This window comes from Nicotiana tabacum, chromosome 13, assembly GCF_000715075.1.
Source record: "Nicotiana tabacum cultivar K326 chromosome 13, ASM71507v2, whole genome shotgun sequence".
Classification (NCBI taxonomy): Eukaryota; Viridiplantae; Streptophyta; class Magnoliopsida; order Solanales; family Solanaceae; genus Nicotiana; species Nicotiana tabacum.
In genome coordinates, this window is record NC_134092.1 from 8,305,271 (window position 1) to 8,377,359 (window position 72,089).

The following is a 72,089-nucleotide window of genomic DNA, read 5'->3' on the forward strand; positions in this document are numbered from 1 at the left end:
TATTGATATAATTATTGTTGAATATGGTGAGAAAGAGCGTAAAAGCACGAAGGGTGATGTCGTGCCATTTTTATTATTTATACTATCACTGTCATGGTGAGAAAGAGTGTAAAAGCACGAAGGGTGTTGCCGTATCATTTTTGAGTGTAAAAGCACGAAGGGTGATGTCGTGCCATTTTCAGAGAGTGTAAAAGCACGAAGGGTGATGCCGTGCCAAGAGAGAGTTAAAGCACGAAGGGTGATGCCGTGCAAATTATTATTATTTATTTATCAAATTATGGGAGGAATGAGAGTAAAAGCACGAAGGGTGGTGCCGTGCCATTTTCATATTATCAGTTACTCATTTTATTGTTGATGAATTAATTGGCTGCTACGTAGCACTTCTCCTACTGAAATTTCTATATCATTCCCCTTCGCATGTTCCCTCCCAAATTTATAAATTATTATTTATTGTGTTATTGTTTCTTCGTATTTGTATATACTTGTACAGGTTATTTACGTACGTGTCTTGTCATAGCCTCGTCACTACTTCGTCGAGGTTAGGCTCGACACTTACGGAGTACATTGGGTCGTTTGTACTCATACTACACTCTGCACTTCTTGTGCAGATTTTGAAGTTGGTTCTAGCGGCGTACCATAGACTTGATCGGATTCAGCTACCCAGAGGAGACTTGAGGTATAACTGCACAGCGTCTGCAGTTCTGAAGTCCCCTTCTATCTTATCTTTGTTGTGTATTATCATTCAAACAGCTTGAATTTTATTCAGACCTTTATTTGTATTATCCTAGAAACTCATGCCCTTGTGATACCAGATTCGGGGATGTATTTTGATGATTCGGTTGTTGTGGTCTTCCGCACTTTATTTTAGTAATTGACTTCCGCTTAAATTGATTTGTTTAAAAATGGTTAAGATTTTTCTAATGTTGGCTTACCTAGCAAGTAAAATGTTAGACGCTATCACGGTCCCGAAGGTGAGAATTTCTGGTCGTGACAAGATGGTATCAGAGCACTAGGTTACATAGGTCTCACGAGTCATGAGCAGGCTTAGTAGAGTCTGAAGGATCGGTACGGAGACGTATGTACTTATCTTTTAGAGGCTATGGAGTTTAGGAACAATATCACTTCTTTCTTAATCTGTCGTGCGATCTTGTTCTATCATCGATGATTGAACCATTCTATTCTTATTCTCTCGCATATGGTGAGAACACGTAATACATCTACCGATAGACAGGGACCAGAGCCCCCGGTGGAAACTATGACCAGGGGTAGAGGTCGAGGCCGAGTTTGTGCTAGAGGCAGAGGCAGAGGTAGAGCTCAGTCTAGAACTCAAGCAGCAGCACCTGTTGTAGAACCTCAGGTGGATCTTCAGGAGGGGGTTCCATTTCAGACTGTACCGGTTAGACCAGTTCAGGTCTCGAAAGTATTCATTGGTGCTCCAGTGCTTCAGGACGCTCTAGTCCGTTTGGTGAGTCTTATGGAAGGCGTGACCCAGAATGGTATATTTCCAGTGGCACCAGCCGTCTCACATGCTGGGGGAGGAGCACAAACTCCCACTACTCCCGTTTCGGAGCAGATGGCTCCCCAGTATCAAGCTCTAGTCGCCCCGCCAGTTGGGGTAGTTCAGCCAGTTGTTGCGGCACAGGCCGGTGATAGGCCTGCCATGTCTTCTGAGGCCTTATTAAGACTGGATAATTTTACTAAGCTCTTTCCATTTCACTTCAGTGGTACACCTTCTGAGGACCCACATGATTATCTTGACCGCTTCCATGAGGTGTTGCGGAACATGGGAATAGTTGAGACCAATAGGGTCAATTTTGCTGTATTTCAGATGACGGGTTCCGCCAAGAGATGGTGGAGAGATTTTATGTTTACTAGACCAGTTGGATTTCCTACACTGATGTGAGAGTAGTTCTCACGGCTATTTCTAGAGAAGTTCCTCCCTATCATATTGAGAGAGGATTACCGCAGGCAATTTTAGTGTCTATAGTAGGGCAGTATGACTGTTAGTTTGTAAGAGACCCGTTTTGTGGATTTAGACTGTCATGCTCTCCTTTTATTACCTACTGAGGGAGAGAGAGTGAGGAGGTTTAATGAGGGACTCACTCACCCTATCAGGCTTCAGATGGCTAAGGAGACCGGAAGTGAGATTTCCTTTCAGGCGATTGCTAATATTGCGAGGAGGATCGAGATAGTTCTTGCACATGAGAGAAAGCAGTGGTCTGATAAGAGGCCTCGTCAGTTCGGTGGGTTTAGTGGTGCCTCATCTAGATGTAGGGGTAATTTTGGTAGAGACCATCCTCCCAGGACGTTTCATTCAGTGCTCCAGGCATCCCACAGTGCTTCAAGTGGTCACGGCTCTAACGTGTCTCATTCCGACCAGCTAGCTTACAGTGCACCACCAGCTCCTATTAATGCACCTCCGATTCAGAGTCATCAGAGCGGTTATCCAGGTCGACATGGCCAGTTCCAGAGTCAGCAGTCACAACACCCGAGGACCTGTTATACTTGTGGTGATCCGAGGCACATTTCTAGATTTTGCCCTCGGGCATCGAGCAGTTCACAACAGCAGGGTTCTCGTGCTATGATTCCATCACCAGTTGTTCTGCCACCCGCCCAGCCAGCTACGGGCAGGGGTCAGACAGTTAGAGGTGGAGATCAGGCCATAAGGGGTGGAGGCCAGCCGGTTAGAGGCCGTCCCAGGGACGCAGTTGAGAGTGGTGGGGCCCAGTCCCGATTTTATGCTTTTCGTCGAGTCATCCGATGCTGTGATCACACGTATGTTCCAGTTTTCCATAGAGATGCTTCAGTTCTATTTGATCCAGGATCTACTAATTCCTTTGTGTCCTCCTATTTTGCTTCATATCTGGTTGTGCCTCGTGATTCTCTGAGTGCTTCTGTATGTGTATCCACGTCAGTGGGAGATTCTGTTATGGTAGATCATGTCTATCGTTCGTGTGTGGTTACTATTGGGAGTCTTGAGACTAGCGTGGATCTTCTACTTCTTGATATGGTAGATTTTGATATCATCTTGGGTATGGATTGGCTGCCATCTTATCATAATATGTTGGATCGTCATGACAATACGGTGACCCTAGCCATGTCTGTGTTACCTCAATTAGAGTGGAAAGGAATTCCTGGTTATTCTACCAGCAAGGTTATTTCTTATATGAAAGCTCGGCATATAGTCGAGAAGGGGTGTCTAGCCTATTTGGCTTATATTCGCGATCCTAGTGCGGATGTTTCTTCTACGGACTCAGTACTAGTTGTTCGTGAATTTCCAAAAGTATTTCCTGCAGATTTGCTGGGGATGCCACCCAACAGAGATATTGACTTCTGTATTGATTTGGCTCCGGGCACTCAGCCAATTTCTATTCCAACATACCGTATGGCCCCGCCGAAGTTGAAAGAGTTGAAGGAGCAGTTACAAGACTTGCTTGATCAGGGATTCATTAGACCTAGTGTCTCGCCCTAGGGTGCACCAGTGTTGTTTTTGAAGAAGAAAGATAGTTCAATGCGGATGTGTATAGATTATCGGCAGTTGAACAAGGCTACTATCAAGAACAAGTATCCACTTCCAAGAATTGATGACTTATTCGATTAGCTTTAGGTTGCCAAGGTGTTATCAAAGATCGACTTGAGGTCTGGTTACCATCAGCTGAAGATTAGGCATCTGATGTCCCTAAGACAACTTTTTGGACTCGCTATGGGCATTACAAATTCCTAGTGATGTTATTTGGGTTGACAAATGCCCCAACAGCATTTATGGATATGATGAATCAGGTGTTCAAGCCCTATCTGGATTCATTTGTGGTTGTATTCATTAATGACATCTTTATTTACTCCAGCAGTCAAGAGGAGCATGAGCAACATATTCGGATTGTGCTTCAGACTTTGAAGAATAATCAGTTATATGCCAAATTTTCAAAATACGAGTTTTGGTTAAACTCAGTTGCCTTTTTGGGGCATGTTGTATCAACATAAGGCATAAATATGGATCCTAAGAAGATTGAGGCAGTTCAAAACTAGGCCTACTTCAGTTACGGAGATACGGAGTTTTCTGGGTTTGGCGGGTTATTATCGCTGGTTTATGGAAGGGTTTTCATCTATAGCAAGCCCATTGACCAAAATGACCCAGAAAGGTGTTCCATTTGGATGGTCAGAAGAGTGTGAGTTGAACTTTCAGAAGCTCAAGACTGCTTTTACTATGCCGCCAGTGTTGGTATTACCCACAGGTTCAGGATCTTATACGGTATATTGTGATGCATCTCGCGTTGGGCTTGGTGCAGTATTGATGCAAGATGGCAGGGTGATTGCATATGCGTCATGGCAGTTGAAAGTTCACGAGAAGAATTATCCTGTTCATGACTTAGAATTGGCAGTCATTATTCATGCATTGAAGATTTGGAGGCATTACCTTTACGGTATCTCGTGTGAGGTATTCACTGATCATCGTAGCCTACAGTATCTGTTAAGTCAAAAAGATCTCAATTTGAGGCATAGAAGATGGTTGGAGTTGTTAAAAGCCTATGATATCACTATTTTGTATCACCCAGAAAAGGCCAATGTGGTGACCGATGCTTTGAGTAGAAAGGTTGTGAGTATGGGCAGTCTTCTATATATTTCGGTTGGTGAGAGACAGTTAGCTACAGATGTTTAGACTTTGGCTAATCAGTTCGTGAGGTTAGATATTTTAGAACCTAGTCGGGTTCTAGCTTGCACTATCGCTCAATCTTCTTTATATGAGCGTATTAGGGAGCGACAATATGATGATCCTCATTTGCTTATGGTTTCCAAACAGGTTGTTGTGGGGGAAGGTGGAGTTTTACGGATGTAGGGTCATATTTGTGTGCCTAATGTGGATGAGCTTCGTGGATTAATTCTGGAAGAGGCCCATCGTTCAAAGTATTCTATCCATCCAGGTGCCGCCAAAATGTATAAAGATTTGTGGCAACATTATTGGTGCAGGAGAATGAAGAAGGATATAGTTGTGTATGTAGCTTGGTGTCTAAATTGTCAGCAAGTCAAGTACGAGCATCAGAGACCTGGTGGTTTGCTTCAGAAGTTAGAAATTCCTGAGTGGATGTGGGAGCGTATCACTATGAATTTTGTGGTTGGGCACCCACGGACTCAGAGAAAGTTCGACGCAGTATGGGTCATTGTGGACAGGTTGACTAAGTCAGCACATTTCATTCTAGTAACAGTTACGTATTCTTCAGAGCGGTTAGGTGAAATTTACATTCGTGAGATTGTCCGCCTTCATGGTGTGCCCGTATCTATCATTTCTGATCGAGATACACAGTTCACCTCGTACTTCTGGAGAGCTATACAATGTGAGTTAGGCACACAGGTTGAGTTGAGTACATCATTTCATCCACAGACAAACGAACAGTCAGAGCGCACCATTCAAATATTGGAAGATATGCTTCACGCTTGTATTATAGACTTTGGAGGCTCTTGGGATCAGTTCTTGCCACTTGCAGAGTTTGCCTATAATAACAGCTACTAGTTGAGCATTCAGATGGCTCCATATGAAGCATTATATGGGAGGCAATGTCGTTCACCGGTTAACTGGTTTGAACCGGGAGAGGATCGATTGTTGGGTACCGATTTGGTACAGGATGCCTTGGATAAGGTTAAGATTATTCAGGATCGACATCGCACAGCTCAGTCTAGGCAAAAGAGTTATGCCAACCGTAAAGTTTGAGATATTGCATTCATGGTTGGAGAAAGAGTATTGCTCCGGGTTTCACCTATGAGAGGTGTAATGAGATTCTGAAAGAAGGGCAAGTTGAGCCCTAGGTATATTGTACCCTTTGAAATTCTTGAAAGGGTGGGTAAAGTAGCCTACAAGCTTGCACTACCACCAAGTTTATCAGCAGTTCATCTGGTGTTCCATGTGTCTATGCTCCGGAAATATCATGGTGATCCATCCCATGTAATTAGATTTCAGCTCAGTCCAATTGGACAATGATTTGACTTATGAAGAGGAGCCAGTAGCTATTCTAGTCCGGCAGGTCTGACAGTTGAGGTGTAAGAGTTATCCTTCAGTTCGGGTGCAATGGAGAGGTTATTCGGTAGAAGCATCTATCCGGGAGTCCGAGTCGGTCATGCGGAGTAGATATCCACATCTTTTCACCAGCTCAGTTATTTTTCTAATTCCATTCAAGGACGAACGTTTATTTTAGAGGTGGAGAATGTGATTACCCAAAATATCATCTTTAATTTAAACATTCATTACTGTGTTCTAAGACCTCAAAAAGCACTATTCATCATTCCTCGACTTGCGTGCACAGTCCGTATAATTTTTCAGAAAGTTTTTATATGAAAAATTGATTAAAATGTGAAATAGAGTATTAAAACTCAATTAAGTTCACTTTGGTCAGCATTTTGAGCAAACGGACCCGGATTAATACAGTTTTGATAGGTCCGTATCGTGATTTGGGACTTAGGCGTATGCCCGGAATTTAATTTGGAGGTCCCTAGCTCAAGTTATGGCCATTTAACGGAAACTAGGAATTTAAAGGCTAAAGATTTTTAAAGTTTGACCACGGATTTGACTTTTTGATATCGGGGTCGGAATTCGATTCTGAAAATTTGAATAGGTCTGTTATGTCATTTATGACTTGTGTGCAAAATTTGAGGACAATCGGAATTGATTTGATAGGTTTCGTCATCGAATGTAGAAGTTGAAAATTCTTAAGTTCCATAAGCTTGAATTGGGGTATGATTCATGATTTTAGTGTTGTTTGATGTGATTTGAGGTTTCGATTAAGTTCGTATGATATTCTAGGACTTTTTGGTGTATTTGTTTGAGGACCAGGGGGCCTCGGGTGGATTCCGGATGGTTAACGAATCAAAATTTGAACTTAAGGAAAATCTAAAATTTTGGCCTTCTGGTGTAATCGCACCTGCGGATTTTAGACCATAGATGTGAGCTCACAGAAGCGAGTTAGGCCTCACAGAAGCGGACGGGGCACCACAGAAGCGGCACACGCATCGCAGAAGCGGGAAAGGGGGAAGGGCAGCCTTTTCGCAGAAGTGGGGACGCTTCTTCGCAGAAGCGATCCAGCCCGCAGAAGCGACCCCAATCTTCGCAAAAGTGGAACCGAAGATGCGGTTAAGTGTCCGCAGATGCGAAAAAGACTGGACAGAACCCATAAAATCAGAAGTTAACTATTTTTACTCATTTTTGAGTTTTGAGACTCGGATTTAGGCAATTCCAAAGAGATTTTTCACGACTTTGAATTGGGTAAGTGTTCTATAACCAAAAGTGATTATATTTCATAAATCCATGTCTATATTCATCATTTATTTCGGATTTAGATGGAAGAAATTGGAATTTTTGTAAAACATTCCAAAGACGAAAATTTAAGATTTGAAGGTCCATTTGACATCGGAATTTGATAATTTTTGTGTGGTTGGACTCGTCTCGGAACGGGTGTTCGGATTTTGTAAGTTTCTATGAGATTCGAGACATGGTACCCACTGTTGATTTTTAAGATGAATTTTGGATTTTAATCCGAAAAATTAGTAAATTCGTATGAAATTAATTCCTATGATTTGTATTGAGTATATTGAATTATTTATGACTATATTTGAGGATTTCAGACATGAATTCGCGAGGCAATGGTTTATTGGAATCTTGAGTTGGTTGCAAAGCGAGGTAAGTGTCGTGGTTAACCTTGACTTGAGGGAGTAAGATTTTATTTATTTATTTGCTACGTGATTTAATATGCGGGTACAATGTATATGTGAGGTGACGAGTACTTATGCGTTATGGTTGAGTCAAAGTATGCTGGGATATTCAATTCATTTTGAATAATTGTTTATTTAATTAAGATATTCTTGTTTAAATTTATTATTGATTATTTGATCGTTATTCATGGAATTCTTATTGATTTAATTATTGTTGAATATGGTGAGAAAGAGCGTAAAAGCACGAATGGTGATGCCGTGCCATTTTTATTATTTATACTATCATTGTCATGGTGAGAAAAAGCGTAAAAGCACGAAAGGTGTTGATGTGTCATTTTTGAGTGTAAAAGCACAAAAGGTGATGTCGTGCCATTTTCAGAGAGTGTAAAAGCACGAAGGGTGATGCCGTGCCAAGAGAGAGTTAAAGCACGAAAGGTGATGCCGTACCAATTATTATTATTTATTTATCAAATTATGGGAGGAATGAGAGTAAAAGCACGAAGGGTGGTGTCGTGCCATTTTCATATTATCAGTTGCTCATTTTATTATTGATCAATTAATTGGTTCCTACGTGGCACTCCTCCTGCTGAAATTTCTATATCATTCCCCTTCGCATGTTCCCTTCCAAATTTATAAATTATTATTTATTGTTTTGTTGTTGCTTCCTATTTGTATATACTTGTACAGGTTATTTACGTGCGTGTCTTGTCATAGCCTCATCACTACTTCGTTGATGTTAGGCTCGATACTTACGGAGTACATGGGGTCGGTTGTACTCATACTACACTGTGCACTTCTTGTGCAGATTTTGGAGTTGGTCCCAGTGGCGTACCATAGACTTGATCGGATTCAGCTACCCAGAGGAGACTTGAGGTATAACTGCACAGCGACTGCAGTTCTGAAGTCACCTTCTATATTATCTTAGTTGTGTATTATCTTTCAAATAGCTTAAATTTTATTCAGACCTTTATTTGTATTATCCTAGTAACTTGTGCACTTGTGACACCAGATTCGAGGATGTATTTTGATGATTCGGTTGTTGTGATCTTCCGCACTTTATTTCAGTAATTGACTTCTGCTTAAATTGACTTGTTTAAAAATGGTTAAGATTTTTCTAACGTTGGCTTGCCTAGCAAGTGAAATGTTAGGCGCCATCATGGTCTCGAAGGTGAAAATTTCAAGTCGTGACAGATTCCTTGCTTCAGTAGGTAAGTATTCAATAAAACCCCAGATCTACCATCATAATGAAGACTATTTTGTAATTCGATTTGCAAATTTGGAGGAAAGAAACCAAGTCTTGTATACTGGGCCTCATACCATTAACAATCATCCTATTGTAATGAAAGCATGGACACTAGAGCTCAATTTGCATGAAGAAGTTCTTAGAACCATTCCGCTGTGGGTGAAGTTTCCAAATCTTCCCCTGAACTATTGGAGCATGAAGGCATTAAGTAAAATTGGTAGTGCCCTGGGTAATACAACTACTACAGTTAGAATATATTATGCTAGAATACTGATTGAGATGGATATTACTAAACCTCTACCTAGAAGGGGTGAAGCTGCAGGACCAAAAGAGAAAAACAATTGAGCAAGAGGTAAACTATGACTGGAAACCTACATACTGCACCACATGTCTACATATAGGACATTGCAATGAGAACATAATGCAGCAACCACAAAGGCAAGCATACAAAGGGAGAGGGAATAAAGTCAAGCAAATCTGGCAAAAGACTGAGAAGTCTGGACGTAAGGAGAATGATCAGGGGAGGGATCAAACAAAGAGGGTGGAAACACCAAAGCCCCTAGAGGACAATACAATACAGCTTAGTGCATCTACTGAGCAACCTGCAGAAGAAGGGTGGACAACAGTAAGTAGAAAATCGGCAGCAAGGATGGCAAAAACAAAGCAAGTTGAAGGCAAGGTTCTTGGAGGCTATAATGGATTCCAATCCTTAGTAAGGGGACAAGAGCACACAACCAATGCTCTAGGACTAAGCAATGTGCAGATGGGGTCTTATAGGGGGCAGGAGCAATATCATGATACACAATTCATACCAGTATGAGTGTAATTACATGGAATGTTAGAGGTTTAAATAATGCATACAACCAAAAGGAGACAAAGGACTTCATAAAAGTAGAATAAAAAGGAAGTGATTGCACTAGTATAACATAGAATAAAGGAGCAGAAGACTAGCAGTACTATCAGCAAAATTGCCCCAGGATGGCAAGGGATATCAAGCTTCAGCAACAACAATAAGAGCATAATATGGATTTTTTGGGATCCAAGAATTTTTGATTTTGAACTAATTGAATGGATTGTCAGTACATACATGGACAAGTCAGAACTCACTCAAGATTGGTATCATTTGGATTTACTACAATATATGTCTTGCATACTATTAAAGATAGGTTGAGTATGTGGCAAAAACTTAGGCAAATAAACAGTATACAACATGGACCATGGATAGCAATGGAAGATTTCAATTCAGTACTTAATAGTCAAGACAGACAACATGGTACTGTAATACAAGATATGGAAACAAAGGATTTCAGGGAATTCATGACTGACACTAGCATGAATGAATATTACCTATTGTTGGTAGAGACTATACAAGGAAAAATAATCATACCAACAGTAGGATCGATAGTGGAATAGTTAACACAAACTGGTTGCTGACAATGCCCAATCTGTATATACAGATCCTAGAACCATCATTCTCTGATCATTAACCCTTTAAGCTGATGATCACACAAATGCAGAGGAAGAAAGCTAGTTTGTTCAGTTTTTTTAACTGCCTGGCTGATCACCCCCAATTCCTACCAGAAGTGAAGCAAGCATGGAGTACAACTGGAGATATTGGAAACCTATAAGGAGTGTGGAACAAGCTCAAGAGAGTTAAATAAGTCATTAAGGGCCTTAACACACAGCAATACAAAGGTGTTGATGGCAGAATCAAAGAAATCAGAATGGAACTACAGGAGGTGCAGGAGAAAATGGACTGTAAAAAAATGAATCAAGAACTAGTTGAGAAAGAGAAGGAACTGAAAAGTAACCGAGAGAAGTGGATACTGATTGAAAAAAGCATCTATAGGCAAAGTTCAAGGGTGCAATGGCTGAAGCTCGGGGATTCTAATTCTGCATAATTCTTTGCATATATAAAGAACAGGTTCACTTTAAATGGAATTCATAGTCTCACTACTGATCTAGGGTTTCAGGTACACATGGAGGATGAAATAGAGGTTGAAGTACTTGGCTACTATAAACAGTTGATATGGTCAAATGCTCTTGTAATCCAAGCAATAGATCCAAATGTAATGAAAAGAGAGGCAATTCTCAATAGAGAGCAACAACACAAATTGATACTACCTGTTACAAGGCAAGAGGTATGGAAAGCTCTGTAAGATATAGATGACTTGAAGGCCCCGGGATATGATGGATTCAATACAGGTTTCTTCAATAAATCATGGAATATCATAGGGGAGAAGGTAACACAAGCTGTATTGGATTTCTTTCAATCATCACAGATGTTCAAGCCAGTTAACTGTACTTCAATAACTCTTATACCCAAAGTCAAGAATCCTGCTACCATAAAGGAGTATAGACCTATTTCCTGTTGCACTACAGTCTACAAAATCATTTCAAAGGTTCTGACTAGTTGACTACCAGGAGTCATGGACGATTAAATAGATAAGACTTAGTCTGCTTTTGTTCTTGGAAGAGTTATTATTGATAATATCATACTGATTCATGAGCTAATAAAAAGGTATGAGAGGAAAGGGGTGTCACCAAGATGCATGATGAAGCTGGACATGCAGAAGGCATATGACTCATTTGAATGGCCTTTTCTTGAACAAGTATTATGTGCCTTAGCATTTTCAGAGAAATTTGTGAAATGAATATTGACTTGTGTACAAACTGTTACTTACACCATCATCTTAAATGGCTCAACAACTCAACCATTTGATGCTAGGAAAGGGCTTAGACAAGGGGACCCCCTATCCCCTTTCCTATTTGTACTAGCAATGGAGTACCTCAATAGAAGATTGAAGGCATTGCACTGTATCCTGGACTTCAACTTTCATCCCAAATGTGCCAAGATGCAGATCATGCAACTTGGATTTGTAGATGACCTTTATTGTTTTGCAGAGGAGATACAGTTTCAGTTTAGCTGCTATACAAGTGTTTTCTGGATTTGTCAAGAGGATGAGGACTGGAAATTAATAAGAAGAAAGGCTCTATCTTCTTTGGTGGTGTTTCACAGGATATTCAAAAAGAAATACTGGAGTTCCTTGGCATTCCAAGAGGGAAGTTGCCAGTGAGATATCTTGGAGTACCTTTAAGCTCTAAAAGAGTGTCAATAACTCAATGCCAACCTCTAATTGACAAACTAGTGGGAAAATCACATCCTGGACAACCAAATTATTATCATATGCAGGGAGACTGCGACTCATCAAAAGTGTCCTATTTTCCATTTAAACTTTCTGGGCTAAAATCTTCATGCTACCAAAGAAGATTACAAAAATGGTAGAGGCAATTTGCAGGAGTTTTTTATGGACATGGGGTGGCACTATATCAAAGAAAGCTCTCCTAGCTTGGGAGAAAGTCTTTCAGCCTAAGTCAGCGGGTGGTTTCAATGTAATGGACATGTCCTTATGGAACAAAGCAGATATTAGCAAGCAGTTATGGAACCTATGCAAGGAGAAGAATAAACTAGGGATCCAATGGGTGCATTGTTACTATATATAAAAAGCAAGCACGTATGGGAGGTGCAACCTAGCCAAGCTTCATGGATTATGAGGAAGATTCTGAAAGCCAAAGAGAACTTTGAGAAGGCAGGCTACCCATATGAAGATCTAATGCAGATGCAAACTTGCTCCATCAAATACATATATCATAAACTGCGAGGAGACTTCAACAAAGTGAGCTGAAGGAAGTTAGTATGCAACAATGCAGGATGTCCTAGGTGGGTATTCACGCTAACATTGGTGGCTCATGGTAGGCTATACACAAAGGATAGGTTGCTAAAGTGGGGCATTCATAATAATCAACTATGTCCTTTATGTTCACATGCAAACGAATCCATTCAACATCTGTTCTTTGAATGTCAATATGCTGCTGCAGTATGGAAAAGACTGCTCAACTGGCAAGGTATCCACAGGAACACCTATGGCTGGTCTGAGGAATTACTTTGGGCAGAGAACTGGACTGAAAACAGAAGTGCAAAAGCAGAATTATTCAAAGTTGTGCTAGCAGGCTGCGTGTATTTTGTGTGGTAGGAGAGGAATGCAAGACTCTTTCAAGCCAAGTCGAGAGATTGTGAGACACTTAGTAAATTAATTATGCAAGAAGTGCATTGTCGAAGCAACAAGAAAACATAGAAAATATTGAACAGATTGGACTACTATCCGATGTAATAGTTAGTGACTATTAAAAGGGTTGTAGAAAGAATGCATAGAGGAGGGAAGGGAAGTACAGTAAAGCTTTGAACATGACAAAGCTCTAAGGGTTCTGTTTTGATTTGTAAATATTTTTTTCCTGGTATATATAAAATTTTAATTACCTAATATATATATATATATATATATATATATATATATATATATATATATATATATATATATATATATATATATATATATATATATATATTAAGATGTATATAATGTCAAAAAATGGTGAGGCATAAATTACATCAATAATGTAGGGAAACATTATCAATTTTCTTTTCTACTCCTAAAACAAAAATCTATTTGCTTCACCGGAAAAAGACTAGAAAAAAAACCCATAAATAAATGGTGATAACTAAGAGGAAATGACATTGTATAGCCGCTCTCAAAATAATAGCCGAAAAAATATATATTTTTTGTATATATATACATACTATAGGTTATATACAAAAATTATAAAAATTCTATACATGTAAATAGTTTCTGGCGCGGGCTAAAAGTGATATTTGCTCATACAATATCTCAAAATTAAGTCTATCCCCACTGCACTCCCACACCAGTGACCCCACTGAATATGTCCAAGTTTTGCCGAAAACAGAAAGATAACGCCTACCCGCCCAACGTTGTACGTAATCTATCTTTTACTTCCTTATCAATTTCATTTTTATATCATTATGATGGTGTTGAGCTAAATACGTAATTTAAGATAAGGAAAAAAAGGAATTCTTATAAACTAAAAGTAATTTTGGCTAATCTTAAACATACTGTAATATCTCTAAAATTATGTTATTAAAAGTAAAAAAAAAATTAAATATTAAAATATGCCATTATTGTTTTAGACAAACTAAAAATTAAAAGAGTCACATCAAATACTTCCTCTGTTTAACTTTTTTTTTAGTTTAACTTGATATAAAATTTAATAAAAAAAATAAAATTTTTGAAACTTTTGATCTTAAATAAGCATATTATTTGTTTAATAAAAATTTCTCATTATTGAAATAGACTAATAAGGAAATAGTACATATCTTTTTTAAACGGAGCGAGTTGAACAGAATGATTTTTAATTTCTTTTTAAAGAGCAAACACCTCCATCCAATATATGTACTTCCCAACCTCTTCAGAGTTCACACCAGCAAACTACCTGCCCTGAGTTTCTCCACTGAAAACAATAACTTAGGTGGTTTTTTTCTTCTTTTCCAAAATGAAGACTCTAATATATCTAGTCATATTGCTATTAACCTTAACACTGAAAACAAGCAGCAGCAGAAATAACCTAGTAGAAACCACATGCAAGAACACACCAAACTACAACCTCTGCCTAAAAACTCTACTCTCCGACAAACGCAGCGCCAGCGGCGACGTCATGACGCTGGCGCTGATCATTGTGGACACCATCAAAGCGAAGGCGAATCAGGCGGCCAAAATCATCTCGAAGCTACGTCAATCCAATCCTCCAGATTTTAGTTTTACAGTTAGAACAAAAAAATTCTGAATTGTCGTGAAGTTCAAATTTTTAGATTAAAAACTCGGGATAAAATGAGTATTGATTAATCTCTAAATAGTATTCCCGAGAATGGTTATATGTGCATTTGCCCCCTTATAGGGTGAGAATTACCCAAGACTATATAAACAAACCAAATACCCCACGCATAGCCGATGTGAGACACCAGCACCCCTCTCTCCCTACAAACCCAGGACTCGACATCTAGAGCGTAAACAATATTTGGTCCCAACATTTATGAAATAAGAATTTGGTGGGTCTGGCTCTGATACCATGATAAAAAAGAAATGGACTTTGAGCCTAACTCAACCCCAAAAGCTAGCTCATGTGGTGAGGATTGCCTAAGACTATATAAACAAACCAAACACCTCATCTCCTATAGTCGATGTGGGACACCAATCAAACATTGCCATATAAATCGAAACAGATGAGTAACATTTTGTTAGAAAGTACTAAATCTTCCTTGAATCTTGCTCAGAACTAATTTAAATCTTTTTTTACAATATTAAGGCATTAACATTCAACATTACTCAATGGCTTTTCTTAATTTACTTCCTCCATTTCAGTTTATGTGAACCTTTTCTTTTTTCGAGAGTCAATTTGAAACTAAATTGAACAAGATTAACTCGATATATAAAGTTAAAATTTAGATATTCAAAAGTTATGTGAAAAGTATTATAAGTTTCAATTCTTCTCATGTCAATATGTTAAAAAATATATTTCAAAATATTGGACGAAGTGTACATAGTTTGAATCTCGAAAAGTAAAAATATTCACATAAATTGAAACGAGGGAGTAATTTTTAAAAGAACTTGGAAAGTATTTTTGAAACATAAGCCTGAAGATCGATTGTCGGTTTGGATCACATCAGTTTATTAGTTTATGTGGAAACGAGACTTGCATTTTTTCTTTTTGGAAAATATTTCGATTTGATTTTAGAAAAACATAAAGTTTGTTTTTAGAAAATCAAATACGATTATTTTGTTTGATCTTCTTGGTTACCAATTATAATGACAGGAATTCATGCTTGCTACGATAGATAATCCCTCATATACAGTTGAATGGACAATCAAAGAAATGTTGAACCAACCAAAGATAATGCAAAGGGCCATAGAAGAGATTGACAATGTCATTGGGAGCAATAGATTGGTTCAAGAATCCGATTTGCCACAGTTAAATTATGTCAAAGCTTGTATTAAAGAGTCCTTTCGAGTACATCCCTTGGCGGCTTTTAACGTTCCTCATGTGTCTTTATCGGATTCTGTTGTTGGTGAATACTTCATCCCAAAAGGGAGTGTAGTGTTATTAAGTCGTCTTGGACTTGGCCGAAACCCTAGAGTTTGGGATGATCCCATGAAGTTCAAGCCAGAGCGCCATATGAACGAGGAAGATGGTGATGTAATTTTCACTGATTCAGAATTACGTTTGTTATCATTTAGTATTGGACGACGAGGTTGTCCAGGTATAAAACTTGGCACAACAATTACCACTATGTTACTTGCTAGGCTTCTTCAAGGGTTTACTTGGAGTTTACCACCGAACTCTCTGGGCAATGACTTGACTGGTGATTACCCGGAATGTGCTCTCCTTCGCACCATGCCATTTTTTGCTAAGGCAAAACCGCGATTGCCTAAAGACATGTACCCTTAAATATATGAATTATACCATAATAAAGCATGTACGTACACATCATGTATGTGTATATACTTATATAAGATGTTTTCTTTCTGCTATAGTATTTATAAGAGGATGAATCAATAATATTAGTATGATCTATATTTTAAAGGTGATATGTGGCACTCCTTAAGACCATAATTCATATTTTTCTTTTTTCTCAATTTTGGTTTTTTTTTTCTTTTTTTAAGGAAAGAAACTATTAAAAAGTGTCTTTTCCTATGATTCAAATTGTCTTCATTGAGTTGGTTTTCAGTAAACTCATTTATTCATATCGTTATTTTGCTGCAGTAATAGCTACCATGACAAATCTTCTTCTTACTTTTGCATCCACGTAAAGGCCGAGACGAGTCGCGGTGGTAGGCTATTATTGCGCTTCGATCATCAAAGCTTGGCTTGTTTGGTGACTGTTGAATCCAATATTATAGTGTGACGGTAAAAACTTACTTGCATTGATATTTATACCAATTGTATGAATACATGACAAATGTCCTTCGCTGCTAATTCTTGGGCTTCCTTTTGGACATAGGCCTTAGCATCCTACTTACCCTGGAACCAAATGGCCAATATACTAAGATTTGACATTTCCAATTGTCATGAACGGTTACATTTGTTGCCAAAACAAACAAAAATGGAAAAGAGAAAACATCAGCATGACGATAGTTATGAAATTCCGAATAAGTTGATCCAAAATCTTCTCAACTACCTCTTTCCCACCTGAAATTTAGAAGCTTTAACTCTCTCTTCTTTCTCCATCTGTGTCTTTGTCATCATTTTGCACGCAGACTATATGTAGTGGTGGATATATACATATAAACCTAAGTGTATATATATACACACTTAGGTTGGGTCACTGGCTTCCGGTAATTTCGGAAAATATTTTTATATATATGTGTGTTGTGTGTGTGCGCGCATATATCTTAAATGACAGGTATATATTTTGATTGGCACCCTAAAACTCAAAGTTTAGACAGTTGATTGGTCGATATTGGCGGGCACAACTTGACTTTTAATGTGCTGCCTGGATTCGATTCGCACTTCAGCATTTGCTCAAATTTTTATTCGATAGTGATGTCCCTGCCACTTTTAAATCCTTGGTCCGCCTATGAATATATATGATGTGTGTGTAAAAATCACTAAAACTTCAATAATTTTACGTTTTAAACTATAATATTAACAATTTAATGGGTCAGTGGTAAAACTATAAAGATGGAACCCATCAAATTAAAATTTTGGATCCGCCTCCGAATAAAAATGCGTCATTGCCAACGCCTAACTAACCAGAATACCAATTCTTAAGATATAGACAATAAGAAATTATACCCAAACCTCAGCTTTAATTTGTTCCGGCTTTAGTTTCTTTTTTCTTCCTTTGCTTAAGCTTCATTCCACTTCTAGCTCGTTCTTTCTTTCAGTTGTAACCATGATATTTGCTTATTTCTCACTATTGATTTTCCTCTTTTTGCTACTACTAAGTTCAAGTTGTGCTTCTATTGATTCTAACGTGCCAAAATCGGATGTAGATTTATTAGAATTTCCTTTGAATTTAGAGTATATGGAAGCTGAATTTTTCTTGTGGGGTTCTTTTGGCCGTGGATTGGATAGCTTTGCACCTGAACTTGCAGATGGTGGACCATCACCTATTGGGGCTAGAATTGCAAAACTCAGCTCTCTAATTAGAGATGTCATTGCTCAATTCGGATTCCAAGAAGTTGGTCATGTTAGGTATATATTTATCTTTTCGGAACATATTTTTTTTTTTTAAAAAAGTGTATCACGTATTGGATTAATAAAATATTGAAAATTTTATTTGAATCGTTCACAAAGATTCAACTTTTTTTGCAATTAAAATTCATACTCAAACACAATTTCAATCTCAAAATACTTTTTTTCAGTTTTAGTTTCAAATATTCTTTATCCAATTCAACCAAATAGTGCAAGCTATATTGCATGGACTCTTTAAAAATATTGTAGCGCGCATGTCAAATCGTTAAAAAGTATACCACTTTTGGAATATTCGACATGCACCTGACGACATTTTTGAAAAGTCCGAGCAGCATAAGTGTCCTGACGCTTACATATCTTCTTCAGGAATTGATTTAATTTCATATATATATTGCAGGGCAATCAAGAATACAATAGCAGGATTTCCAAGACCACTGCTAAATCTAAGCAGAGAAGCATTTGCAACAGTTATGAACGATGCATTTGGACATCCACTAGAACCACCTTTCAATCCTTACGCTAACGACATTAATTATCTTCTTGCTTCGTATGTTATTCCTTATATTGGACTCACTGGATATGTTGGAGCCAATCCTAAACTCCACAGCCCTACGGCCAAAAGGGTAATCAATTTAAATTACTCTCTAAACTACATCTTTCAAGATACTAATACTGCTATCTTTCTTCCAATTTACATGGCATGCATTATTTCAATCTTTGAAAGTTGCAAAACATTTAACCATCATTTTAAATATATACAAATTTCAAGAATTTAAATTTAAGCTACTTGCAATGTCCTTGTCTTTTTAAAACCTAATTTTTCAATCATTAGTTTAATAACTTAACTTATATACACTGACAATGTCATGTAAAGAATGTTTATACTATCAGTTAGTTATAATTATTGTAACAGGTAATCTACCTTATTTTATTGGTTACAACTTTGTTTCTTTTATGGACAATTTCTGTAATTATCATTTAGACGACTTAATTTTAAATATAAATTTTTTTTACATTGTCATGGATAGAAGTTAAACTCTTATTATAATAGTCGTCTCATTATCATAAATATATTCACTAGTTAATTTCATATCTTAAACTTTCCATCTTCATAAGTTTTGTAGACAAAATCACCCGGTACCTATGTTGGTAAAAAATAACAAGTATATGATAGAATAATCGAAGTGCGCCAAATTAACATGGACAATATCGTTGTAATAGAAATTATCTTAAACTTCATGTCCAATCAAATTTCAATCTTATAAAACAAAAATGGGTAGAGTATTTTTCATTACATTCAAATTGATGAACCGTAATACTTCAAATACAAAACCAAAATTTGCAGCTACTAGCAGGGCTACTGGGAGTAGAATCAGGTCAAGACGCAGTTCTGAGAGCATTGCTTTACGAGCGAGGAAGAGAGAATGTGGAACCCTACGGGATAACAGTAGCAGAGTTCACAAACCGGATATCAGAGCTGAGAAATAAATTGGGACGCCATGGATTGAAAGATGAAGGACTCAAAGTGAATCCAGCAGTAGGTGCTGAAGGGAAAATACGAGGAAATATATTAGCAGGAGACAAATACTCACTTTCCTACGACAGAACGCCAGAGGAAATACTGCGAATAGTGTACGGAAGTGGAAATGAGAATAAACCAGGTGGATTTTACCCAAAAGGAGCTGACGGCCGAATAGCAAAATCCTATCTTGGACTTGGAGGGAATTAAACGTCAGGAAATTAAAGAAATGTTTGATTCCTACATGCATAATAAAAGTGAGCGAAAGCTTCGCACTAAAAGAGACACATGAATAAAAATGTGTTTTTTTTTTTGGAGAGATCGATGAGCTTATTGGACATTTGTGCTTATTATTTTCTGAATTTTACGAGAAATCATGTGTTATGTTCACGTTGCTTCATTAGATATCATCTTATGTCTGAAGATATTAACGATAAGTTTTCAAATTTGAAATGGGAAGATGTCATCAACAATAAAAATAATTAACAACAAATTAACAACAATATATCTGATATATTTTCACATGTAGGGTTTGAGAATGGTAATGTATACGCAAACCTTACTCCTACCTTAATGGAGGTAGAGAGGTTATTTTTTATATACCCTCAGTTCAAGAAAAACAATTCTCAGGAGTTTTGAAAAAGATAGTCAATAGTGAAGAAGCTATGTTGAAAATAACAAAGACAAAAACAGTAACAATAACAAAATAATAAAGCAATAAGAAAATCGACACAAGAAAAATAACAGATAGTAATAAAAATCAAAAGCTAGCTAAAATAATGCGAGAATGATAATAATATAAATAATACTACTACTAATATGGAAAATGGCAAGATGTCATGTTAGAAGGAAATGAGTATAGTGTTATAAAATAAAGACTGTAAAGTAAAGATAAGTATAGAGAGAAACTGATATATTATTCAAACTTCAAACTTATGTACATAATGAACTGAATTCTCCTCTATTTATAGAAGAAAGGAAGCTGATGTGTAAGCTGCTACTGCAAGCTGCTGTGTACGCTGCTACTGCAAGCTGCTTGTAAGCTGCTGTGTAAGCTGTTGTGTAAGTTGCTTGTAAGCTGCTGCTGCAAGCTGCTTGTAAGCTGCTGTGTAAGCTGCTTGTAAGCTGCTGCTCTAAACTGTTGTGCCAGATATAGATAATCTTCTATCATGGGTAATATTTATCCATAACGGAGTACCGAAAGGATAAGCTTCTTCAGGAGGCTTATTTCCAATAGAGTACTAAATAGATAAATGTATTTATGGCGGAGCCTCATATGGATAAACTTCTTCAGGAAGCTTATTTACAACGGAGTACTAAATGAACATCTATAATATAATATATTCATAACACTCCCCCTTGGATGTTCATTAAAAGATAATGTGCCTCGTTAAAATCTTACTAGGAAAAACCCCGTGGAAAAAAATTCTAGTGAAAGAAAAAGAGAACACATATTTAGTAATACGCATTGCTAGCTGCCTCATTAAAAACCTTATAAGGAAAACCCTGTGGAAAAAACCTTAATAAGAAAAAAAGAGTACATCGCGTATTTTACTCCCCCTAATAAAAACCTTGTTTCAAATATTTAAGTCTCCGCATTCCAATCTTGTATACCATCTTCTCAAAAGTTGAAGTTGGTAAAGATTTGGTGAATAAATCTATCGTATTGTCAATTGAACGGATTTGGTGCACATCAATATCACCATTTTTCTGAAGATCGTATGTGTAGAATAATTTTGGTAAAATGTGCTTCGTTCTATCTCCTTTTATAAATCCTTCCTTCAATTGGGCTATGCATGCAACATTGTCTTCGTATAAAATTGTGGGTCTTTTCTCACATTCCAAATCACATTTTTCTCGAATAAAATAAATTATTGATCTCAACCATACGCATTCCTTACTTGCTTTATGAATGGCTATTATTTCAGCATGATTTGAAGAAGTAGCAACAATAGATTATTTTGTGGAGCGCCATGATATGATAGTACCTCCACATGTAAACACGTACCCGGTCTGAGATCTAGCTTTATGGGGATCAGATAAATAACCTGCATCTGCATAACCAACAAGATCTGCACTATCTTTGTTAGCATAAAACAAACCCATATCAAGAGTTCCCTTTAAATATCGCAATATATGCTTAATCCTGTTTCAATGTCTCCGTGTAAGAGAAGAGTTATATCTTGCTAGTAAATTAACAGAAAATGCTATGTCAGGCCTTGTAGCATTATAGATACATAAGTGCACCAATTGCACTGAGATAGGGTGTTTCAGGACCCGGGAGTTCCTCATCCTCTTCTGGAGGTCAGAACGGGTCCTTATTCACTTCAAGTGATCGAACAACCATTGGTATACTCAATGGGTGTGCTTTGTCCATGTAAAAGCGTTTTAAGACCCTTTTGTATAGGCAGATTGATGCATAAAGATCTCATTTGCTAAATATTCAATTTGCAGTCCAAGATAAAGTTTTGTCTTTCCAAGATTTTTCATCTCAAATTCTTTCTTAAGATATTCAATTGCCTTTTGGAGCTCTTCTGGAGTTCCAACAAGATTTATGTCATCAACATAAACAGCAAGTATAATAAATTCTAATGCCATTTTCTTTATAAAAATACATGGACAAATAACATCATTTATGTAACCCTCTTTCAACAAATATTCACTGAGGCGATTATACCACATGCGCCCAGATTATTTTAAACCGTACAAAGATCTTTGTAATCTGATTGAGTACATTTCCCGAGATTTTTAAATCCTTCAGGGATTTTCATGTAAATCTCATTATCAAGTGACCCGTACAGATAAGCTGTAACCACATCCATCATATGTATTTCAAGCCTTTCACGTAAGGCTAAACTGATGAGATATCGAAATGTTATGGCATCCATAACGGGTGAATATGTTTCTTCATAATCGACTCCAGGTCGTTGTGAGAATCCTTGTGCGACAAGGCGAGCCTTGTATCTTTCAACTTCATTTTGCTCATTCCTTTTTCGCACAAAAACCCATTTATGACCAACTGGTTTTATACCAGCAGGTGTTTGGACTACTGGTCCAAAGACCTCTCTTTTAGCAAGTGCGTTCAATTCTGATTGAATTGCCCCTTGCCATTTTGGCCAATCAGATCTTTGTTGACATTCTTCGACAGATCGGGGTTCAAAATCCTCACTATCTTGCATAATGTTAAGTGCAACATTATATGCAAAAATATTATCCACCACTATTTCGGATCGATTTAAATTAATCCCATCACCAGTAGAACTTATTAAAAGTTCTTCGCCCACTTGAGTCTCAGGTTTATTGATTTCTTCAGGAATCTCATAACTAATCAGATCTTGGGTCTCTTCAGGAGATCCCTTCATAATATCATTTTGATCATTTGTCGATTTTTGTTTTCTAGGATTTCGATCCTTAGAACCCATATGCCTACCACGCTTCAGGCGTGCTTTAGGTTCACTAGCTCTCATGCTAATAGATGGTCCTACTGGGACATCAATTCGGATAGGCACATTCTCTGCAGGGATATGTGACTTAGTTATCCTTTTCAAATCAGTAAATGCGTCTGGTATTTGATTTGCTATATTCTGTAAATGGATGATCTTCTGGACCTCCTGATTACATATAGGGGTACGTGGATCAAAGTGAGATAATGATGAAATTTTCCACACAATTTCTCTTTTGATTTCCTTTTTCTCTCCCCCTAATTGTGGGAAATTTGTTTCATCAAATCGACAATCTGCAAATCGAGCAGTAAATAAATCTCCCGTCAATGGTTCAAGATAGAGAATAATAGAAGGTGATTCAAACCCAATATATATTCCTAACCTTCTTTGGGGGCCCATCTTACTGCGCTGTGGTGGTGCTACTGGCACATATACAGCACATCCAAAAATTCGTAGATGGGCAATATTTGGTTCATGACCAAAAACGAATTGTGACGGAGAATATTTATTATAATGTATTGGTCTGAGACGGATAAGTGATGCTGCGTGCAAGATAGCATGGCCCCAAACAGTAGTGGGCAATTTTATTTTCATAAGTAGTGGTCTTGCTATCAATTGCAGTCGTTTAATAAATGACTCTGCAAGGCCATTTTGAGTATGAACATAAGCTACCAGATGTTCAACTTTTATTCCAACTGATAGACAGTAATCATCAAAAGCTTGAGATGAGAATTCTCCAGCATTATCAAGGCGAATGGCCTTTATAGGATAATCTGGGAACTGTGCCCTTAATCGAATTATTTGGGCTAATAACTTTGCAAATGCCAGGTTGCGAGATGATAATAGGCACACATGAGACCATCTTGAAGATGCATCTATTAGGACCATAAAATATCTAAACAACCCACTTGGTGGGTGAATAGGTCCACATATATCCCCATGTATACGTTCTAAGAAGGTAGGGGACTCAATGCCAACCTTCATTGGTGATGGTCTAGTGATCATTTTGGCTTGATAACAAGCATCACAAGAAAATTTATTATTTGTAAGAATCTTCAGGTTCTTTAATGGATACCCACTCGAATTTTCAGTAATTCGTCTCATCATTATTGATCCAGGATGGCCCAAACGGCCATGCCAAAGCACAAAAGTATTTGAATCAGTAAACTTCTGGTTTACGATAGAGTGTGATTCAACTGTACTAATCTTTGAATAATATAAGCCAGAAGATAAAGTTGGTAACTTTTCTACAATGCATTTCTGGCCAGAAATATTCTTTGTAATACAAAGATATTCCACATTCATTTCATCTATTGTCTCAACATGATACCCATTTCGGCGGATATCTATAAAACTCAACAAGTTTCTTCGGGACTTGGAGAAGTACAATGCATTGTCGATAATAAGTTTTGTTCCCTTAGACATAAATACAATAGCTCTTCCGGAGCCTTCAATCAAACTTATATTACCAGAAATTGTAGAAACATTTGCTTTTTCCTTATGCAAATAAGAAAAGTATTTCTGATATTTGAATATGGCATGAGTTGTTCCACTATCAACTATACAAATATCTTCATGATTGGTCTTTGATCCAAACATAATTTGAGGATTATCCATATTCTTTAAAATGACATAAATAAAATAAATATGATAGTAAATATTATAACTTTTATTTATGTACAACAATTACATAACTATACTATCTACTACAAATAACAGAAATTAAAATATTTACATCTCTACAGATTCACTACCGATCACATGACTTGTTTCTCCTTCTGGGAGTGCAAAGTAATCAGCTACATCCAAATGCATGAAGTCTAAATTATCTTCAGAAATAAAATTTGCTTCAACATTTTTCTCTGTCTTCTTCAGGGAAGCTTGATATAGCTCAACCAGGTGCTTTGGCGTACGGCATGTACGTGACCAGTGCCCTTTTCCTCCACATCTATAGCATGCATTTTCTCGCTTTGCTGCTTGCACCGCTTCATGCTTTTGTTCCTTCCTTTTCCACTGCTGATGGTGAGGAGGGTTCTTTGGTGTATTATTATTACCACGATTAGAGTTTTCTCCCCGATCACGGCCATGACCACGACTGGGGCCACGTCCTCTTCCATGTTTAGCTTGGTGAAAGTTCGTCTCATTCACTTCAGGGAATGGACAAGAACCAGTAGGTCGGCTTTCATGGTTTTTCATTAATAGTCCATTATGTTGCTCGACTACAAGAAGATGTGAGATAAGTTCAGAATACTTTTTGAATCCCATCTCTCGATATTGCTGCTGCAGGAGCATATTCGAGGCATGAAAAGTGGTGAAAGTTTTCTCAAACATATCATGATCAGTAATATTATCACCACATAGTTTCAATTGGGAAATAATTCTGAACGTAGCAGAATTATACTCACTGATAGATTTAAAATCTTGTAGCCTTAGATGAGTCCAATCATAACGTGCCTGTGGAAGAACGACCATCTTCAGGTGGTCATATCTATCTTTCAAATTACTCCACAGTATGACTGGATCTTTAACAGTAAGATATTTCATTTTCAGGCTCTCATCAAGGTGATGGCGTAGGAATATCATTGCTTTGGCACGGTCTTGGTTTGATGCCTGATTTTTATATTTGATGGTGTCTGCCAGACCCATCGCATCAAGATGAATTTCGGCATCAAGCACCCAAGACATGTAGCTTTTGCCTGATATATCCAGGGCTACAAACTCAAGTTTAGAAAGATTTGACATTATTTAGAAAAAAAAAGTTCGTACCTCTGATACTTTCAAAGTATTTTCTCGAGATGGCAGAGTCTCGTGCTGATAACGTGTTATAAAATAAAGACTGTAAAGTAAAGACAAGTATAGAGAGAAACTGATATATTATTCAAACTTCAAACTTATGTACATAATGAACTGAATTCTCCTCTATTTATAGAAGAAAGGAAACTGCTGTGTAAGCTGCTACTGCAAGCTGCTTGTAAGCTGCTTGTAAGCTGCTGTGTAAGCTGTTGTGTAAGTTGCTTGTAAGCTGCTGCTGCAAGCTGCTTGTAAGCTGCTGTGTAAGCTGCTTGTAAGCTGCTGCTCTAAACTGTTGTGCCAGATATAGATAATCTTCTATCATGGGTAATATTTATCCATAACGGAGTACCGAAAGAATAAGTTTCTTCAGGAGACTTATTTCCAATAGAGTACTAAATAGATAAATGTATTTATGGCGAAGGCTCATATGAATAAAGCTTCTTCAGGAAGCTTATTTACTACGGAGTACTAAATGAACATCCATAATATAATATTTTCACAACATATAGAGTTTTTTTTACCTATGAACTCATTGACTGGAGCATGACAAAATCAGCAAACGTGACTAGCGCTTGCAGGTTGCTTGATTCAAAGACAAGTTAAGCAAGAATTAACAATATACGCGTATATATATATATATATATATATATATATATATATATATATATATATATATATATAATATTATGATTAGTAATGTCAAAATTAGTGAGGCATACATCAATAATGTAGGGATGATTAGCAATGCGAAGCACTCCTAACATTATCAATTTTCTTTTCTCCTCATGAAACAAAAATCTATTTGCTTCTCCGGAAAAAGACTAAAAAAGAAACCCATAAAGAAATGGTGATAACTAAGAGAAAATGATATTGTATATCCGCTCTCAAAATAATAATCGAAAATATATATTATATATATTGTAGGTTATATATAAAAAATTATAAAAATTTTATATATTTTTTCGGTTATAAATTGTAAATAATGTTTGGTGCGGGCGTGATATTTGCCTATAACTAACCGTCTAAAAATTAAGTCTATCCCCTATGCACTCCCACACGTGACACCACTGAATATGTCCAAGTTTTGCCGAAAACAGAAAGATAAAGCCTACCCGCCCAACGTTGTACGTAATCTATCTTTTACTTATCAATTTCAATTTTATATCATTATGATGCTGTTGAGCTAAATACGTAATTTAAGATAAGGAAAAAAAGGAATTCTTTTAAATATAAACTAAAAGTAATTTTGGCTAATCTTAAGCATACTGTAATATCTCTAAAATTATGTCATTAAAAATAAAAAAATATTAAAATATACCATTATTCTTTTAGACAAACTAAAAATTAAAAGAGTCATAATAAATACTCCCTCCGTTTAACTTTTTTTTAGTTTAACTTGATATAAAGTATAATAAAGAAAGGAAAACTATTGAAATTTTTTATCTTAAATAAGTATATTATTTGTGTAATAAAAGCTTCTCATTATTGAAACAAACGACTAAAAAGAAAATAGTGCCGATTTTTTTATAACGGAGCGAATTGAACATATGAATGATTTTTAATTTGTTTTTAAAGAGCAAACACCTCCATCCAATATATGTACTTAATTCCCAACCTCTTCAGAGTTTCTCCACTGAAAACAATAACTTTGGTGTTTTTTTTTCTTCTTTTCCAAAATGAAGACTCTAATATATCTACTCATATTGCTATTAACCTTAACACTGAAAACAAGCAGCAGCAGAAATAACCTAGTAGAAACCACATGCAAGAACACACCAAACTACAACCTCTGCCTAAAAACTCTACTCTCCGACAAACGCAGCGCTAGCGGCGACATCACGACGCTGGCGCTGATCGTCGTGGACGCCATCAAAGCGAAGGCGAATCAGGCGGCCAAAATCATCTCGAAGCTACGTCAATCCAATCCTCCAGCAGCTTGGAGAGTTCCATTAAAGAAGTGTGGTTTTTCGTATAAGGTAATTTTAACAGTAAGTTTGCCTGAAGCTATTGAAGCTTTGACTAAAGGGAACCCAAAATTTGCTGAAGATGGTATGGTTGGATGTTTTGGTGATTCTCAAGATTGTGAGGAGAATTTTAAGAGTAGTTTTTCTCCTCTTAGTGGTTTGAATACTGCAGTGCATGAGCTTTCTGTTGTTGGTAGAGCAATTATTAGAAATTTATTATGATTGACCATGTGACCTATAAGTCACGGATTCGAACCGTAAAAGCAACCACTAATATTTGCATTAAGATAGGTTACATCATATTCCTTGGAATGCGATCCTTCCTCGAATTGTACGTGAATACGAAATATCTAGTGTACCGGGTTGTCCCTTATTATGATGCACTCCCTTTTACAAATTCAGAAACTCTCCTTTTTTTGTTTTTTCCTTTCACTTCCTTTGTTGTTAGTGATGCAGTTTAAGATGATTCTCACTTAAGGTATGTTGTCTTTTCTTTCTGTCTTTTTTAGTAGTTTTTTTTCTTTTTTCTTTTTTCTTTTTTCTTTTTGGGAATTGGAGCAAGTTAAAATAGAGACTAAAAGGTTCAAAATAATATTTTAAGCATAAATTATCCCAAAAGATTTGTAAATGAGTAAGATTTGTGACAAAATGAAGATCTGAAAAAGCTTTTTTCAGATGTTCAAAAAAATTTAACTTTACTCAAACAAGAAAAAAAATCATAGTTTGGTGCTATCGGAAATTGAGTAACTTTACCTTCCGTGGGAGCAATCTTCCGTTTAACCTATGGTCTAATATTAAAAAGTCTCGTTTTTTTGCCTTAACCCCTAACGGAGCTCAAACCCGTGGGTAATAGTAAATCATACTAATTAAACGTTGAAAGGTATTATGGATCTATTTTCTCACGTTTTGTCCACCCATTTCAGGCTAACAACAAAGGAATGAGTAAACCAAAGTGTAGTAGAGGACAAAATTGAATAACTCTGATACTAAAAAAAGTAGTCCGGTGCACCCAGTGGTGGCGGCAAGATCTCCGAGAAGGGAGTTCAAGAACAAAAAGATCATAGCTAGTGGGACTTGAACCTATGACTTTTCAAAGATTTTGAACCCCCTTGACCACTAAGCTACACTTTTGGGTTATGTCAAGGGAGTTCAAAACTTAATATATAGAGGTAAAAAATAGATTTTGCCTTATATATACAGTGTAAAGTTCGGATGAACCCCCTTCCGCCCCCCTAAATCCGCCCCCGGGTGCACCAAGTTACCGCTATGTGTAGGGTCCGGGTAAGGGCTAAACCAAAAGGGTCTATTTTACGCAATCTTACCCTGCGTATTTTTGCAAGAGGTTTTTTCCACGGCTCGAACCCGTGACCTCCTGGTCACATGACAACAACTTTACCAATTACGCCAAGGCTCCCCTTCCGAATAATTCTGATACTACAAAGAGAAATTTGGATGTTTTCCCTTCAAACAAATATTTTTTGCAAGAACCGGAAAACTGCAAGCTCCAATTTTCAATTTTCAAAACAAACGCAATAAATTTGAGCGCCTGCTCATTTTCAACTGGTGAGCTGATATTTCTATGGATATATATTTCCCCTGTTTCTGTTTCTTTTTGCTGCCCCCTTTCCTCCCTGTCCTTGTCTCTGTTGCAGCATAAGCACATGGTATTTAAGGTGCATGTCTAATATCTTTCCATGAAATAAAGGGTACAAAACACTATTAGACAGTAGTCTGTTTTGTTCTTAGCTTAAACCATAAGGCAATCATTATAGAAAATTGAAAGGGAAAAGCGTCGAACGTGGAACCATGGTACTTCTAACCTTGCCTTGCTTCTGTGTAAAGAGAGGACAGGAACCTTTCTACAAAGAAGAGTTACTTACTATTCCATTAGGTACCTGCAACTTTCCGTCAGCACAGATATCAGGTAACTCTCCCTAGCTTAGGTATATTGGAAGAAATCACTTAGTGCTTTTTTGTATCCGTTGCGACTCGAACCCAAGACCTCGTGGTTCCCTTCTTGCTTCATTGATCACTAGAACACACCCTTGGGTACCAGAAGAGTTACTTATAATTCAAATTCTCCAGTTATAGTTAAGTAGTATTATTTTTAGACTAAGAGAAGTATCTCCAGAAGATACTTAAGTCATGAATCCTGATGGTATTAAAGATTATTAACCATTAACTTAATGTTTTGAAGCATACAGATATGCAGCCAGGATGGTATGTCTTCAAATCAAAAAAATATGGTCCGAAAGAAAGTATATCCTACTCCATTAAAATGCAAGTCAGTCTGATTTTAGGCGTATCTCAGTTCTCCGCTATCAATACATAAGCATGTCAAAATAGTTGATCTAGCTCTAAGCAGCAGCAGCAGCAACAACAACAAAAAATCCAGTGTAATCTCACAAGTGGGATCTGGGGAGGATAGTGTATACGTAGATCTTACTCCTACCTTGTGAGAGTAGAGAGGCTCTAAGCAGCAGATCTCAGATAAAATTTCAGGGGCCTATAATTGCTGATCAGTACTATGCACTAAACAACTAGTCCAAATATCATAGAGTTTTTGGCCAAATATAGTCCCTTATCTTTGAGGATAGGTCTATTTTTGTCCCTCAAATATGACCTTGAGCATCTTTAATCCCTTAAATATGCCAAAGTAGAGCATCTTTAGTCTCAGTGACACAATCTGTCCAAAAACTAATGTGACATGTGACACTGTAAGAACTAAGAAGAAGACCAACAGTAAAAGAAAAAGCCATTCCCATTTCCCCCAACTCATTCACGAAAAAGAGCTTGAATATCCCTACTTCCTTGAAGAAAACCATTCCTTCCACTGTTCTCCAAAATGAAAAAAAAGGATTGTGTCAAACTCTCATAGCAATAATTTAAAGCTCAACAGGACAAGAAAATGTTCCCATTTTTCCTTTATTTGGAAAATAATCTTCCCCGATTTCTGAAAAAAGAAACTGTGTTTAGTTCAGCCTTTTGTATATCTCCAAAAATGTCTCACATATAAAACCCAAATGAGTAAAACTACAAAATCGTAGTTTCGAACAGCAATCACAATGGAGAGCAAATCAAATTAGGTTTTGAAATATGGAGATCAAAATCAATTTTCAAAATGTAGAAACCAAAACTAATTCCAAGATCAATTATGGGGTTGGTTTCGGCACTCACCGTCTTTTTAATTTACTTATCGAAAATGTTTTATAAACCAACACCCACTAATAGTATAAAGCTGATAAATTTGAGATCTTAAAAGTTTCTAGTACACAGCTGATAAATTTGAGAATTTAAAGTTGAAACTTTTACTTTTAAAAATTCATATGATTTTTTCAAAAAGAAAAGTTGAAATTTGAAAAAATAGAGCAGCCAGGATCACTTCTAGCATATTATTGAAGCAAATGAATAAGCAGATTGGAAACTGGAGCAGAAGGGGGTATTTTCAAGCTTTAAATTTTAGAAAACATTACCTAAAAATGAGGAATTAAAGTGATAATTTACGTTACCTAATAAAAGGAGATGAAACGTTTTGCTTCAGATCGGAAGATTTGCTTCATGAATCAGAGTTGGGTAACACCATTAGTTTTTGAACACATTCTGTCACTAAGACTAAAGGTACTCTACTTTAGCATACTTAAGGGATTAAATATGGTCGGGGTTATATTTGAGGGACAAAAATAGACCTACCCTCAAAGATAAGGGACAATATTGGTAAAAAAAACTCAAATATCATACATAATTCATAGCATTTGTCTACTTACACACTCATAGGAGTATTATGATCATTATCAGCATTAACAACACTGAGGTACAACTTTGGTCTTCAAACGATCTAGTACCAAGGAGTTAAGATTATACAACTGACAAGCAAAAGAAACTCATTTATCACCAGTTTCACTTTCACTTGATATCAACATTCTTTAGATATCTTTTGTAATACATATAATCCAACTGCTATGTTAAAGGACCGATCTTTATTTTGCTTCAAACCCCCCCCCCCCCCCCTCCCAACCAACAACCACAAAGAAAGTAATTCGTCAATATGAGGCTAGCTACTGAATTGGCAGTTCTGAGATATCCTCGACATGCTATGCCAGTGGTTATTTATCTCAATCAACCAGTATCAATCACTGTACAGGTTATACAAATTAGGTATATCTTGTGCCAATGAGTCACTTACGAAGTACTCCTTCAGGCTGGCGCATACCAGAAACGTAGTGGCAATCTGTATTCATATTTGAATAGTTCGAGCAATGACACTAATTTCAGCTTGTGACACTTTCCCGACTATTCCCATGAGTTAAACCAGAAGCGTGCTCCACAGGACTACAAGATAAGAAGCAAATGGAAAAACTTAGCCGACTAGAATCATCCGTAACAACAGAATGTAAAGTACCATTTTCAGATGATTATAGATATATAGGATAGTACATACTCAGAAGATCCAGAGTCCGCAAAGATGGCATTACTAGTGGATAAATTCGAATGGTCCTGTACAATAATGAACCTATTCTTCCTTACGCTGCCGGATTGGACAGAATCGTAAAAGCTCATAGCTGAACTTCTGTAAGACATCCCTGCATACAATATTGCAAACACCAAATCATCAGAAATTTTGCAACCTGAGACAAAATCTTGGTTCCACAGTATGAATAAAACGGGAGAAGGAACTAAAAGGAGAAGAAAGAGAACACAAGGGTGTGTCAATTGCAAAAATGTGATTTTCCAACACCACCCAGTTGCTGACTAAAAATGCAAAGAATCAGCGCACATATATATCGTGTCCAGCGATATTTTTGCATCTTCCTACTTTCATGAAGATGCTCACATAACGGGAACCGGTATCAGTATCAAGACGACGACAACAACAAACCCAGTGTAATCCCACAAGTGGGGTAAGGTATCAGTATCAAGAGAAAACAAAGTTCCAAAACAAGAATGATGTTGACATATATACAGAATTAAGGAGATAACCAACAGCTCCATTATGATTTTGCTTGTACGGTGACCGGTACGAAGCCATTGTTAGCATTCCATACACAAGTAACACCAATATGTTGTCACTTAAAAGCATGAAACACAAACAAAAGAAACTGAGTACAGGTATGAAATGCAATTAACATGACTTGACATGCTGAAGAATGAAGAAAGTCAAATTTTATCTTAATGAGGAGCAATCTATTGGAGCAGATTTTCATAAAAACTTGATTCTTAATATAATTACACTCTAAAATAGGACATAGGAAATCCAAACTGAAAAATCCAGATATTTACCTTGAAACAATAGCAGAAAAAAGAAGAAGACAGTAAAGAGCAAGGCAAGGAAACTGCCATTCAATACTGATGATGTTGACGATGCCTTGGCTGCTTTCATTTTCTTCAAAGCCTTCATTCGTTCAATTCGTGCACGTTTGATCATTGCGAGTTCCGCTATCTCTTTTATCAGCTTCTGGTCAGCAGCATCCAATGAAAATCCTCTGGGAGGTCTAGGAGGCTTAGGAGGTTTTTTAGCACTCATTGATTTACGTTTTTCTTTCACCGTTTTCTTCTCTACTAAATTTGTCTTGTCTATAAACACTCTAACATTCCCCGGAGAAAGCTCATCGCCGTCTTTCATATTTCTGTTTATATTCAACCCATTTTCAGCTCTAGAAAGTTCTTCACCATCATCATTACAGACACTAGTGTATATTGCCAAAACAGGGGATATAAAGGAGAATTAGTACTTCTTGCTTCTTCACTTGTACTTCTACAACTCTCGAGATCAACCACAAAATCCCTCTCTGTAGATGAAATATGATCCATCAAAACCTCACTCAACAAATCTCAATCTCGTTACACTTATACAATACCAAACTCATCAATCGTAGAAATGCAGCAAGCAAATTCGGCTATCTTCTTCAAATTATCATCTGAAGCAAACTCTGAAAAAAAAAGTATATCAAACACTTTAAATTCCTAAGGATCAATAGGCAATTAATAGCAGAGGTGGATCCAAGATCTGAACTTTATGTTCGCGTTCGAAATTCTACCGCATTCTGTTTGATTTACTGAGTTCGAAATCTATTATTTGCACTTATTTGGAGGAATTTTCAACATATATAGCAAAAGTTACTGAAATGAGATGAACCCATACCTGGCATGCTAAATCCACCCCTTATTTTTTGTACCATTTTAACAATTTCCAATGACCTAATATTGCTAAATTGAAGGAAGTAACCATCAATTCTTTAACATTATTCTTGTATTGAAGTACATTCTACTCAGCTCTAGGTACCAGCACTTCAAAATTCAGCAAAACTAACAACTCATAATGCTCATGGATTCACTACAGTAGGTAAACAAGTACTGAATTGCAAAGAAAAAGGTAAAGACTTAAATTTTAGAAACAAATAAATCCTACAATCTCAATAAAACCAATTAAAGTTGCTCAATCTAAACAAATCATGTATCAATAAACACAATAAAGACATAAAGAAAGTGAAAAAACGAGAGAGTACCTTGACTTGAAGAGAGAGTGAGAAAAAGAGATTTAGCTCAGATAGAAGAAAGTGAAGGGTAATGTAAGAAATTTAATAGTAGAGGAGCCTATGTTGAGTACTACACTAAAATATTTGAGATCTGAAATAGTACTGTAGCAGAAAGTTCATTAAAGTGAGTGCGTCTATTTTAATGTGATAAGTGATACTCCACCAAACAAGGGTTGCAAGTTTTATCGATAGGTCGCGGGTTCAAGACGTGGTATGGAGTCGGTCTTTGTTAGAAAATACTTTATTCACCGTGTATAACTTTTCGCGAATTTGGATTTAGTTGGGTCCCAATATGGATACCGGATACCAGATGGAAAACTATAGATTTAGTCATACTCCAATGTGGGAACCGAACATCGAATGGGAAATCGAAAAAAAAAATAAGTGATACACCATACGGTCCACTTTAATTGATTTTTTTACTTTTTTCTTGTGATCTACAATATTTGATTTTTTCAAACATTAAGAAATAATCAACTTTTTGTTTTGCAAAATTATCCTTGGAATAAATAGTTTAAGACTATTTGTTATATTTCTAATGAATAAATTAAGATTAATATAATAATTTTTATTGTTAATTAATGCTAAATGGTGAATTTCTTTATATGTGTGAAAAATAACCAAAAAAATAACTAAAGTAGACCATAGAGAGAGTAAGTGATACCCCTACAATTCACTTTAATATTTTTTGACATTTTTATTTTGGTTCATAATATTTGATTTTGTGAGATATCAACAATAAAGAATCTAAAAATATTTATTATATTTTTTAATGAATAAATTAAAGTTAATATGATTATTTTTATTGATAATTAGTGTTAAAACGTGAATTGCGCGAAAATAGCCTATTAAAGTAACTGACTTTCAGTTTGAATTATTACGAGAGAGAAACAAAGCGACAGAAAGGCAAGCGCACGAGGGGTTATCTGGGCGATAATTAGACATGGATTTGAAGTTCAAGATTTTAGGATAATTTATTCTAAGTTATTGAGTTGGAAATTAATCATCTGTACTTATTTAATGAATTGTTTGAGTTAAAATCATTGAGTTTTAGGTAGGAATTAACCTCGATATACTACTGACTTTATGGGTTTTAATTCTCCATCATATCATACCTAGTCAGTTTTTTACCATTTGATTTTTTAAATTAACAGCAAGTCAGCAACAGATGAGGAAAGAAAAGAAGAAGTAGAAGGAGCAAGGAATAAAAAAGGACTTTTTTTCTACTTTTAGCCCCTATCAAAACTATTTACATTCAGTAGCCGAAAAGTATATAAAATTTATATAATTTTTGTATCTAATATACAATATATATATATATAAAAAAAATATTTTACTATTATTTTGAGAACGACTATATAATATTATTTTTAAATAAAAATATTAAAATTCGATCCATAAGACATTTGGCATTGATTACTAATTCCACCGACACTCACTTCTTGACACAGTCCAAAGGATTTCCACTTTCATCACCTTGGACCCAATCATGATCCTTGGGGGTCCTGCCGTTGGGTGATTTGCACAAATAGGGACATTTTGGTGTCGCTTTTGATTTTTTTTATACGTTTGACTTTTGACCTTAAAGATTTTTCACTGGAACGAGCGGGAGTCAAAATCAAAATCATTTAATTTTCAAGGTCATTGGGTGTGTTCTAACCGCCGTTTCTATTGATTATTTTAAGAACTGTTAAAAAAGCTTGGCCCATTAGACTAGCCTAACATAGCCCTGTATTTAAATCGGGTTAGGTTAAGATTGTTCGAGTCCATTTAAGATCGAGACTTATAAGCCCGATCCAAATCATTTTACCAACCTTGTGGCTTTGATTAAGGTTGCCTGTGGACTAAAATAAATATTAGAGATATTTTCAAAAAGAGAAATTTTCATAAATCACTATTATTTAGTGGTTATTAACTTTCTATAGTTATCATATACATAATTGCTTCCTATAACTACTATTCAGTTGTTACGGTAGTGTATTCGATGTATTCGTTGTATTCGCGTTGTTGTATTCATGAATACAACAGCAAAAAGCGCATAAAATCAGGGTAGTCCGGTTGTACGCGCATGTATTCAAATGTATTCGGGCCATGTATTCATGAATACAGCAGCAAAAAGCGCCTAAAATCAGGGTAATCCAGTTGTATGCGTATGTATTCATATGTATTCGTGTTGTTGTATTCATGAATACAGCAACAAAAAGCGCCTAATATCAGGGCAGTCCAGCTGTACGCGCATGTATTCACATGTATTCGCGCCATGTATTCGTGAATACAGCAGCAAAAAGCGCCTAAAATCAGGGCAGTCCAGCTGTACGCGCATGTATTCACATGTATTCGCGCTGCTGTATTCATGAATGCAGTAGTAAAAAGCACCTAAAATCAGGGCAGTCCAGTTGTACGCGCGTATTCACGCTGCTGTATTCATGAATACAGCAGTAAAAAGCACCTAAAATCAAGGTAGTCCACCTGTACGCGCATGTATTCACATGTATCCGTACCATGTGCAGTGGCGGACCCACGTGGTGGCTAGCGGGTTCAACTGAACCCGCTTCGCCAAAAAATAATACTGTGTATATGTATAAATTAGAATTAAAACTGTGTAAATTTTGTATAAATATTTTATTTGAACCCACTTGACAACTACTATTTTACGACTAAAGTTATGTACTTCTAAAATTGAACCCGCTTGCACAAAATCCTGGGTCTGCCACTGGCCATGTATTCATGAATACAGTAACGTCAATCACCTTAAAAATAGATATGTCCAGTTGTCTAAGAGAGAGGAAAAACATAAATAGCGTATTTCATGCCTTATTTCATACCTCAATGATAATATATACCATAAATACTTATTTTGCTATAAAATATAAAAGGAGCTATAGAAAATAATATTTTAAAATAATTTTAGTTTATAATAAATAAGGTGTATACCTTTGCTATAAGAGGTAAAATTCCTTTCATAAACCACTATGGTGTATACCTCAATGATACTAACTTGTATCACCTGTATTCAAACGAGCAACGAATACAACATGTGTCAACTGTATTTGTTCGCGCAACGAAATACAATATGTATCTCACTGTATTTATTCGCACAATTATATTCATTGTATCAACCGTATAACTAAGGCGAAATACTAGGGTGTATACAATGGATACAACATGTATCGAATATATACATGGGTGTATACAATGGATACAACATGTATCGACTGTATTTGTGCGCGCAACGAATACAACTAAGGCGAAATACAGAAATACAGAAAAATAAAATGTCCTTGTTGAGAGTCAAACACAAGACATCCGCTAACTAAGCGGACGCTCTAACCAACTGAGCTACGAGAACTTATTATTCTATTATTTTAGTTCAAAATAATTAATCTCTTATTTTATGAATTTGCTATAAAATTCAAACATAGCTATGGATGGTAAATTTGCTGAAAGTATAGGTACGAATGATAAATACAGTATAAATGTTTGATGTGTTAAATAATTTTTCCAAAATATTATTTCACCCAAATAACTAAAAGAAAAAAAAGAGTCCATCGGAGGAAATTATTTTTGAGTACGTTTTTCATATTACTATGGAATTTGATTGTTATTCATGTTAAAAACCATGTATAACTTTTTTCTTGCTTGTAATATATATATATATATATATATATATATATATATATATATATATATATATATATACACACACACACACACACACACACTAGTATCTATAAACTTGCGTTGCACGTTAATAATGACACATAATGGTTTAAATATTTATTTATATGAAGGAAGGAAAGAAATTAATTAATGAGAAAAATATTATTACATTAACATAATATGTGAATTCAAAATGAAAAGATGTCATCAAAACTTATACAAATGATCAATTTAATCAGGTTGATTACATAATAATTATAACTTAAATGTATCTAATGTGATGGTATCTTACCGAATACTTCTTTGTAGACGATATTTTTTTGTGTATGTTTCCTTCTAATGCTTTGGTTGTTCTGCCATAAAAAGAACTCTTGTTGTCGATATTGATATCCCTCTTGAAAGTGCAACATATAGTTATTCGTGCAAGAAAATATATTATTGTAAATATAGTCCAATATTTAGGATGTATATCCTTGTGCTTTATTTATTATAATTATAAAACATAAACATACTGAAAAATATTTTTACACAAATTTAAAAGGATATTCTTTATTTTCGAAAGACAAAAGTTGATTTTAGGGATAAACACATACTTAGAAGCACATTGACCAGTATCATAATTTATGCATGTATATGACGTTATTGTCAAAAAATTTATATACTATATGTGTACTATTACATATGCTATTCGACGGATTTAAGTTTTTCAGCAGCATAGCGTGCATATTTTTCTTCAAAATTAACATATATGCAATGGAAGATCAATTTTACCTTAGTCTATTATATATATGGTGACACTAACATACGTAAGAAATAATGAATTTGACAACAAACCTTGATGGTAGAAGGTCATTTGATATTAAAGTATTTGAGTGTTCTTTTTGGTAGTAATTGTTGGTATCATCTTCTGCTGAATCAAAACTAAAAAATATTTTATTTTTACCATAAAACTTAAAATTGCATCTAATCTAACGATGATAATATTTTTTCTTATTAAATGCACTACTATTACCATTGTGGTTGATAACCAAGTGTTCTAGAAGAACCAAATCATCTTTTTCGTTTTCGACCGGAAGCAAGAAGTCACCGAATGTTAGATCTATTCTCGCTTTTATATTTCTTGTCATTTGAAATTTTTTCATTTGAGACTATAAGTATAATTTTGGCAAGCTAGCTTATATGGTCTTTGCTTTTGTCGATTTTGGAACTATTGATAGTACTTGACAGAAACCACCTCACAAACTATTACTTTTCTACCAAATGGTTCATTAATATCCAATATATCTATAGAACTCTAAGTAATTGTTTCAATTCTTTGACGCTTAGCCATAAGTACTTCATCCCATATTATTAATTTGGCTTTCCTTATAAATTTAGGGGTCAATTGATTTTTTGGTATTTTACAAACTTGTTTTTAGTTTTATGACCCAACCTCTTTATTTATTTAGACATAGGAGATTTAAGTGTCAAAACTAGGGAACTATTCTTGAAAAAGAAAGCTGCACAGCTTGATCGTGAAATGGGTATTATTCGCACTCAAGAGGAGACCGGTAGACATGTTAGAATGCTAACTCATGAAATCCGAATCACTCTTGATAGACATACTATTCTAAAGACTTGGAACAAAGAATTTTTTGGTTACCTGGGAAGAAGAAAAGATCAGATTTTGCAACAATTGGAAAGAACGGGGCAAAGTGATAATCAGAATAGTAACTTAGAGGAAGAAGAATCTAATAGAATAGCATTAACAAAGGAATACATGATATAGCAAAGGCAGGAGAGATACATTGGAGACAAAATTCCAGAATTTTATGAATCAACCAGAGGTAAAACACTAGATTTTTTCACAAAATAGCAAATTCAAACATGAGATATAATTGGATAGACAAGCTACAAATTGATGGGGAATTTGTTAGTCCCGCCAATATTGTTATATTTGTAAATAATAATTCTGCAAAATATAAGTTATCGTAATGAAACAGTAATTAATTCGAGCCCACTGAATTCACAGTGTTTCCTTAAAGAATTTAATCCCCTCCTAGTACCCAAGGTTATGGATTATTTCCTCCCAGGATAGAACGAATCACACACTGGTGTAGCGGTACTTCAAACCCCAGTGTTTCAGCGAACACAAACTTCGGTAGCAAATTACACTTACAGTTGCTTTGTTTGAAGTTAAAATAATGCAGAACAAAGGAGTAGAAACTCAAAAAATTGTATGGAAATGCTGAGAGGAAGGAGTGTAATGTATAGCCAAAGTTGAGCGTTTTCAGTTTTGTGTCTTGTGTATTGTGTGTGTCTTTCTTCAACAGCTGCTGCACATATATATAGCAGCCAGTGTTGAAGAAGAACAATCGTCCACCCTCCATGGTGGAGCAAGCACTTGTTTGTTGAGCAAGCACATTCATGGTGGGAAGAGCATTAGGCGGCTTGTTGTCGCAGCTGGTGGTCAGTACACGGATTGGAACGTATCTGTTATAAATACGGATAATCTTACGTTAATATTTACTATTAATAAATAAATTTGGTCCAAAAAATTAATCAATCAATCGATCATTTGACCGAATCCGAATCCGAATCCGAAGCCAAATCCGAAGCCGAAGCTGAAGCCGAAGCCGTAACCGTAGCCGAAGCCGAGCCGAGCGAGCGACGACGACGACGACGCGAGGCTTGCTTTCTTCTTAACTCTTTAAGAGCTACAAGAAGAGCAATTATATATATACCCACCAAAAATCTTTTCCTCTTCCAATATGGGACAATGTCTCATTGTTAAGAGGGGAAAACTTAAAATTTTACTCAAAAATTTTATTTTCCCTCCATTTCCCATTCACCCTCATTTTAAGACTATTTCAATAAAAACCTCAACAATCCTCCCACACGAATGGGGAATGGCTATATCACGGAAGTATGCATGGAAAAACTGTGTGATTTGCAAGCAAGGATTAATCGCATCTGGATAAGTAGGTTTCCCTTTGAACTTTCCGTAGTAAACTTATGTCGGATATACTCGGTCAATCAGTAGATTTGATATCTTTGAACCGTCGATCTTTGGTGTATACCTAGACAACCATAAGTCACACAATCAACCCTTAACCGTCTTTGGTTCTCATTGTTGTGTTCGTTCCAGCCATGAACACCGCCTGATTTCATAAGTGCGTAGAGAACTGGTCTTACAAAGTTCTCCTTGAAGCGGCTAACACTTCACACTTACATAGGTGATTCCTAAACGTGTCATCCTGTAGATACACTATTTGATATACCCCGTATCAAATTTAGAAATCATTAAAAAACCCTAATACTTTATCCTTGGTACTGAACATTGTCTCATCACGAGAACGGACTAAAATTTTATTTGACAATGTTGAACCGTCATTAATGACTTTGTTTGATCTCCGTGAACCTAGATCTTGGGATCTCCAGTCTTCTAGGTAGAGTTACCTCCACAATGACTTGTTCTCGGCCATAGCCCCATTCCCCTTGATGATTTCTCAACTACCTCTCTAGTTAGGCCTTTTGTAAGTGGATCCGACACATTATCACTTGACTTTACATAGTCAATCGTGATAATTCCTCTAGAGAGTAATTGCCTAACGGTTTTATGTCTTCGTCGTATATGACGAGATTTACCGTTATACATAACGCTCCCAGCCCTTCCAATTGCCGCTTGACTATCACAATGTATGCATATTGGTGCCAACGGTTTGGGCTAAAATGGAATGTCTTCCAAGAAATTCCGGAGCCATTCAGCTTCTTCACCGGCTTTATCTAAGGCTATGAATTCAGCCTCCATTGTAGAGCGGGCAATACATGTTTGTTTGGACGACTTCCAAGATACCGCTCCTCCACCAATAGTGAATATATGTCCACTCGTGGACTTAGAATCAGTTGAACCGGTGATCCAATTTGCATCACAGTATCCTTCAATCACCGCAGGGAATTTACTGTAGTGCAAGTCAAAGTTCTGGATATGTTCTAAATATCCCAAAACTCGTTTCATTGCCATCCAATGAGATTGGCCTGGATTGCTCGTATATCGACTCAGTTTACTTATAGCACAAGCTATATCTGATCGTGTACAATTCATGATATACATTAAGCATCCCAACACACGAGCATAATCCAATTGTGATATGCTTTGGCCTTTATTCTTTGCTAATGCAAGATTCACGTCAATTGGAGTCTTTGCAACTTTAAAGCCCAAGTGCTTGAATTTTTCAAGTACTGTCTTAATATAATGAGATTGTGACAATGCCAGACCTTGAGGAGTCTTATGGATCTTAATTCCCAGAATTAAATCAGCAACTCCCAAGTCTTTCATATCAAACTTGCTATTGAGCATACGCTTAGTAGCATTTATGTTGGCAATGTCATTACTCATTATCAGCATATCATCCACATATAGGCAAACAATGACTATGTGATTTGGAACATTTTTAATGTACACACATTTATCACATTCATTTATCTTAAAACCATTTGACAACATTGTTTGGTCAAATTTCGCATGCCATTGTTTGGGTGCTTGTTTTAGTCCGTAAAGAGACTTAACAAGTCTACATACCTTCTTTTCTTTACCTGGAACCACAAACCCTTCAGGTTGTTCCATGTAAATTTCTTCCTCCAACTCTCCATTTAAGAAGGCCGTCTTAACATCCATTTGATGAATTTCAAGACCATACATTGCAGCTAATGCTATTAACATCTGTATGGACATAATTCTTGTAACTGGAGAGTATGTATCAAAGTAGTCTAGACCTTCTCGTTGTCTATACCCTTTGACTACGAGTCTTGCCTTGAATTTATCAATAGTGCCATCATCTTTGATTTTTCTCTTAAAAATCCATTTAGAACCCAAAGGTTTATTTCCAGGAGGAAGATCAACCAATTCCCATGTATGGTTGTTTAATATGGATTCTATTTCACTATTGACTGCCTCTTTCCAAAACAATGATTCCGAAGAAGTCATAGCTTCTTTAAATGTTTGAGGCTCATTTTCCAATAAGAAAGTCACAAAATCTGGTCCAAATGAAGTAGACGTTCTTTGACGTTTACTACGTCTTGGATCCTCCTGATTACATATATTTTCTTTTGTTTTTTCCCGAGGTCGTTTAGATCCTTCACTAAACGACTCACATTCCTTTTTATACGGATATATTTTTTCAAAGAACTCAGCATTATCTGATTCTATAACCGTATTATTATGAATGTCGGAATTTTCTGATTTATGAACCAGAAATCGATATGCTTTACTATTTGTCGCATATCCTATGAAAACACAATCAACAGTTTTCGGTCCTATCTTTACCCTTTTGGGTTTAGGAACTTGCACTTTTGCCAAACACCCCTACACTTTAAAATAATTCAAGTTGGGCTTCCTTCCTTTCCATTTTTCATATGGAATGGATTGTGTTTTGCTATGGGGCAAACGATTTAATATTCGATTAGCCGTAAGAATGGCTTCCCCCACAAGTTCTGTGGCAAACCAGAACTTATCAACAACGCGTTCATCATCTCCTTTAATGTGCGATTCTTTCTTTCCGCAATCCCATTAGATTGGGGCGTGTAAGGGGTTGTTGTTTGATGAATAATTCCATATTCTAAACATATTTCTTCAAAAGGGGATTCATATTCACCACCCCTATCACTTCTTATCATTTTTACTTTCTTGTTAAGTTGCGTTTCAACTTCATTTTTGTATTGCCTGAATGCGTCTATTGCTTCATCTTTACTATTCAGTAAGTAAACATAGCAATATCGAGTACCATCGTCTATAAAAGTTATGAAATACTTCTTTCCACCGCGAGATGGTATTGACTTCATGTCACAAATATCTGTGTGAATTAAGTCTAAAGGATTTGAATTCCTTTCAACTGACTTATAAGGATGTTTAACATACTTAGATTCCACACATGTTTGACATTTTGATTTTTCGCATTCAAACTTAGGCAGTACTTCCAAGTTAATCATTTTCCGCAAGGTTTTATAATTGACATGACCCAAACGTACATGCCATAAATCATTTGACTCAAGTAAGTAAGAAGAATCTGAAATATTATTATTGTTTTCCACAACCATTACATTTAGATTGTAAAGGCCCTCGGTGAGGTAACCTTTTTTTACAAATATTTCATTTTTACTTATGACAACCTTGTTGGACACAAAAACGCACTTAAAACCGTGCTTAACAAGAAGTCCAGTTGAGACTAAATTCTTTCTCATTTCGGAAACATGAAGGACATTGTTCAAAGTCATGACCTTGCCAGAAGTCATTTTCAGAAATATCTTTCCATATCCTTCAACTTTTGTTGTTGAAGCATTTCCCATATAAACTGTCTCTCCGGGTCCAGCAGAAGCATAAGTAGCAAAGGCTTCTCTAACTGTACAAACATGGCGAGTGGCTCCTGAATCAAACCACCACAGTTTAGGATTCCCCACCAAGTTACATTCAGAAAGCATGGCACACAAGTTATCAACATCATTATGGTTTACTACCATATTTGCTTGACCCCTTTTCTGGTCTTTCTTCGGAGCACGACACTCCGTAGATTTGTGTCCGATTTTTTCACAGTTGTAGCAGTTTCCACTGAACCGCTTCTTACTTGGGTTGTATTTCGGACCAGAAGCCTTCTTCCTCTTTTTGTTATCTTCAACAATATTTGCTCCCATTATTGTTGAATTTTCACGGTCTCTCCTTTCAGCAGCTTTATTGTCCTCTTCGATTCTCAACCGAACAATGAGATCTTCAAGGGACATTTTCTTTCGTTTGTGTTTCAAATAATTTTTGAAGTCCTTCCACAACTGAGGCAACTTCTCAATCATTGCTGCTACTTGAAATGCTTCATTGATGACAAGACCTTCAGCAAGTAGATCATGAATAATTACTTGCAATTCCTGGACTTGGGTAATAACAGACTTGCTATCTACCATTTTGTAGTCCAAAAATTTTGCGGCAACGAATTTCTTCATCCCGCATCTTCAGTTTTATATTTTTTTTCAAGCGCATTCCACAATTCTTTTGACGTCTCCACGCTACTGTATACATTATACAGATTATCATCCAGTCCGCTAAGAATATAATTCTTGCATAAAAAATCAGAATGCTTCCACGCTTCAATCACGAGAAAGCGTTCATTATCTGGAGTTTTATCTGGCAGATCAGGAACATCTTCCTTGATGAACTTCTGTAGACATAACGTAGTTAAGTAGAAGAACATTTTCTGCTGCCAGCGCTTGAAATCAATCCCAGAAATTTTTTTGGGTTTTTCTGCCGGTGCCAACGCCGGTGTTCGGCTTGTCGATGCGTTGGCAGTCACCATCGGAATAGCTTGGTTTTCGCCTTCAGTCGCCATTTTTTTTGGAAAAAAAATGACACAAACAAACGTTTAATACACGTTTTCAAACTGGAGTAAAAATCACGTAGATTTGAATCTCCAACAAAACGCCACGAAGGCTTTACTCTCCAAAACGGGAGTACACAAAACCACAAAGGTTTTAGTTTGCAGAATAATAAGAATAACACAAATACCGAAATAAATATTAAATTCCTTAAGCTTGTTAGACCGGCCAATATTGATGTATTTGTAAATAATAATTCTGTAAAATATAAGTTATCGTAATGAAACAGTAATTAATTCGAGCTCACTGAATTCACAGTGTTTCTTTAAGGAATTTAATCCCCTCCTAGTACCCAAGGTTATGGATTATTTTCTCCCAGGATAGAACGAATCACACACTGGTATAGCAGTACTTCAAACCCCAGTGTTTCAGCGAACACAAACTTCGATAGCAAATCACACTTACAGTTGCTTTGTTTGAAGTTAAAACAATGCAGAACAAAGGAGTAGAAACTCAGAAAATCGTATGGAAATGCTGAGAGGAAGGAGTGCAATGTATAGCCAAAGTTATCCGAAGCCGAATCCGAAGCCGAGCGAGCGACGACGACGACGGCTCGAGGCTTGTTTTCTTCTTAACTCTTTAAGAGCTACAAGAAGAGCAATTATATATATACCCACCAAAAATCTTTTCCTCTTCCAATATGGGACAATGCCTCATTGTTAAGAGAGGAAAACTTAAAATTTTACTCAAAAATTTTATTTTCCCTCTATTTCCCATTCACCCTCATTTTAAGACTATTTCAATAAAAACCTCAACAGAATTCACTGAAGATAAAGTACGATTAAAAATGAGTTCTACAAAGATCGTTTTCCAGAGAAGGAGTGAAAGAAGATGTTCTGAAGACATTTGAGGTGTTTAACAAGGAAGGAGAATTTGTTAAAAGCTAGAATTCTACCTTTATTGATTTAATTCCAAAGAAGAAAGGGCTGTCAACGACAACATAAAGGAATTCAGACCATAGTAATATGAAAAAAAAATATATATAATATTTCCTTAACTAAACTGATTTAAAATTGGGATACCGTTCCTAAGTAAACTTCCTAATTAACGTTGACCAATTAAATTATTCTCTAATAGTAATTAAGGAGTTGCCTAATTACTCAAATTATGCTAATTAAATACTTGCCTAATGATATTAAGGAGTTGCCTAATTACTCAGATTATGCTAATTAAATAGTTTCCTAATGATATTAAACATGTTTTAGTAAATAATTTAATTGTTATTATTCAAAGATGCTGTACAGGTAAGCATCCATGTAAGATAGATTAGTGTTACAAATACTTAGTAATAGTAGATGTAATAGTAGTTAATAGATATAATAGTAATTAGTAATTAATAATATTAGTTTTACTTTTATTACCAAAAAAGAAAAGCTCTTATACATAAAATACTTATTTGTAGTAGGAAAGTGACATTATTAAAATTGAAATATTATTAAATAGCACGAGAATCACAGTTTGAGAAGATATCAAATAAATTCTAATAGTAATGTTGCCTTATAAATTCTAATAGTAATGTTGCCTTTGGTGTACAATTACACACAAGGAAAGAATCATAACCGACCTAAATTGTTCATTCTATATACAGTAAAAATGTGAATCCCAGTCTTAGTAGGAATATATTCTTTAGTACTATTTTAACTTTCCAAATTGTCAATACCAAAACATCCCTATAAAATCCTAAACTTTTTCTCAAAACATTGTCTGAAATTCACTTCTTTGGTATAATTCATCAAATAATTTTTCTTTCTCTTAGACTCGAATACGCAACATGAAAAAGACTTTGATTTACAATTTCATCCCGACAAAAGCAGAAGAAGAAGCATGTAAAGCTAGCAACACGCCGTGGATAGTAACTCGTCAAATAAAAGAAATTAGGGACATATACCCTCCTCCAATTATTGATTTAAAGGATCCGTGGCAAATTAATAAAATCATCACGCATTACGAGGCGGTCGTCGGGAAGTTGATCGTGCCTTCGGCCGAAGCGTTCGAGCATATTTTTCGATATTGGACATTGGATATGGCTAATGTTGTTGAGTCAGGGCGCAAGAAGAATATCGGTTTATGGGATGAAACTGATAAGAAAAACCCTAAGAAGTATCATGATGAATTGACTTATTTTGAGATGTTGCCTAATAATGATTATGCACTTGTGTGTTTGGATTTGTTTAAAGATCGTGGATTAAGTGTTAATGACGAAATTGGACTATATTGGGATCCTAGGTCTTCCAATTTTAAGTTTAAGTTATTTTGTAAGGATCATGTTTAATGGGATTTTTGTGATGGTCTTTTTTTAATATTTTTTATTTGATATTCGATACTCATATCAAGACCGATTAGATTTGGATTCGCATCGGATCTAGTCTTTGTGATGGTTTCACATAGTTATTTTCATATTGTAAGGAGATTGAAAGATTGTTATACTTATATATCTAAAAATGATTGGTTGTGATTGGCGTGTGCTCTCTAGCAATAATATTAAATTTACGTCATTTTCTTTTCTTTTTCTAAAATGACGTTCTTCTTTTCTCTGTTGCTTTGCAATATCATGTGTGAATTACTAACAGTTGTTGTTTATTCATAAAATAAATAAAAAATTAACAAAAAAGCGGGGCTGATTTTTGTTACATATAGAAAAGGCACAAAAAAGTTTATGTTGTATCCTCAATTGGCGTGTAATTGTTTTTGAAGCAATTATAAGCAATTCAGATATAAATTTCTTAATATTTTATAAATTAGAATATACATAATTGTAAGCATTATAAAAATTATTGTAGATTATAACTTATGCGATTAAAATTACTTTGAAAATTTATGGAAAAGTTGTGGTCAAAGAAAAAGTTATTTGACTCCCTAAAATATAATAGTATCATATAACGGTGAACAAAAAGGGTAGTACCCCAACGTGGTATAATGTAGACAGTCTACTCTGATGCAAGCATCATTGGCAGATTTCACGGCTCGAACCCGTGACCTATAAGTCACACGAAGACAATTTGACCGTTACTCCAAGGCTCCCCTTTAGTACCATATAAAGTAGAACATAGAAAATAGTGAAGTACCATACTGATAAAAGCAAAGTAATCCAACTTCTAATAAAGGTAGAATGTACAAAAATAGTTAATTACAAGATCCATGGATTTCAACTGATGTAAAAGTGCCCTTATTTTGTGATTATTAACATAGATGGATAATGAATTCAGCTAGATTACTAAGAGCTTGACAGGCTAAAATTTGATAATAGCAGCACCACTAGAGGGCTTTGATGCAAAAATATACAGACCAAGATAATCCTTATTGATTATTCCTTTGTCAATTCTTGATTGATAGAATTGCTCCTGAAACAAAATAAACAAACTAGTTTAGTTAACAAATTGCATAATGTTAAGATCCAGTCATTTTATGCCAGATTTTCAACTGAGATGAATGAAACCTAGAGCTAGCCCATGGGGCCCGCGCCCACGTAAGGTTGGGCCGACCATTATTTTGGTGGGCCAGTCCAGCCTAGCCCATCAAATGCCATGGCCGGTATGGGCTAGGCTGGGCTGGCCGGCGCATATTGACAGCGCTAATGAAACCATACCTTCAAATTGAGTATAAACTGTGGAACAAGACTCTCTTTCACTAAAGCCACAGCACATCCACCCCATCCAGCTCCTGTAAGCCTTGCTCCGAGAGCACCATTATCTCGACAAATCTTAACAAGCTCCTCTAACTCGGGACAGCTGATAAAGAGAAAACATTCGATGAGCTTAACTTCTATATACTGACCTGGAAAATAAGATCGGGCGACCTACTATAACTGGTTAAAATACACTGATAGTGTAAAATTCTTTAGATTGTCAATGTACATAGGTTAAAATCATATTTGATATATCAAAATAAGAGACACTGAGAGAGTATATTTAACGTCTTGATTATATAATTGCTATTATTTGTGTGACGATAATCATTAGTTACATGTTACAATAGCAACATTAAAGTAAGAAACTTAATTACCTGCACTCATATAGAACACTGCAGCTGTAATGACTCTCATTCATAAGGTAACCGAGCTTCTTCAGCATGTCTTCTTCACTGCAAATATACAACATTGGTTTTAAAGGTTAAACTATTACATTAACGTGGACAACGACATGGATGATTTACCTTAATTTTGAGGATACATTGTCTTTAAAAGTATGGACACGTTTCGCTTCAGAATATACATGAGCAGCCCTCTGAAAGATGAATCATCAGTCAAATGTGTTGATTGTAATATATTACTGAATTTTAACAAGGAGAAGAGAGAATTCTAAAATCATAAGTTTCTTGTTATCTAACCTGTTACGATCGGGAAATCGGGTAGTGCAAAATTTAGCCAAACAACGTTATAATGACAATAACAAATACAATGCAAGTTGATAATAACGGCAATTAAAGAAGATAAAAAAGATACAAATTTAACGTGGTTAGGTCAAGGTGACCTACGTAGTAGGTCACAAGCGGAGAGGAACAATTTTACTATACCAACAAGAGTACAAAATTAGAATAAATACTCTAATTAGTCCCAAATACCCCAAGAGAATAACCTCACAAAATCACTCACAAAATCACTCCAAAAAAAGGGGATCATACAAGTATTTTCCAACACTCAACTCTCTTACAAAATACTCTCAATTACTAAAGGAGAGAAAGACAAGAGTGCGAAGCTCTTGAATTGGTGTGTTTATAAATGAGAAGAAGCTTTTCTATTTATAGAAAGAAATCCTTGGCCTAATAGTGGATATTATGTTATGGCAAATGTCATGAAAACTTGGTCCACAAATTTTATTATAGTGGATATTATGCCATGACAAATATCATGAAAACTTGACCCCCAAATAAGCCAAATTAATGGTCATATTACATAACCTCCACCACAGAGGTAAGCGCATAGAAAATGGAAAACTAAAATCAGTTAAACAAACATATAATACCTGATGCAATTTGTAATACTTGGCCGCCCTAAGCACATCCAAAGAAGTAGAGGAATTGGAAAAGATAGTTTCCAACTTTTCTTGTGTGATTTTCTCAATATCTTCGGACGCATATGGTTCCTCATGCAAAAATTGCTGTAGCAGCGACAGAAAATGTTAAAGCTTACTGTAAAACAAGCAAAATATCATGCAACAACATGCACACCAATCAGAAAACCAAAGCAAAAATACAAAACTAACACTAGGTACTGCAATCAGAAACCCGAAACGAAAGTAACAACAAGTAATATCAGAAGTCAAGGAATACGAAAACACATAAATGACACTAGGTCATGTATTAAAGTAAAGCTAATGTTACAATCTACAGACAAGGACAACGAAATCAAGATAGATAGATTGACCTCAAGTGGAGACGAAATTTATACCTTCACGGCGAGGACAGGATCAGAAGATTCAAGTGTACCAGCAAATGATACACACAAATCTTCAACGTCTGAAAGTGTTTTTACATTACATATTGCCTCTTGCGGTTCCATTCCCAGCTTTATGCCCAATACAATCTGTAAAAGATCAAACGGCTGCCATCAAGGTGGGGAAAGCAGCAAATTGAGAACGAGTTAATCTATCAGGCATATTCCGACGAGTTTAACTTTTATCCACGTATAAAATAGATTTTTACGCTATCAAATCATTTAAAGGATGACTATAGGTAACCGTTCATAATAAGTGGGAATACAGTCAAATCTTTCTATAACGACATCCTCATATAATAGTCATTCACTATAAAAGTCATGTTTTTCTTGGAACCGTTTATTATGTTATGTTATGATATATGTGGTCCTCTATAAGGACACTTCACTAAAGCAGTCAAAAGATATCGGAACAAATAAGGCTGCTATAAAGAGGTTTGACTTTGTAACTAAATTGCTACAATAGGTTAACATAGAATTATAGTGTAAAAGTTCTTTTCACTATCGTTCATAGTGTATGTAACTTAAATTCTATTCAAATAGGTTATTCTACTATTTTTCAAATGCTAGCATACTGAGATGCGGCAATGCTAAAGCAAAATGAATCTAAAAGTCATTGGCGTAGCTCAATGACTAATAAGATTCAAGCTTTAAATTGTTGCATTAGTACATTTATGAAAGCAACTTTCAGATGTCATAAAAATCAGTGGTAAACAGATAAGTAGAGAACTACGTGTTGCGGAGACACATTGATCATTTGTGCTTGAAAACACTGCAATCTATGACGGGAAGGATGAAATAAACTTACTGCAGCTAGACGACATTCAACAACCCGATTATTGTAGTTAATAGCAGCAGTAACTGCTTTTTGTGATTCAGCTAACGAATGGGCTATTACAAAAGAACCACCAGTAGGTAGTTGTATATCCATTGCACGAATAGGATTGAAATCAATCAGCTCAGCAATTCCAGATTGTGCCATAACAGATATGGCCTGTAAAAAAATTAACCGGTTTTCAGCACAAAGATACACATATGACTAAACGATATATCAAAATGTAGAGTTCAAAAACAATACCTGATCCATTCCACCAGACTGTGTGCCGATATGCCGTTCACATTCACAAGTAAGTTGTGCAATTTCTTTCTGCAGGAAAAAGCAAAATTGTCACTTTTCTACTGAAAGGGGATAAAAAGGAGCAAAATTCACAATGTTTTCCTTCACCTTAAGAGGAAAAGGAGCATGTCTAATTAATACTATAGGCTCATAAGTCATTTTGTAGCAGTTTAGAAGATATACATTACCTTGGGTAGGTTTACACCTAATGCAGCCATTATAGCAATAGTGGAAGAGCAAACAAGTGCTGCAGAACTTGATAGACCAGAACCTGCATCGACAAAATTAAATCCACGACAAAAGAAGGGCAGCTCGGTGCACTAAGCTTCCGCTATGCGCGGGGTCTATTATACGCAGCCTTATCCTGTAATTTTGCAAGAGGCTGTTTCCACGGTTTGAACTCGTGACTTCATTATATTTGAAATATGACAAAGAACTGACTGGTACACAGACATTGATCTAAGATAGTAAGGCATATACCTGTCGGAACTGTACCATCAACAACAATATCAAGTCCGACTCGTTCACCAACATCGATTCCTTTCGATTTGACATACTCATAGAAACCCTTGTACCTGTAACACATTGCTTATCATCTTTTACCATCAGAAAAATATATGAAAAGGTTTCATTTTTCCCATAATTCAAACTTCTAGCAGTCCTTATCTCCCAAGAGTATGAGTACTAAAACTATAAAACTTTGTGGCCATCAATATGCTTCTAAAACCTTCATAAAACCATGTAACAAGAAAAACCAATAAATAGCAAATTCTTACCCGCAAATGACATAATGACCCCATTTGTGGTTTTTCACATCAATGTCCTGCAAATATGGAAGTTAAAAATATTAAAAACGCTGGAAAAAGGAAACAAAAATGCTCAAGATCCATCAGACTCCATAACTTTTTCTTTTCTTTCATTTTCCGCCATCCGTAGTGAATCAATAAACTCCCATCTCCCCCACCCCATCAAATTTTAATGAACTATTCACATATGAAAATGTATCACCAACTGAAATTCCAGAATGCATAAATAAAGGCATAAGGCCAGCCCGGTGCACTAAGCTCCCGCTAGGAGCAGGATCCGGGGACCACAAGGTCTATTGTATGCAACATTATCCTGCATTTACGTAAGAGGTTGTTTTCACGGCTGGAACCCGGCATCAACTTTACGCCAAGACGAAATTCAAGACAGAATGCAAATATTTAAAATAAAGAGCAACCAATGCTATGCTTCTAATACCAGCAATAGTAACAATATAACAACAACTACACCTCAGTGCCAAACAAGTTAGTATCGGTTATATGAATCCTCACTTCTCCATTTAAGCTCAACTCATGTCACCATCAAACCAAATAAATAAATAACAATATGATAATCAATAATGCAATACCTGCAGTGGATCAGCAGGGTAAGAGCACAATGTGTACTTGTCACCATTTACATTTGCAATTCGAAGAAGCTTCTCAGACTCATTACTATCGCACTTCCTTATAGCCACAATTGTATCTTGTCGAATCGCCATTGGCAATACAGAGTACCCCTCGTAGTCAATATGTTCTCCAATCAAATTCACTCTTCCTACATATTTAACCATAAAGACATCAACATGAAAGTTTAAATGCAAAGTTTTCAAATGAATAAAAAGTTTAAGATGTTAAAAATCAATTTGACTCAAACATCATATTAGAATAAAAAAAAGAGAGTTAAATAGTATAATGAACTAGAATTCTTAGTGCCAACCAATTTCTATGTGAAAAAAGGTGTGTGAATAGCCATAACAACAAATATGCCTTAATCCCAAGCAATTTCCATATATAAATTATCACCGTCCATGTCGCTCCATTTAATCTCGTATCAATCAAAGTATATACTACTCCTATAAGATAAAAATCCAAAATAAGAAAAGTATTACTATAAAAGTTCTCTATTCTTTCTAGTGGCATATAAGAAACTCTTAAAAAGCAATGGACCTAACCATAACATATTAACATGACTAAAACTTAATCTCAATTAATTGAAATCACATCAACTTTAAAATTAATTTGACTTATATGATACGACAGCGTGTCACATAAATATAGGAGTATACAACTATACATTCCGTGACGGAGCCAGGAATTTAATCGAGGGGATTAAAAGAATATACACACTTGAGATATGAACCTAATGCCAAAGCCAGGAATTCGACAAGGAGATTAAAAAATATATATATATATAATAACGTCAACCTATGTTAAGGGAATTCAACAATTTGTATATAACTAACATAAAAATTTTGAATGTTTGAATTAACCTGGGGATCGTGCGTAAATATCAGGAGAGTGGCCAAAGAAGTCAATGAACTCGGACTTCAAATTCTTGAACCGAATTTCAGCTTCTTTGAGTTGTGATTCACTGCCATAAACAGGCTCCAGTGTAGAGTAAATTGGAACAGGTAATTCTTCATGTTTGACCAATGAAACTTCTCCCATTGTAATAATACGTTTTATGCAAGACAAAAACAAAAGGAACAAGTTAATAGGAAAATAAAAAAGGTGACAAGAGTAAGAATATAAGGTAGTTACTGGATTGAGATAAAATAAACTGAATCCGGAATACGAAAGATTATGGATATATTTTGTAGATGACTCCATATTTTCTAGGACTTATCCTTTAACCTCGCCAAATTTATCTACTTTTTTTTAAAAAACATTTTAACAAAGTTAATTGAGATAAGGAGAAATCCAACTGAATAAGCAGTATATTGGGGACGAGTTTAAATAATACGCGTCGTTAGTGTAGGAAACTTATTGTAGCAATTAATTGATCTTATTTTCAAAATTATAAATATATATTACCTATAAATATTCTTTAAGTGACTTAATAATGCTAAAAGAATTTTACACTATGTTGGATATAACTTTAACTCTATTGAGATATATAAAATTCAAATTATAACCTTATTAATTTAATTTGAAGTGTCAGCTAATGGACTTACTAAAAGCCACAAGTGTATCGGTTCTTGATTACATCCTTTTGCTATTATCTTTTTTTTTCCGAAGAGTGCAGCCCCTAACATTAATCGTCTATGAAGGTCTAGAATTTGATATTCTTTGTTAAAGCTTGGTTATTCGTGAATGAAAACTCGTTTTGTTTGTTGGCCGATAACTCTATGATCGATTAGCTCGAAATCTCAATTGGAGATTGTTGGTTATGTGAGTTATAAAGAAAATTTCTAGACAAGAGCAATTTTGCGGAAACTAGTACTGAGATCTCAGGTTGAAGAGTGTTTGCATTTGGGAATAACTTAATGTTTCATCTGGCTCGCCATAAGGATTATGGGCTTGACCAAGGTTCTCCCAAGTTCTAAATGTTTTTTATTCATCAAATATAGTACATAAAAAAACATTTATACAATTTTACAAAAAATGAACAATCGTCAAAAACTACACATAAATGTCAATATCGTAAACGTGAGATTTTCTTTTGGCTTTTCTATATTAGTATTGAATAATAAACTTCCATAATTGTCCAATATAATAGACCTAAAAGAATATTGGAAAGTCTCACGTACTATTGACAATGAGTAACAAATTTATACAGTTGTGCATGAAACAAAAAAGGAAAAGAAAACTGAAATGGGATATCATCATCGCAATTAATGAGAATTAGAGAAATATTAACATTTGTTATAAATATATTAAAGTGGATGTCCATTGAATACTCCATACATCCCTATTCCATGAACCATTTGAGTTCATGTATTTAGTTAATTCATCACTTAATATTTGTAACTTTTAGGTGTATTCTTGTAACCTTTCATGTATCCCATATCCTATAAATAGGGTATACTTTATCTTATGAAGTATACATAAGAAACACACTTTGAATAAGAGAACATCCACATTCTCCTCCTATATATCTTGTCTTCATTACTATATTGCTCTATTTTGCTCTCATTTCTTAACACGTTATCAGCACGAGTCTCTAACTATAGGTGTTGAGCTTATTTTCTTTCCGACTCAGTTTGGCCGTATTTGAAGCTAGAGGCTTCGGCATAAGAAATTCAATTTATAATAAAATTATAAACAGACATTGAGGTACGTTGCTGACCTCAAGTTATATTTACTTTGATTTTGCTGGCAAGATACAATGCTATCATTAGATGAATTAGGTATGCATACTACATGGTAAATTAATCTTTAATTATATATTTAGCTCTAAAATAACTATAAGATGGGATACCGATGGAATAGAATCATTATACACGGCCACGATTCTTCCGTCTTATTCACTTCTAATTGAATTGCATGATAGTTTAATATATGTATGTAGTAAATTACATTATTCACTTCTAATTGAATTGCATGATAGTTTAATATATGCATGTAGTTAATTATATTAAATAATGGTTATGGTTTCTAAGGTAGTGCTTGCATTTTTCTTTCATGAAACAAATATATGACTGAAATGGGTTAATTTATCTCATAGGTTTTATACATAAATTTTATCGATTTTTATAGCACTGCAAAAAGTAGAGTCCTTCAATAACTTGGCTATTCTCTGACTCTAGAGACAGGTTAACTCCATAAATAAAAGTCACCAGAATGTACATCTTTAATTAAGAGCATTTAAGAATTTAGAAAACCGTTGTTCACATAGATATTTTAACAAATACATTGGTCAATGATAAAAGACTTTACACGTGACTACAATTTTCATTAATCTATGCAAATGCTAGCAATTAATTGAATCTTGATGGTCTTTCATTTTATTAAGGGAGTATGATCATCATATTTATTTGGATCTCAACATTAAATATATATCTCCAATAAGTTCTAAAGGTATTGGTCTGTGTCACATGTGTTCGTTTTATTAGCAAATGTTGGTTACATAATTATAATAAATATATGACATTTAGAGTGATAATTAATATTCTTAAAGATTCATTATGACTAAGCATTTATGCTTATAACTGCTAAATTAAGTGATAATACGTTCAAAGTATTGTTAGTTATGATCATTAAAAGTGGTAATATTTTCAAATGCTAAATTTATTAGTGATGAAGACGTGTTAGAGAATTATTCTCTATGTTACATGCCTCAAATTTGCTCCAGAAGTAGCAATATTTCGGAAGAGGTGTTCAGACACCGGATTTGAGTCTTGGTGCATCATGATGATAAGACATTGGGTTTGAGTCTCATCGCATTATGGCTTAACATGCCTTTATGAGGGTAAGACATTGAATTTGAGTCCCAATGCACCACATTAATGATATAATGATAACTGAGGCAAAATAATATGCTTTTAATGAAGCACGTCCCTCTAGATCTGCTCCATTTCCTGAAGCGAATGATAGCAATAAATCAAAGTCTAAAAGAAGACTAAATAATTATCGAGACTATATGAATATACGTGGACATGGCAATAAGACGAAATAATAATCATCATCATGATTTTAATTATGAAATGGAGAACAATAAGGGTTCTCGTATTAAAATTATCCTTCAAAAGGTGAAGGTAATATTAACCATGATGTGGTATGAAATGGCATTTGATACAAGAATATTGTACATCTGAACATTTTGTGTAGCTTTTGTCAATCCTCTATCAAAATAAAGGAAAATAAATACATATTTAACCTTACAAAATGATATTAAGGAGGGCTATAAAAATAAATATGATAAATGATAAGGCAACACAATAAGCTTATGCTGAGAAATCATGAGACATGTTCAGATGATTATGATACATTCCAGAAGTGAATGTGGACGTATGAAATAAACTCATGAACATGGATACGCTCTTGATTGTTGAAATCTCACAACTCACCTCTAAATAGGTTTGAGAGAAATAAAGAGGATAAATATCATTATGTGGCCGCATGATTATGTCATTGGTCGTATACCTATTTTACGTCAAAAATATTTTGCTATGCGTTATAAAAGGGAAAAAGTAAAGCAAGAAACATGTCTTGCTTATAATGATTTTGACCATGAGAATAATGATAATGACTTTCTTCTAGAAGGAGATGTTTCGCCATATGGATGGTAACAAATATGAATATGAACATGCGGCTTGTACTACACAAGTAGTATAGTTGGATCGCATGCCATAGTAAACCAGGGGTTACTAATGATTTTATTATTTGGCATGGCCGGTTGGGCCATCCCGGATATAATATGATGCACAAAATAATTGAGAATTCACATTATCATTTATTGAAGAATCAGAAGATTCTTCAAACTAAAGAATTCTCGTGTGTTGCATGTTCTCAATGCAAACTGATTATTAGACCATCAATAATTAAAATTGGGAGTGAATCCCATGCACTTTTGGAATGTATATAGGGTGATATATGTGGGCCCATACACCCTCCATGTGGACCATTTAGTTATTATATGATTTTGATAGATGCATCTACAAGATGGTCACATGTGTGCTTGTTGTCAACCCGAAATTTTGCATTCCCGAGGTTGTTTGCCGCATTAATACGATTAAAAGCACGATTTCCGGATTATGCGATTAAGACACTTCGTATTGCTAGTGAGTTTACATCACATGACTTTAATGATTGTTGTATATTAACTGGTATAACAATTGAGCATCTGGTTGCTCATGTTTTTACTCAAAATGGTCTAGCAGAATCATTGATCAAATAACGCCTCCAATTAATTGCTAGACCAATGCTTATGATAACAAAAAATTTCATCTCGACATGGGATCATGCTATTTGCATGTAGCAGCTCTTGTATGGATCATGCCACAAGTTATCATAAAGTCTCCCCATTACAATTGGCTTATGATCATGAGCCAAATATTTCTCATCTTAGAATATTTGAATGTGTGATATATATTCTAATTATTATACCACAATGCACAAAGATGAGTCCTCAAAGAAGATTGGAATATATATTGGTATACCCAATATTAGGGGTGAGAAAATGAGCAGCTGGAATAAGAGACAGATTGAAATGCATCGTCTCCGAGATATCAAATAAAATTTTCATCAGGGGAGCGATAATAGGCTATATTTATGCAATTTAGACACTATTTATATTCTAATTTAGCCGCACTTTATTGATATTTGAATGCTAAAAGATAACAAAATGCTCTAATTAAAAATTTTATGCTTGGCAGGAGCCACTCCGAGCTAGGAGGAAGCTAAAGAGTATTTTGGAGTTAACATGGAGTGTGGAAGGCCAATCGAAGATTAGCCCGGTCGAAAAGGAGCGAGAAAAGCAAGCGGAGAGGTTCCCTCCAGGTGCGCGACTGCGGAGTTGATCGCGAATTGGACCGCGCACTGGAAGCAGAACACTGGTTGAAAGCCCCGGATCCGCGGCCGCGGACGGGCGGATGGAGGCCAACAACTCATAGGCAATTATGTAATTTTCAAGGCGACTAACCTAAACCTATATGAAGCCTAATTCGCCTAGAAGAGGAGGAGAGAGGATTTTAGGAGATTTTGGAGGCAAGAACAAGAGAGAGAGAAGACGGAGAATTTCTTAAGAGTTTTCATCTTCTTCTTCTTACTTCCATTGTTGATTATGAATTGTTATAGTGATTTTTTATCCATTAGTATGAGTAGCTAAACCCATCATCTAGGGTTGATAAAATTAATTGTTGGATGAAGTTTTGACTATGTTTAGATATAATTGAGCTGTTCTTATTCTATGATTGTTCAGCTATGTGTTGCATTGTGATTAATTAGAATGACCCTTGATTAATCGTGTCTAATATCTTGTGGTGCTTGAGAAAGAACACTTGGTTAGATTGTTGTTGAACAACACTACTTTCGGGTAAGTTAAGAGATTAATTACTTGAATTTAAAAGCAGGATTAGAGATAACGAAGCTTTGGCGGGATAATTGTGAGTTGCATAAATTGTTAACTAGAGTAGTTCGAGAGAATGCTTCTAGTAAATTATCGTAGTTGATCGAGAGATAATTACGGTAGCCCGTAACTCATAATCCTCATAGAGTATTACGGCGAGATTATAGCTAACGTGTCAGGAATTAGTCCAGCAATTGGGAAAATCAATAGCCCTAGATCCTTTTACCTTTGAATTCAACCTTATTCTTGAATATTGCTAATTTTGTTGTCATTTTTCATTAGATAAATAAATTTCACGTATGCTCTTTTAAAAATCTTGCATCCGAAAATTATTTGAGTTTATCATTAGCATTGTTAAAAGTTGTAGTAAATAGGTTAGTTTCCTGTGGGATTCGACTACGGACTTGAACCAGATTATATTTGCAGCGACCGCTTAGTCCTTTATACAAGGCATAGTTGGGCGTGATCAAATTTTGGCACCGTTGCCGGGGAACTAACAGTGTTATTTATTATAACTTAGAATAATTGCTAGGATTCTTAGTTTAGATCAATTTCCTACGGTGTTAAAATTTTTCCTTGAAATTCTCATGTTTGAACTCTTCTGTGACTCAGGTGTATGCCTAGAAGCTCTCTGAGGACTGGTGAACACTTTGAAGGACTCTCAGACCCCGAGAAAGCATTTAGGGCATTGAATCGGGCCAACAAGAAGAACAAACGGTTAAAACAAAAGGACCAACTCGAAAGTGAAATGGACAACGTGGACGACGTCAACGTAAACAATCAGCATGATCATGTTGACCCAAACAATGGAGTGGTGGCACCTCTTGTACCGGAAGCTGCTCTTTATGATTGGTCACAACTAACTGCTGATAACCTGGCCACCTCCATTGCTGTTCCTCAGATACAAGTGGAGACATTCCAGATTACCAATAACATGCTGCACCTGTTGTAGAATAAAGGACTGTTCTCCGGGTCATACATCGAAGACCCACAACAACATCTGAAGAACTTCCTATCAATTTGTGTGACTCAAAGACAACCGAATGTGTCTCTTGAAGCAATTAAGCTATTACTGTCCCCATTCTCAGTGACTGGAGAGGCTCAAACTTGGCTGAATTCACTCCCAATAAACTCCATTGCTACTTGGGAAGAATTAGTTAAGCAGTTCTTAAACAGGTTTTATCCTCCCAACAAGACTGCAAGGCAAATTGATGAGATATTGCAGTTCAGGCAGAAACCGACTGAGACCTTGCAAAAAACCTGGGAGAGGTTTAAAGGTATGCTAGTGACATGTCCACACTATGGCATTCCAGATCAGATGTTGGGACAGAGATTCTACATGGGTTTGGCAGACAGTTTGAAGGCCAATGAAGATGCTTCAGCTGGGGTGCATTTTTGAGCAAAACGTTCACAGAGTGCAAGATTCTTCTCGAAAGGATGACTCAAAATTCAGGCTGGATGACTAGAGGTACGACACTTACACCAATAGTGCATTCTGTTGCTCTTGACCCAAACAATTCCAATGCAGAGAACATAGCCACTCTCATGACCCAGATGAGCTTACTGACAAAGAAAATTGATGAGATGGGTACAAAGCAAGTGCACATTGTTGATACAACAAATGGAGGCTTGTGCACTCCTTGCATAAACCAGTCATATGTGTGCTTGTAGAGTAGAGAGAACGACAACCAGGGCTTCAGAGAAGACATGAATTATGTCAATAATTTCGGAGGTCAGAGGCAAGGTGGACATCAATGGGGACCAGCACCAAACCAGCCACAACACAACCCCAATCCAGGAAGCGCACGACCACAAGGCCAAGTCGTGCCTTATCAAAGGCAACATGGCTATAATCAGTAGCATCAGCAACAATTGGCCTACCAACCACCTCTTCAACAATAGGACAACAACATGATTGAAATCAAGGGCATGCTGCAACAACTCATTGGGACAAATGGTAAGATGCAAGAAAGTTAGCAGCACATGATTCGGCAATCAAAGGCATTGAAACTCAATTGGGACAGCTGTCTATGGCCTTGAACAATCGCCCACAAGGAACATTGCCTGCAGATACAAATATTAATCCAAAGGAACAGAACCCAAATCAGCTAATGGCAGTGAGTCTCAGGAATGGAAGAGATTTAGACAGAGAGCAAGAAGTTGCTCAATATAAAAGAGAGAATATGCCAACTACTCCAATTACATTAGAGGCAGATGAGTCATTAGAGCTTACCGGGGTTGTAATTGAACAAGCACCGGTTGACAAGGGTAAGGAGAAGGAAGGTGAACAACTCTCAGAACAGGTGGTAGAAAAAGCTTCCAACAAAGAAAAGACACCAAACAGTGGGCAGAGGTTGATTCCTGCACCATTCCCTCAAAGATTGGCAAAGCAAAAGAAAGATGATCAATACAGGAAATTCATGAAAATGCTTCGACAAATTCAATTGAATATTCCACTGATGGATGCTTTGAGGGAAATGCCAGGGTATGCAAAAATGATGAAGGACCTGATGTCGCGAAAATTTGACTTCCAGGATCTGTCCATTGTAACTTTGACGCAGACCTGTAGCGCAGTAGTGACAAGACCTATGGCTCAAAAAGTGTCTGATCCAGGTAGTTTCACTATCCCATGCACCTTTGGGAGTTATGCTTTTGCTAAAGCATTGTGTGACTTGGGGGCTAGTATAAACTTGATGCCCTTGGCAATCTATACAAAACTGGGCATTGGCAGAGCTAGACCTACCTCAATGTTATTGCAACTAGCTGATCGCACGGTCAAAAGACCGACAAGAATTCTTGTTGATGTGCTTGTTCAAGTGGGGAAGTTTGTATTCCCTGCAGACTTCGTTATTCTTGACTGTCAAGTGGACGAAGAGATACCCATCATTCTGGGAAGGCCGTTCTTAGCCACTGGGCGAGAATTGATTGATTGTGAGACTGGAGAGTTGAAAATTAGGTTGAACAATGAAGAAATAATATTCAATGTTCAACAATCCATGAGGAGACCCAGCGAATTTTCAAATTGCTCGATAGTGGAGGCCGTGGATGTGATACTACAAGAAGAGGATGAGACCCTTAATGTTAGGGATCCGCTAGAAGCCTGTTTGATGAATTTGGAAGATATGGATGGTGAAGGGTTGGCAGAGTGGGTCATGGCTCTCGAGGGTCAAGGGTTCTGGAAAAGGGAACCTCAATTCGAGCCCCTACGCTTAGAAAAAAGAGCAACACTACCTGCAAAACCATCAATAGAGGAGCCACCACAGTTGGACCTGAAACCGCTTCCAGCTCACCTCAGATACGCTTTCTTAGGGCCTAATTCTACTTTGCCTGTTATTATATCATCTGGTTTGCTAGCTGTGCAGGTAAAGCAACTCTTGCAGGTATTTCAAGAATGTAAGACTGCCTTTTATATGCACAAGATTCTCTTAGAAGAAGGGCACAAACCTTCCAGAGAGCATCAACAACGGCTGAACCCGAATATGAAAGAGGTGGTGAAGAAGGAAGTGATCAAGTGGCTGGATGTGGGTATCATCTTCCCCATCTCTGACAGCAACTAGGTCAGCCCTGTTCAGTGTGTGCCGAAAAAGGGAGGAATGACGGTTATACAAAATGAGAATAACGAGTTGATATCGACTCGTACAGTCACGAGGTGGCGGATTTGCATGGACTATCGAAAATTGAACACAGCCACCCGGAAGGACGATTTTCCCCTGCCTTTTATTGACCAAATATTGGACAGGTTAGCTGGGCGGTCTCATTCTGTTTCTTGAATAGATATTCGGGGTACAACCAGATCTCAATAGCCCCTGAATACATAGAGAAAACATACTTCACTTGTCCGTATGGCATTTTGCCTTTCGGATAATGCCTTTTGGACTTTGCAATGCGCCGGCTACATTCCAGCGGTGCATGTTAGCCATTTTCACTGATATGGTTGAATACATTATGGAGGTGTATATGGATGATTTCTCCGTGGTGGGGGATTCATTCGAAGATTGTATTCACAATTTAAGAAGAGTACTCAAAAGATGTGTGGAGACAAATTTGGTGCTGAATTGGGAAAAATACCATTTTATGGTATAAGAAGGAATAGTTTTGGGGCATCGAGTATCCAATAAGGGAATTGAGGTCGACCATGCTAAGGTTGATGTGATTGAGAAATTTCCACTGCCCACTTCGGTTAAGGCAGTGAAAAGTTTCCTTAGGCACGCCGGTATCTACAGGCGATTCATAAAAGTTTTTTTCCAAGATTGCTAACCCTTTATGTAAACTTCTTGAAAAGGATCAACCCTTTATGTTTTCTAATGATTGCAGGTTGGCATTTGAGCAGCTGAAGAAGAAACTGGAAACTGCACCCATCATTGTTGCACCCAATTGGGAGCAACCGTTTGAGCTCATGTGCGACGCCAGTGATTAGACTATAGGAGCAGTCTTGGGGCAGCGAAAAGACAAGATGATGCACCCAATTTAATATGCAAGGAGGACGCTCAGCGGTGCACAACTCAATTACACCGTAACGGAAAAGGAAATGTTGGTTGTAGTGTTTACCTTCGACAAATTCAGGTCGTACTTAATTGGTTCAAAAGTTATTGTTTATACTGACCATGCAAAAATTAGGTACTTGATAGCAAAGAAGGAGTCAAAGCCACGCTTAATCCGCTGGGTTCTTTTGCTACAAGAATTCGATCTGGAAATCCTCGACAAAAAAGGGATGGACAATCAAGTGGCAGACCACCTCTCAAGGTTGGAAGGAGCTGAAAAAAAGATGGAGGTTGAAGATATAACAGAGACATTCCCGGATGAACAGTTACTCAATGTGACAATGGAGGAGTCGCCATGGTATGCTAATATTGCTAACTATTTAGCAAGCGATATTGTACCTTATGAACTCTCTTCAATTCAAAAGAAAAAGTTCTTTCGCGATTGTCGATCTTATTATTGGAATGAACCTCTACTTTTTAGAATATGTGTAGATAACATGATCCGTAGGTGTATCCCCGAGAAAGATCAACCTTCTATTTTGCAGGCTTGCTATGCTTCACCATATGGTGGACACTTTGGAGGAATCCGGACAGCAACAAAAGTGTTGGAATCGGGGTTGTATTGGCCAACTCTGTTCAAGGATGCCCATGCTTGGGTAAAAAGTTGCGATGAGTGCCAAAGGGCAGGCAACATATCTCGACGGCACGAGATGCCGATAACCACAATTCAAGAGGTAGAGGTTTTTGACATATGGGGGATTGACTTTATGGGGCCTTTCATCAGCTCGTATGGTAACAAATACATATTGGTAGTTGTTGACTATATCTCCAAATGGGTCGAAGCGGTGGCGCTCCCAACCAATGATTCAAGAGTGGTGACAGGCTTCCTAAAGAAAAATATCTTCACACATTTTGGCACCCCGAGAGCTATAATCAGTGATGGCGGAACCCATTTTTGCAATAGAGCGTTCGCACGACTATTGGAAAAGTATGGAGTTTGCCATAAGGTAGCCACACCGTACCACCCACAGACGAGCGGGAAAGTTGAAGTGTCCAACTGGGAAATCAAAAGTGTCATGACCAAGACAGTGAATGCGATAAGGACTGATTGGGCAAAGAAGCTGGATGATGCATTATGGGCATACCGCACAACACTCAAAACTCCAATTGGTATGTCACCATACCAGTTGGTGTTTGGAAAAGCATGCCACCTTCCGGTAGAGCTCGAACATAAAGCCCTTTGGGCACTGCGACAGTTGAATTTGGATATGGAGACCGCAAGCACCAACAGTGTCATTGAGTTACATGAACTCGAGGAATTCAGGTTCCATGCATTTGAGAATGCAAGATTGTACAAAGAAAGGATGAAAATGATGCATGATAAGCACATTCTAGATCGGAACTTCAAACCCGGAGATCTAGTATTGTTATACAACTCGATATTGAGATTGTTTCTGGGTAAGTTGAAGTCCCGATGGTCAGGACCCTTCAGAGTGGTGCAAGTGTTCTCAAGTGGAGCTGTAAAAATTGAATCCGAAGATAGGACAAATAAGTTCACAGTGAATGGGCAAAGGTTGAAACATTACCATGGAATGGTCGAAGAAAAAGGGGATAGAGTGGTGATATCTTTGGAAGAGCCCCAATACGCGAGCAAAGAGTAATAATAAAAGCATACGTCATGCCGCGACATTAAATCAGGCGCTTCCTGGGAGGCAACCCATGGTTTATTGTAAATCGTCGTGCCGCGACGTTAACTCGGGCGCTTTTTGGGGGCAACCCATTATTTTTCTTTACTCTTATTTTTGTAATTGATTTTGAATGGCATTGACCGATCTACTAATGTGCAGGGACAAAATTATGCGCATCAGAAGGATTCGGGGGACAAAATTAACCCGGAGATAGGTAAAGTGCGAAAAAGACAAAATTTTGCTAGAGATCGACATCTGCGGCCGCGGAATGGACCACGGAGTTGGCCGCGGATTTTGCGCAGACTATTGCCTCCCCGTCAGCGGAGTTGGGCGCGGATTTTGTCCCCTCACTATTCCTCATCCGCGGCCGCGGATTGGACCACGGAGTAGGCCGCGGATTAGGCGGTACCATGTTCTGAATTTGTTATTAATTTTTTTTTTATATTTTCTTTTCTCTTCTTTTCTTTTCTTTCCTATTAATTAGTTTTTTTTACTTAACCCCCCCTCCCCAACCACCCACTCCCCCACTTCTTCTTTCCCTCCCCCTTAACAAAATCTAAAAACCCCTTCCCCCTTCCCCTAAAACAAACCACACGTCTCTCTCCCTCAAAATTTCTCTCATCAACAAAGCTTCTTCTCCTTCCTTCTCTTCTCCACTCAACCAATCCCCAATCTCCGTTCCTCCCAAGATCTCCAAGTAAGTAACATGATTCTATTCCTCTTTCTTAGTATTTGTTTTGTTTTCAATTTTTTATTTTTCCCATTCTTTTCCTTTGCTATTGTATGTGTAGAATAGTAGAATCATTGGTACTCTTGTCTTGGTTTAGGATTGTAGTATATATATGGCATGTGAGGCTAATAAAGTTGGTTGAATTGGGGGAAGACATTGTTGAGGTTGTGAGGAATGGAAGTTTAACTGGGGCTTTGGGTAACTTGGGGGGTATATGCACCTTAAGTGTTTGTTGAATTGCCACAATGAGTTTGAATGTAAATTGTGACCAATTGTGCGAGTGAAGTCTGAGTAACCGCCATTGGTTCCTATATTCCGCCGATTACTGATAGTAGTGTTTGTTGTGTAGGTACCCTGACACCTTCAAAGAAGAGACGTACCACTGGAGCCTCGTCAAGTGGTCATGGAGGTTCATCCCAGGCACGGGCACCGGCCAGTGCAGCTCAGCTTGATCGTACCAGGTTTGTCTCCAGAGCTGCCTAAGACCGTTTCAATTTGAAGGCCACTAAAAAACCTATAGCGGAAAGGGGTATTGACCGGGTGTCCCTCCAGGATGAGTGCCCTAATATGTACGGGAGTTGATCAAGCGCAGGTTGGATAACTTTTTCAAAGAGCCGGGGGAGGGTAACTTGATGCTTGTCCAGGAGTTCTATGCCAATTGCCCCGAACATGAGGATAGAATATGCACTGTGCGACACACGATGGTGGATGTCTCGATAGAAGCCATCAGGAGATTATATCGATCGCCTGTATTCAATGGGGAGGAGGATTTCTATGATACTTACAAGCGAGAACCCATCACATGGAACAGGTTTTTTAGAACTATCTGTGCACCAGACAAAGAGGTAGTGTGGGTTGTGCCGGGATCAAAGCTACACTCTGCCTCACTCACTTTTGAAGGAAAGTGCTGGTTGTACATCATCAACTGTCAGTTGCTGCCTTCCTACAATACCACAGAGGTAAATGATCCGAGAGCTTCCTTGATCTGGTGCTTCGTGAATGACCATGATTTTGATATGGTCCAAGTTATTCAGTTTGAGATGTTCGTCCGTTCACCACATAAGAGGTATGTGTTCTTTTCCCCCTCTCTGGTCACTGGATTGTGCCGGGCAGCAAGGGTGCCTGAGAACCCAAATGCGGATGGCATGTTGAAGAAAGAAGCAAAGTTCCGGGCAGACAAAGTGACCATCGGGAAAGACCCGGTGGCACCTGGGGCAACTCATAGTGATGATTCTGATGCGCCAGAGGAGGGCGATGAAGGGCATGAGGAGGTTGAACTTGCCTCACCCCCACAGGAATAAGCTGCAGCGACTGAAAGACCATCCCAGGTCAGACGGAGTACACGGATAACAGACTTAGAACAGGATATGGTAAGGTTGCGCACTTCCATCATGGAATTGGGGGTTAGAGTTGATGCCTTGGCCACCCAAAATGCGAAGTCAGAGAAGAAAATCATGGGCTGGCTGTGTGCGTTGGGAGGGCGTGTCATCTTGACTGTGGCACTGTCTCCGATCAAGACTGATCTACCAGGGAAGTTCCTTTACCTCGCATTACTTTATTTTGTATGACATGGGGACATGCCATCTTTTAAAGTATGAGGTGGGGGATACTTTGTTGTATGTTGTATGTAGAATAGTTTCGTAATTTATTTACATAAATTATTTTTGACTTTTCCCGATGATGGATATCATTCGACGGGTTTCTTGAGGGACAAAAGTCGAAAGAATTTTTTTTTGTTAAAAGTAAAAACAAATGGTGCGGTAAGCGTGGATTTTCTTTTGTAGTAGTGTATCAATTCCCCCTTGGTTTTTCTTTAAACCACGGTTCTTTTCCCAGGGTTTCATTTGAACCGGGTGTAGTTAGTTTTTATTTTTTTAGTTAGGAACTTATGGGCTATGGGCAGGATTAAAATAGGATCTCTTAACTTCTTAATGCCTTGAATATAGCGGGTATTTAGTGTGACGCTTAGGCTCATTTGTTGACTCTTGTAAGAATGCCTTAAACTGTATGTTCTTAATTTGGCTTAAGTACTCTGATCTAAGTGTTTGATGATTTGATATGGAGTGAGTCATGTGCCATGTGTGTGTGAGGCTTGTTGTGTTCTGTGCACGACATTTGATGCCTAGAACTTGCCATGTGTATCTGCAAAGCAAAATAGTAATCTTCTTTAGTCTGGAAAGTGATATAGGCATTTCTTTATTGAACCATATATATACATATTCCACCCACCTATTTGTTATGTATCGTAGTTAACCCCGTTGAGCATGTAATCCTGTTTTCTTGGCAACCACATTACAAGCCTTATCCTTCGTTTGAATTGACCATCTTTTTTTGAACCCTTTACCTCTCGTAAGTACTTGAATTACTATGAATCTATAAAGGATAAAGTGTGGGGTAGTTGGTGGGGCTTTTGAGTAGAACTAGGGAAATCGGGAGAAAGGAGCACCTTATTTATTCAAAAAAAATGTATCATGTGTTAATAGTGTATCATGTTGATTAGTAATATTCTGTGGTGGCTTTTAAGGTGATTGTGCTCAAAGAAGTGTGGGGTAATTTACGTGGTGTTGAAGGTGGAAATATTGGTTTAACTTAAGTGTGGGCTTGATTATAAAATATATGTATTAAAGTGCTTGGGGAGATGTAGTCATTATTATATCCAAATATATCCTACCCGACCTACAGCCTACATTATAGTTAAATAAAGTCCTACTTGATCCTAGACTGAACAAGCTCAATTTGTAGAGTAGTACACTATGGGCAAGCCTATGGAGCGTTTTCTGTGGCACAAGAATATCATTTCTGAGGGTGAGTCAATTCTGTTTATTTTGAAGTTCCTCGGTGTGCGTGAATTTTATTGATTGTGGAATGAGTCTCTTTTGTAGTGAGCAGGCACTTGATTCACGAAGGAGAGGTCAGTCTGGACCTCTAAATAAAGTAAGTAAGCCGGTTAGGAATATTGCGTGGCTCGCGGGAGTCTACTCTTGAGGTGTAGATGTTACACTAATGTATACTCAAACTATGTGAAATATTCTTGGTGTGACGAGCTAGGGAAGTCGCTCAGTAAAGTTAGGCCTCTGAAGAGTGTGGTTTGATTGCTCGGGGACGAGCAATAGTTTAAGTGTGAGGTGTTGATAGTAGGTTATATTTATGCAATTTAGACACTATTTATATTCTAATTTAGCCGTACTTTATTGATATTTGAATGCTAATAGATAACAAAATATTCTAATTAAGAATTTTATGCTTTGCAGGAGCCATTCCGAGCTAGGAGGAAGCTAAAGAGTGTTTTGGAGTCAATATGGAGTGTGGAAGGCCAATCGAAGGTTAGCCCGGTCGAAAAGGAGCGAGAAAAGCAAGTGGGGAGGTTCCCTCCAAGTGCGCGGCCGCGGAGTTGACCGCGAATTGGACCGCGCACTGGAGGCAGAACACTGACTGAAATCCGCGGCCGGATCTGCGGTCGAATCCGCGGCCGCGGACGGGCGGAAGGAGGCCAACAATTTAGGGTTAATTATGTAATTTCTAAGGCGACTAACCTAAACCTATATGAAGCCTAATTCACCCAAAAGAGGAGGAGAGCGGTTTTTAGGAGATTTTGGAGGCAAGAACAAGAGAGAGAAGACGGAGAATTTCCTAAGAGTTTTCATCTTCTTCTTCTTACTTCCATTGTTGATTATGAATTGTTATAGTAATTTTTTATCCATTAGTATGAGTAGCTAAACCCATCATCTAGGGTTGATAAAACTAATTGTTGGATGAAGTTTTGACTATGTTTAGACATAATTGAGCCGTTCTTATTCTATGATTGTTCAGATATGTGTTGCATTGTGATTAATTAAAAGGACCCTTGATTAATCGTGTCTAGTATCTTGTGGTGCTTGAGAAAGAACACTTGGTTAGATTGTTGTTGAACAACACCGCTTTCGGGTAAGTTAAGAGATTAATTACTTGAATTTAAAAGCAGGATTAGAGATAACGAAGCTTTGGCGGGATAATTGTGAGTTGCATAAATTGTTAACTAGAGTAGTTCGAGAGAATGCTTCTAGTAAATTATCGTAATTGATCAAGAGATAATTACGGTAGCCCATAACTCATAATCCTCATAGAGTATTACGGCAAGATTATAGCTAACGTGTCAGGAATTAGTCCGGCAATTGGGGAAATCAATAGCCCTAGATCCTTTTACCTTTGAATTCAACCTTATTCTTGAATATTGCTAATTTTGTTGTCTTTTTTTGTGATGACGCAAAATATTATATTTTAATTTAATAAGTAATTATGTGTTCTAAGACCTCGAAAAGTACCATTTATCATTTCTCGACTTGCGTTCACAGTCCGTATAATTTTTCGGAAAGTTTTTTATGTGAAAAATGAATTAAAATGGGAAATAGAGCTTTAAAACTCAACTAAGTTGACTTTGATCAACATTTTGAGCAAACGGATCCAGATCAGTGTTTTAAAAATTCCGGTAGGTCCGTATCGTGATTTGAGACTTGGGCATATGCCCGGACTCGAATTTCGAGGTCCCTAGCCCGAGTTATGAAATTTTGATGAAAAATTAAAAGCTTGAAAGCTTAATGATTTCTAAGAAATTACTGGTGTTGGATTTATTGACCTCGAGTCCGTATTTTGGTCTCGGAGCCCAGTATAGGTCTACTATAATATTTATGACTTGTCTGCCGAATTTGGTGAGAATCTAAGTTGATTTGACGTGATTCGGACGTCCGGTTGTAAAAATATAAGTTTTAAAGTTTTCTTGAAAACTTCCTTTGATTTGGTGTCCGATTCTTAATTCTAGGTGTTATTTTGGCGATTCAATCACGCGAGAAAGTTCGTATGATGTTTTAGAACTTGTGTGCATATTTGGTTTGGAGCCCCGAGGGCTCGGGTGAGTTTCAGATAGGCTACAGGATGATTTCGGACTTGGAAAATCTGGTTTTCTGCACACTTCAGGTTTCTTGTGTGTTCTTCTTCGCGTTCGTGAAGGTACTCTCGCGAACGCGAAGAGCAAATTGGGCTGGCACGCTTTATGCTTCGCGTTCGCGAAGGCTTGAGGTTCAAAGCTTCGCCTTCGCGATAGAAGCCTCGCGTTCGTGAAGGGAAAGAGCTTGGCCAGGAAAATTAGCCTTCGCGTTCGCGAAGGGCATCTCACGTTCGCGAAGGCCAAGCCAGGCATGCATCGTGTTTGCGAGGTAGCCCTCGCGTTCGCGAAGAGTAAATTTTGGCAGCACAAAAATGTGCTTTGCGAACGCGAGGCACTGACCGGGTTCGTGAAGGATAAAAATCCCAGAAACAGAACTTAAGTTCTGGAAATGGGGTTTCGACCCATTTTCAATTCTTTCCCATTTTTGAGCTCGGGTAAGGCGATTTTTGGGCGATTTTCACGGAAAAACATTGGGGTAAGTGTTCCTTATCCTATATTGATTATATTTCATGATTTCATACTCATTTATATCATGAATCTGTGAATTTATGGAAGA

General features: G+C 36.8%; 5 protein-coding genes and 1 long non-coding RNA gene across 6 annotated transcripts; 3 read left to right on the top strand and 3 right to left on the bottom strand.

Annotated features, from left to right (window-relative positions):
• The first annotated feature begins 12,217 nt into the window (after positions 1–12,217).
• Positions 12,218–16,294, top strand: LOC107797826 (phenylalanine N-monooxygenase CYP79D16-like). The gene is made up of 3 exons (XM_075228604.1): positions 12,218–12,421; positions 12,818–12,913; positions 15,662–16,294. The coding sequence occupies exons 1-3, from the start codon at positions 12,218–12,220 to the stop codon at positions 16,292–16,294; spliced, it is 933 nt and encodes a 310-aa protein (XP_075084705.1).
• A 1,330-nt stretch (positions 16,295–17,624) lies between these two features.
• Positions 17,625–19,881, top strand: LOC107797827 (desiccation-related protein PCC13-62-like). The gene is made up of 3 exons (XM_016620750.2): positions 17,625–18,043; positions 18,441–18,666; positions 19,389–19,881. The coding sequence occupies exons 1-3, from the start codon at positions 17,742–17,744 to the stop codon at positions 19,770–19,772; spliced, it is 912 nt and encodes a 303-aa protein (XP_016476236.1). The 5' UTR covers positions 17,625–17,741; the 3' UTR covers positions 19,773–19,881.
• Positions 19,882–27,370: 7,489 nt separating this feature from the next.
• Positions 27,371–28,135, top strand: LOC107785607 (cell wall / vacuolar inhibitor of fructosidase 1-like). The gene has a single exon (XM_075227706.1). The coding sequence runs from the start codon at positions 27,475–27,477 to the stop codon at positions 27,982–27,984; it is 510 nt and encodes a 169-aa protein (XP_075083807.1). The 5' UTR covers positions 27,371–27,474; the 3' UTR covers positions 27,985–28,135.
• Positions 28,136–31,760: 3,625 nt separating this feature from the next.
• On the bottom strand, positions 31,761–33,450 carry LOC107785597 (uncharacterized). The gene is made up of 3 exons (XM_016606943.2): positions 33,040–33,450; positions 32,201–32,342; positions 31,761–32,091 (listed from the first exon to the last, which is right to left on the bottom strand). Exons 1-3 carry the CDS (start codon positions 33,380–33,382, stop codon positions 32,031–32,033), a joined length of 546 nt encoding a protein of 181 aa, XP_016462429.2. The 5' UTR covers positions 33,383–33,450; the 3' UTR covers positions 31,761–32,030.
• An 18-nt stretch (positions 33,451–33,468) lies between these two features.
• On the bottom strand, positions 33,469–34,433 carry LOC142167792 (uncharacterized). Its single transcript, XR_012697890.1, has 2 exons — positions 34,266–34,433; positions 33,469–33,689 (listed from the first exon to the last, which is right to left on the bottom strand). It is a non-coding gene; the product is annotated as an uncharacterized LOC142167792 (long non-coding RNA).
• Positions 34,434–48,463: 14,030 nt separating this feature from the next.
• On the bottom strand, positions 48,464–54,559 carry LOC107771316 (galactokinase-like). Its single transcript, XM_016590697.2, has 13 exons — positions 54,195–54,559; positions 53,292–53,479; positions 52,675–52,721; positions 52,379–52,473; positions 52,087–52,169; positions 51,860–51,928; positions 51,590–51,775; positions 50,737–50,871; positions 50,312–50,446; positions 49,503–49,573; positions 49,353–49,430; positions 48,937–49,078; positions 48,464–48,691 (listed from the first exon to the last, which is right to left on the bottom strand). The coding sequence occupies exons 1-13, from the start codon at positions 54,532–54,534 to the stop codon at positions 48,581–48,583; spliced, it is 1,680 nt and encodes a 559-aa protein (XP_016446183.2). The 5' UTR covers positions 54,535–54,559; the 3' UTR covers positions 48,464–48,580.
• Between the last annotated feature and the right edge of the window lie 17,530 nt (positions 54,560–72,089).

Bases quoted from the DNA above. Each gene is read 5' to 3' on its own strand.
- LOC107785597 (XM_016606943.2), bottom strand. From the start codon at position 33,382: ATGAAAGACGGCGATGAGCTTTCTCCGGGGAATGTTAGAGTGTTTATA. The intron at 32,343-33,039 runs GTAAATATCTGG...TATTGTATGCAG, and splicing joins TTTTCTGCTATTGTTTCAAG to GGATGTCTTACAGAAGTTCA. The intron at 32,092-32,200 runs GTATGTACTATC...CTTATCTTGTAG, and splicing joins GCGGACTCTGGATCTTCTGA to TCCTGTGGAGCACGCTTCTG.
- LOC107771316 (XM_016590697.2), bottom strand. From the start codon at position 54,534: ATGGAGTCATCTACAAAATATATCCATAATCTTTCGTATTCCGGATTC. The intron at 52,722-53,291 runs GTATTGCATTAT...CCATATTTGCAG, and splicing joins ACCCTGCTGATCCACTGCAG to GACATTGATGTGAAAAACCA. The intron at 51,776-51,859 runs GTATTGTTTTTG...ATTTTTTTACAG, and splicing joins AGTCTGGTGGAATGGATCAG to GCCATATCTGTTATGGCACA.
- LOC107797827 (XM_016620750.2), top strand. From the start codon at position 17,742: ATGATATTTGCTTATTTCTCACTATTGATTTTCCTCTTTTTGCTACTA. The intron at 18,044-18,440 runs GTATATATTTAT...TATATATTGCAG, and splicing joins CAAGAAGTTGGTCATGTTAG to GGCAATCAAGAATACAATAG. The intron at 18,667-19,388 runs GTAATCAATTTA...CAAAATTTGCAG, and splicing joins ACAGCCCTACGGCCAAAAGG to CTACTAGCAGGGCTACTGGG.
- LOC107785607 (XM_075227706.1), top strand. From the start codon at position 27,475: ATGAAGACTCTAATATATCTACTCATATTGCTATTAACCTTAACACTG.
- LOC107797826 (XM_075228604.1), top strand. From the start codon at position 12,218: ATGGTAGAGGCAATTTGCAGGAGTTTTTTATGGACATGGGGTGGCACT. The intron at 12,422-12,817 runs GTGCATTGTTAC...ATGCTGCTGCAG, and splicing joins ATAAACTAGGGATCCAATGG to TATGGAAAAGACTGCTCAAC. The intron at 12,914-15,661 runs GTGCAAAAGCAG...TTATAATGACAG, and splicing joins GAACTGGACTGAAAACAGAA to GAATTCATGCTTGCTACGAT.